The sequence below is a fragment of the Crinia signifera genome, chromosome 1 (genome assembly GCF_055691185.1).
Source record: "Crinia signifera chromosome 1, ASM5569118v1, whole genome shotgun sequence".
Lineage (NCBI taxonomy): Eukaryota > Metazoa > Chordata > Amphibia > Anura > Myobatrachidae > Crinia > Crinia signifera.
Genome location: NC_139217.1, coordinates 188,109,740 through 188,179,150, shown reverse-complemented (window position 1 = coordinate 188,179,150; position 69,411 = coordinate 188,109,740). Strand labels below are relative to the sequence as shown.

Below are 69,411 nucleotides of genomic sequence, written 5' to 3'. Positions count from 1 at the left end.
CCACTGTGACTGAAACTCTTTGTAGATTTCCTCGTGCCTGTTTCCAGTGCTAACTGATGACATACTTACATTATTCCCTGTGTATATGAACTCTGCATTATCTCGAGTGCTTTGAACTCATCAGCACTTTGCAAGAATCCACATGAAGATTGGTATAATGATAAGACTACTTTCATGTGAAGGTAAAAATCAGATGACCAGCGTTTGGGATACTAACACTGGCATCCCGAAGTAGGGAATCCCAGCAGACCTCTATACTTAACCTTCCCTGCCCGCAGCCAAAACCTAACACCCCCCCCGCAGACTGATCCTAACCCTCTAGTACCTAACCACTGTACCCTGCAGCCTTACGCCTATCCTCCCTTCTATGTGCCTATCTCTAACTCGCCCCAGCATACTTATGTTTGGCATCCTGCCAGTCGGGAGAGCAGCGTCGGCATCCTTATCAATGTCGGGATTCTGATGCTGGTCTCCTGGCGGTAGTTGGATGCTGCTGTGAAATCTATCACAGGTAAGTATTTCTGTTCTGCTCTTTACAGTGTTCAATTTATTGTAAGCAAACAATTTGGTACTTTTTAAATAAGCAAACAATTTATTCTTCAGGAACAGATACCGTCAATATGCATAGAACATTCAATATGTGCATCAAATAAAGCTACAATCACAATTCAATTTTTATTATACAGGAACTGAAGTTCGATGCCGACCTCTGACCACTATTCACGAACTATTTCCTTAGGAATAGAACATTAAGCAACCCTACCTTTCCTTCCTAAACCAATAAATAGATTATTAACATACAAATATTACATTCAATTCTTAAATAGATATATGACTTTGCTCAAGTACGTTGAATAGTACTTATGGCTACTATTATTGCGCAATAATATACACTCAGTGTACACTATAGTATATACCTTAAGCAGTCAGTAAGAAGCGCTTCTGTGTTTGTTTTCAGAGTCCCAGGGTGTACCCTGTTTCACTGTTCCTAATGAGCTCAAAGTTCTGTACTAAACAGTCCCAGGTAAATTCTAATCCTCTGTAGTAGCAACTAGAAACACTGGATTTGTAATCCAAAGGGCAACTTTGTAACCGGAGGCAATGTCTGTAGTTGTAAGTATGGTATCCACTCCAGTAACTCTGTCTACAATAAATCTTTTCTCTGTTGAGTGTTTCCTTTCTCCCTTAATGTAGTTGATTTAACTAAGTTGCTCTATTTTGTTGCACGGATAGATCAATTGCTAGTAGATGGACCACAGGATATAATTATATATTGGGGATAACACGTTAAATATTCAGGATTCTGTTAACTGTGCTGTGTGTCACACTGTCCTTAATAAGTCTTTCTTCCACGCATGACTGCTTATTAGCCTAACATATATTGCAGTGATATTAGACAGTTTTCTGAAGCTACTCTGTCCTCTCAGTACTGGACACTGTTGACAGTGAGTTGCTATGGTGACAAACACTGATGTAGAGCACTAGCAGATCTGTATGCCTGGACTGCAGTCACCACACTTTCCTTGTTATATATTTATGCCAATGTAGGATTCCCTATGTCCATTAGGCTGGAAGCTTTATGTGGCGATTTTTGTACTTTAGCCTTAGTATATTTCACCTCACTGCTGCAAACCGGCTTTCTTCCATAATAAGATGTATGGGCCACCTCCAGATAATTACTCTGCTGTGTAGTATATACTGCTAGGCTGTACTGACTTGAATGTTAACTCTTTAACAAAAACAAATGACAGTCTCTTTTTCAGCTAAGTAAATAAATACTGTCCAGCATTTATCATCCTTCTCTCTCTCTCTCTCTCTCTCATAAAGACTGAGGGCTGGCTTTGTAATGTCTGTCACTCTTCCTCAGTGACTCCCCTCTCTATGCATAAGCGGCCTGTGTAGGGGCTGTGCTATGTATTTTGCGGGAGGCTGGCCTGAGGAGATGTTAAATTGCATAAGGGGCTGGAGAACCACTCACCGCGCCCCTCTCCACAGAGACTCTCCATCTTCCCCTCACAGACTGCACAGCCCAACTGTTGCTCCCTCTCAACTGTCATCCACTGACCCTGGTCATGTGACCAACTCCTGACCTCTTCACCAGTTGCAGAGACTGCTGGGAATTGTCAGACAATGTCCACTGTGGGGATAGCATATGTTTATAGCACAATATATCTTATATTAAGAATAACTAGTATGGCATTGTATGCCTATAAATCACTACATGCACATATATATGAATTTATCACATTTTTCCCCGGTAAAACATTGCATGTCCTCAGGCAATGGACTTTATAAATTTTTAAACATCAATATACTACATATATATATATTTCAAACATTGCAAATCATTACATGCTTTTTAAGTCAAGAAAGTTTACAATTTTATCATAAATCATTCTTTACTTTAAACATATATGTTCAATCTCTGAATCTGAGGGGTTTCACCCCTCGGGTACTTCTAATGAGTCTGCTGGACATCTCCTCTGCACCATCTTTGTGGAGGAATAGGCCACGTTCCTCTGCCTCTCTTCTTTTCTCTGCGAGGAGTATTTCCCTAAGGCGCTGAAGATATACTGGGTCTTGCATAGGATGGTAGGGGACTTGTGGTATTGCATCTTCTTCTGTACAGTCCTGGTATGGCTCGAGTTGGTTTCTGTGTACCATCTTAAGAACTTGGTGGTCATCTCCATTTCTTCTTATTCCATACACCCCATCGGTCTGTATCACTTCCGTCCCCTCGGGGAGGGTGTCAAGCTCCTGATCCGCTGCGCTGTTTCCCCTACCAAAAGGTTGCCTGTGGGAGAATGGTGGTGGACTTCTGCACTGGAGGGGTCTCTGCGGAGGGAACACTTCTTCTACTCTCTCCCCTTCACTTGCTTGGTCTGTACTTATGCCTTCTCCACCAGATTCGGCAGCATCCTCTACTTTTGGCTGGTAAGACCATCTGCGGAATTGACGTCTGTTGGGAGCAAACCGGCTTCCTTTTACTGGTACACCACCAGGGGCCGTCACGTTGGCTGCCTCAGCACCCTTCTCCCCTTCTACCACATCAAATTCAACCGTCTCGCCCTCTCCAACACTGCGCAGAAATTTCTGGGGGTTGTTTCTCTTTATGGCCGTCTGATGGACAAAGATATCATCTCTTGTGTCATTCCTGTTGATGAAGCCATACCTCTTCCGGACATTAAACCACTTGACAGTTCCTTGTACTTGTGTAGCCAGCACTCTCTTCTCTACCTGGCTTCTCCGGCCATAAATAGTGTGCTGCATAATTCGGTTCAGAGTCTGAGGTTGGCTGTATGATTTTTGTGTCAGTGTCGAGATTAGTTCTTCCGGGCAATTTCTTAGGACATTCATTCCAATAATTATGGGCGGTAACCATTGTTCTTTAACAGCCGTAATTAAACATCCTTGATTGAGGAGATGAGCTTGTCCTATCTCGATCTCAGCTTCAAAGTATCCGCAACACTCGATACGTTGTCCATTACTGGCTAACAAATTCAACCCGGCCGGTGGTGTGGCTATGATACTTTCTTTCCTCCAATGCTTAATAAACTCATCCCAACGAATCGTAGTCACTTGTGACCCGGTATCCAACAATGCTGGAATGCTGACTCCATTCACTTTGATGTCAAGAGTAGGGCAACATCCAATGAATTTTGGTATCCATTCTTGCGATGTGGGACCTTCTACTGAAGATTCTCCCGACGGTTGGTCCCGGACCTCGGGAGTCCTGTTTCTATGTTCCGTACTGCGGCAATTTTGCTCAATAGGCCCGCTCCTTTGGCAATGCCTGCAGATGGGTCTTCCTTGTTCATCTAATTTATCTGTAAGAAGTCGGCGGGAGCTCCATGAAGCGTTTCTCCCATCATTTCCGTAGCAGGGTTCTCTCTCCATCTGCCAGGGTCTCTGTAATGTCTGCGTCTCTTTTAAGGTTCTCAATTCTCGACAAAGATCCGTCATTCCTTGTGTCAATTCAGCAATTTGCCCTTTCATTTCTTCAATGGGGTCTTTAAAGGCAGCAGATTGAACTTGCTGAAAAACGGTTTCAACAGGTGCGTTCAAGGTTCCCTTTTTGGGTTTATTGCCTAAAACCTTTACCATCAACTCCTTGAAGGCCGCAAAGCTTATAGGTGATTCTTGACGATGTAACATCTTTAACTGTCCTTTGGTATTGGCATCGTAGATTCCGTCAAGAAATTGATTGGTTAAAGTTTCATCTTCTTCAATCGGTTCTCTTGGGGCACACAACTTTATATCCTGCAATGCCTCATGTAATTCTACGGCATATTCTCGTAGCGTTTCATGCGGTTGTTGCTTTCTAGAATAAAACTGTGTTTTGAGTTCTGATAAAGTCTTCGCATCGAACACTTCTGCTAACTTTTTCAGTATGTCTGTTGCCGATTTCTTTTGGCTTTCTGGCCACGACTTCACTTCCCTTTTCGCAAATCCTCTCAGTTGAGCCAACAGTATTTTAACTTGTTGATTTTCATCTAATCTATATACCTGGAACATGGTTTCAATTTGTTCCCTAAAGTCGCGGAACTCATTGGTTTCAGTCATTCCACTATCTCCGGTATAAGTGGGAAGCCATGGCGCCCCCAAGTAATAGGGCATAGTTATCACTGCCGGTTTACGTGTCGTTGAACTCATTCTATCCGTTGCATTTCCTTGGTCCTCGTTGCCAAGCATCTCTTCTTGACTATTGTCTTGAGACATTTTGAGTGACGCTGGGTTAGGTTTTCCCCGCTTTTGAGGTATGTATCCTGTTCGTCAGACGCCAAATGTGAAATCTATCACAGGTAAGTATTTCTGTTCTGCTCTTTACAGTGTTCAATTTATTGTAAGCAAACAATTTGGTACTTTTTAAATAAGCAAACAATTTATTCTTCAGGAACAGATACCGTCAATATGCATAGAACATTCAATATGTGCATCAAATAAAGCTACAATCACAATTCAATTTTTATTATACAGGAACTGAAGTTCGATGCCGACCTCTGACCACTATTCACGAACTATTTCCTTAGGAATAGAACATTAAGCAACCCTACCTTTCCTTCCTAAACCAATAAATAGATTATTAACATACAAATATTACATTCAATTCTTAAATAGATATATGACTTTGCTCAAGTACGTTGAATAGTACTTATGGCTACTATTATTGCGCAATAATATACACTCAGTGTACACTATAGTATATACCTTAAGCAGTCAGTAAGAAGCGCTTCTGTGTTTGTTTTCAGAGTCCCAGGGTGTACCCTGTTTCACTGTTCCTAATGAGCTCAAAGTTCTGTACTAAACAGTCCCAGGTAAATTCTAATCCTCTGTAGTAGCAACTAGAAACACTGGATTTGTAATCCAAAGGGCAACTTTGTAACCGGAGGCAATGTCTGTAGTTGTAAGTATGGTATCCACTCCAGTAACTCTGTCTACAATAAATCTTTTCTCTGTTGAGTGTTTCCTTTCTCCCTTAATGTAGTTGATTTAACTAAGTTGCTCTATTTTGTTGCACGGATAGATCAATTGCTAGTAGATGGACCACAGGATATAATAATATATTGGGGATAACACGTTAAATATTCAGGATTCTGTTAACTGTGCTGTGTGTCACACTGTCCTTAATAAGTCTTTCTTCCACGCATGACTGCTTATTAGCCTAACATATATTGCAGTGATATTAGACAGTTTTCTGAAGCTACTCTGTCCTCTCAGTACTGGACACTGTTGACAGTGAGTTGCTATGGTGACAAACACTGATGTCGAGCACTAGCAGATCTGTATGCCTGGACTGCAGTCACCACACTTTCCTTGTTATATATTTATGCCAATGTAGGATTCCCTATGTCCATTAGGCTGGAAGCTTTATGTGGCGATTTTTGTACTTTAGCCTTAGTATATTTCACCTCACTGCTGCAAACCGGCTTTCTTCCATAATAAGATGTATGGGCCACCTCCAGATAATTACTCTGCTGTGTAGTATATACTGCTAGGCTGTACTGACTTGAATGTTAACTCTTTAACAAAAACAAATGACAGTCTCTTTTTCAGCTAAGTAAATAAATACTGTCCAGCATTTATCATCCTTCTCTCTCTCTCTCTCTCTCTCTCTCTCTCTCTCTCATAAAGACTGAGGGCTGGCTTTGTAATGTCTGTCACTCTTCCTCAGTGACTCCCCTCTCTATGCATAAGCGGCCTGTGTAGGGGCTGTGCTATGTATTTTGCGGGAGGCTGGCCTGAGGAGATGTTAAATTGCATAAGGGGCTGGAGAACCACTCACCGCGCCCCTCTCCACAGAGACTCTCCATCTTCCCCTCACAGACTGCACAGCCCAACTGTTGCTCCCTCTCAACTGTCATCCACTGACCCTGGTCATGTGACCAACTCCTGACCTCTTCACCAGTTGCAGAGACTGCTGGGAATTGTCAGACAATGTCCACTGTGGGGATAGCATATGTTTATAGCACAATATATCTTATATTAAGAATAACTAGTATGGCATTGTATGCCTATAAATCACTACATGCACATATATATGAATTTATCACACTGCCAGTGGTATTGTGAGCACTAGGATGCTGAAGACATCAATATCCTAAAATGGGAGTGCTTTGTTTTTCTATAATGGAGATAATTAATTTATTTAATTTATTTTCTGAATAAACTGAGTGTCATTGTTGTTAGTACATAATGAACAACATATAAAGCAGCACTGCACATATAGGGAATCATGATATAAGTAAATATCATGCAACTACATGAAACTGAACAAAAGGAGGTCTTCCAGATTAATGGGCCCTACACATGTACCACAATGCTCTGATCTCTCAGCACACAGTGCTGCACAGTGCAGTTCTCCATTGAGAACTCTGGCCCCAACCGATTAATAACCTACGTGCAGGTAATAAATTGGCAGAACATACAGACCTAGCAGGCCGCACATTTAAATCGCTGTGTGGTCTACATACACAGCAGTATTCAGGCATTTTGTGAGCAGTTTAGTAAAATAATGTAAGATTGTTTAGAAAATGCCTGAATCTCGCTCCGTGTGTAAGGCCCATAAGAGGTATGAGGAATATAGCTATGTATTTCTATTTTCCAAAAATCTGCTAACTGCAGGCAAGCCTGGCATCCAGGACAGTTATACATGAGCTACAGTATATAAATAAACCTCTTTAGTCTTCTGATTCTTGAGAAGGTTTTGCTTACCTACAGTAAGTGCATCTATACTCTTGTTGCTATCTGCCAGCACAGAATATTTTCCTTGGCATGATAGTGAGGACATTCGTTACCCATGTTGGCAATTACCCTTAACATTCATATGTATAAGAGTAAGTCAAGTGCCTTATGTAATAATAATTCATCTGGTAATGTTTAATCTAGAATAAAAGTTGGATTTTAAGACATTAAAATGATGATTGGACTTTGATTAAAGAGCTTAATTAGTAGCCACTGTAGTTGTTACACTTATAACAGTTATATAGTAATATAGTAATTAAGGCTGAGAAAAGACGTCAGTCCATCGAGTTCAACCTATCTAACTTGTAACTACTGACTTGAGTAAGTCATATCTATAGGATTCCCTTAGTGGCCAAAAATGCATCCAGTTTTGATTTAAATTCATTAACAGTAGCCGCTATAATCAACCCCACCGGCAATAAGTTCCAGAATTTTGCTGCTCTAATGGTGAAGAATCCTCTTCTTAATTCAGTACAGAATTTATTTTCCTCGAGCCTCAGTACATGCCCGCGTGTCCTAAGTATAAGCCTGTTAGTGAACAAATAATCTCCCAGTTCCATATTATTCCCAATTCGGTATTTGAACATACTAATCATATCACCTCTCAACCTCCTTTTCTCCAGTGAAAACATATTCATCCTGGTTAACCTATCTTTGTATTCTAGTGATTCAAGACCTTTTACTAGCTTAGTCGCTCTTCTCTGTACCTGTTACAATTCATTTATGTCCTTTTTAAGATGTGGTGCCCAGAAATGAACACAATATTCCATGTGTGGTCTCTCCAATGTCTTGTAAAGAGGCACTATCACAATGGCATCCCTTGAATTTATACCCCTTTTAATGCATGTCAGTGTCCTGTTTGCTTTTGCTGCTGCACTTGAGCAGTGTGCACTATTACCCAATATTTCAACTATGATGACCCCCAAGTCCTTCTCTGCAGCAGTATTCCCTATAATAAATCCATTTAGCCAATAAAATAGCCAGTTCATTTTTCCCCCATAAATAATTACTTTATATTTATCAACATTAAACTACATTTTCTACCTTTCTGCCCAGGGATTCTCTTGCTCCACAGTTCTCTCTCATTTATGGTCTGATAAATGTATGACCGTGAAAAGCAGAAGGCTGTGAGAACATATCCCTAGACTTTATCTCCTGAAGAGGATGGAGGATGGAATTAGCAGAGAGGTAAGATGGCTATATAAAAGATGCTTAAGTAGTTTGGAGATGAACAGGATGAGAGAGATTGGGCAGTAGCTAGACGGTAGGTAAGAGTCAAGGTTGGGTTTTCAGTACTTATGTATTAGCAGGGCGGCCTATTTGCATACGTTCGGCACCGTAGGAAAATTAATCGCATGCGATGCAATTTTCCTATGTAATTCATTCACTGTTTTCTACCCTCGGGCGGTGCGTTGCGATCGCATCGCAACTCCCACAAAATTTCATGCGATCGCATGCGATTTTATAGGGTGCGATGCCATTTACTTTACTATACAGTTCTATGACTTGCAATGATATTTAGGCACCCCCCCATACACTCCACCCCAAAGCGTGGCGAGCGCAGCGAGCCCTGTAACGTGTCCTCCCGACCTTTTTATACCCCCACTATGCACAACAGCGTGGAGTTGATTTTATATTGTGTGGTGAGCCACCGAGCCCAAAGCATGGTGAGCGCAGCGAGCCCCGCGAGGGGACGCAGATTACGTTACAAGTATTCCGTGGCCCCTCACGGGGCTCACTGTGCACGCCACGCTTCGGGCTCAGTGGCTCGCTGCGCTCGCCACACTATATCGAGTCAACTCCATGCTGACGTGGATAGTGGGGGTATGAAAATGTCAGGAGGACACGTTCCGCCACCCCTCGCGGGGCTCGCTGCACTTGCCACGCTTCGGGGTGGTGTGGATAGTGGGGGGTGCGTAAATCTCATTGCATCTCATAAAAATGTATAGTAAAGTAAATGGCATCGCACCCTATAAAATAGCATGCAATTACATGCGATTTTGCATGCGGTGCGATCGCATCGCACCGCCCGAGGGTAGAAAGCAGTGAATAAATAACATAGGAGAATCGCATTGCATGCGATCGCATCGCATGCAAAAAACACATGCGATGCGATTTTTTTTTTACGCAGAATCGCCCACTAAGCAATTTGCTTAGTGGGCACCCTGCTAATACATAAGTACCGGGTTTTCTAAGAATTGATGAGACCAGAGCATGTTTGAATGACAAGGGAAAGATGCCATTAAGGAGTGATGGATTGAAGAGGTGAGCAAGGTGAGAGCACACAAAGCAGGAGGGGGAGCGAAGAAGACAAGAGGGTGGTGAGGGGAGAGGATAGGATGAGGAAGAGGACTTATTTTCTGTAGTGAGGTGGAAGGAACACAAGGTGGGAAGGCTGGAGGGAGAGGATGGAGGAGGTAGCAGAGTTGCTGAGGAGGAAAAGATTTTATGGTGGATCATCTCAATATTAGAGAAGGAGGATAATTCAGAGGCACTAAGGGAGGGTGGGAGGGGAGGAGGAGGGGGCAATGGAATGTGTTGAAAAATATCATAGAGGTGGCAGGGACTGAAGGACTGATGAGACATGTGATTGGAAAAAAAAGATTGCTTGGCATGGGAGAGGGCAGAGCTGTAGGAAGTAAAAAAAAAAGGTGGAGTTATAGAAGGAGCCTGGTTGGGGCAGGCCATGGTGGATAGAAGAGAAATTAGGGTATTGAGTGAGTATAGGATGACAGTGGGGTTTAGAGCACTAAGATTTCATCTGGTGAGGGTGAGTCTGGGCACAGGGTGGAGAGGATTGGAAAAGAGTGTACAAGAGAGAAGATGGTGGTCAGAGAGGGGGAATGGGGGGTTAGAGAAGTGAAAAGGGTTGAGTGAAGACAGTGGCCAAGTTGGTTTGTGGGGATGGAGGAGGGGGTCTACTGAGAAAGGCCAAGGGAGGAAATTAGGGCAAGAAGATTAGTAGATGCAAAGTTAGTAATGTCAATAGGTATGTTAAAGGTATGTACTTTATCTGTTTAGTCTCAATCATATTAGTAGTTATAATATATAAATAGTATGACCACAAATGTACAGCTGTACAGCACTGCAGTGCTTCAATACCACAATGACAGACTTTCACACATTTAGACACTTTAATAGAGGCATGTAAACAAGTCCTGCTCGTTGAGACTAGACAGTCTAACATTTTAGTTTTGTGAATTGTGTTAGATATGTGATGTTATTTAGACAGATGAGTCATGCACAATAGCTCATATATGAGACAGCTCATAATGATTATCCATTTAACTATATATTAACAGATTATAACCATTAGTGTTAGTTTAATGGTTAAAACAAGGATTTTGGTAATTATTTAATTTTATTTGTTATGATACAAACTGTAACAATGATGTACAAAAATCACAAGACATATGTAGATGACAAATGATACAGTACTGTTTGCTGTAAATTTTTAGGAGATTAAGATTAATCATAGTGACATTGTGCATTATAATGTAATCCTTAGCAAATTAGCAGGTGATTCCACTAGCAGTTGAAATGAGTGTGAAAAAACACTTGTCTAAAAATGTGTGTTTACAGATCTATTTTTATATTAACTGCATGGACTCTCTAATCATATCCACTTGGTGAAATGTCTTGAGAAATACACATGAGATACTTCCTGTATGCACAAAGCGTAGTTTTAAATTGTATTTCTTCCTTTCAGAGTATGCTAACAAATGTGATGAACATTTCTGCTAGCACACACACTGATATGGAAATCCAGAAAAAAATATTGTTGAAAAAATTGTTATAGAAATTATCATAAAAAATTAACTTCCACCGATGTATTTTTCATGTCAACCTCAGAATCATCTGAAGTTAGGAGGCTGTTAGAAATGCAGCACCGTGCGTATACTGTAGATATAAAGGTAAAAACATAGCAGTTGGTAGAGATTCACAAAAAACGAGTAGAGTATCACAAAATAAATGTTGTTATACTGTATATTGAGTTCCTTTAACTTAATTTTTAATTGAATTTTACATTATGCAGACATATTTGCAGGTAAAACAAGTGGCAATCATTAAACCAAAATATAAATGATAAGCCTCATACTTGTTAATGTTAAAAATAATTGTCTGCTAACATTTTCAGTTGGATTTCTTGGTACTTGTGTAATAACTGGGCGCCCGATTTTGAGATTGGGTCGGAAAAAATCACATCGCATCGCATGCAACCAAATTGCATGCGATGCGATGGGCGCGATTTTCCATAGGATTCAATGTTAAAATGGTCCTGTTCATTTTCCCACTATCTAAGTGGGCATAGAGTTGATTTTATATAGCGTGGCGAGCGCAGCAAGCCCCTCGAGGGGATGCGGAATACATTTTAAGTAATCCGTGTTCCCTCGCGGGGCTCGCTGCGCCAGCAACACGCTTCGGGCTCGGTGGCTCACTGCGCTCGCCACGCTATATAAAATCAATTCTATGCCCACTTGGAAAGTGGGGAAATGAACAGGACCATTTTAACATTGAATTCTATGGAAAATCGCGACGATCGCATCGCATGCGATTTGGTCGCGATGCGTTGCAATCAACGCGATTTTACCGCAAAATCGCGTTGCATCGCATCTGATTGCATGCCTTAAGTTAAGGCATACATTCAAATAATCGGGCGTCCAGATATTACACAAGTATCGATTTCTTATACCATTGTGCAAATGAGCACTTTAGGAGATGACTGCTGCTTTAACAAACAGATGATAGGAACAGAGTTGCTGACTTGCATACAGATTTGAATCAGCCACATTGTTTTCATTTGCAGCATACCCACTTGTATACTCTAATTCTGTCTGGTGCAGTGTTCTGGCATTACGTTTCAGCATGGTTTTATAAACAGTTCTTGCTCAATTGGGAGGTATGGTTTATACCTCGGGAGGTGTAAACCATACCTCCCAATTTTAGATTAGCAGTGGGAGGGACAGACATGTGTGCCCAAAATTTGGGGGCATGGTCTGACAAGGGGGTGTGAACTACAAATAGCTGCACTCCGGCAAGCCCACATTCCATTTTGCAGCTGTGAGGGCATGGCCAGCGGCTCTGTGAGGTGGTCTCGTGGAAAGCAAGGCAGTTTGGAGGAATGGTTAAACGTGAGTGGCCTCCAATGACTTCCCATACAAAAGTAAAAGTGCTATTTAAAAACATGGCAATTTGCATTACAATGAATTTGGGGGAAGGTTGGGGTTAGGCTACAGAGTGGGGGAGTTAGTTTAGGACTTGGCAGAGGCGTAACTCTGGGAGACAATGGGGTCATCTGCCACCGGGCTCCTGCTCCCAAGCGGGCACCTCCTCTGCAAGTTTGAAATAGTTGAAAGCTGTCAATATCCCTTCTGTCCCTGACTCCCCTTTTAGCAGGACAATAGACATCACACTCTCTATTGCAAACATAATTTTTGCAAGTATCATACATATACTGTATTTTGACTGTGTTCTTTCTAGCAATTCTAGGGTTGGCAATGGAGCAGATTAGAGATGGAGGGGGCAGGGGTTAAGTAAGTATACTTATCTGACCCCTGTCGATATTTCCTCCGTCTGGATCCCGTCATCCTGACAACCGGTCACCAATATGTATTCCATATATTTAGTTTATATAGTATGTAAAAGACTGCAATGTACAGATGTAGCCATGCTAATCATGGCTCTGTTTTGTCATGGGTGTGAAATGTGTGGCATTGTAGTTTCACTCACAACCCATTGAAAATCTATGAGGCAGCAGCCTGGTGGCCTGAGATGCAAGTGTGACTATGCACGCAACACGTGCACCCGCGGCTGCCATGTAGCCATGATGAACATGGCTACATCTGAACCAATTTTATACTATTTTGTATACTTATCTTAAAAACAAAAATATACCTTTTTCCTTTACGCAGCAGTTCAAAACCTTTATTTATTTCATTAAAAGGCAGTTTGTGGGACAGCAATTTATCCACTTCAAACTTTCCTGTCATCAGATCTGAAACTAGACCAGGAACGGAATCTTTGCTCTTAAAACCTAGAAATAAAACACAATAGGTAATTGGTGAATCTGCAGTGTGAAGCTCAGCTTTTAATGCAAAAGAAATACAGACCTAGGCCAAACCACAGCCCAGATGTATAGTGTAGTAACAATCAAGTTATAGCACACTTTTTCAGGCTAAACCAATGGCCTAACAAAGAAGTCGTGAGGGGTGTGGTCTGTACCTAGGTGTCACTCTCTGAATGGGTGCTGCGCTGTGACATTACATGCAGCACCTATCTCCTGTCACTGTGTAGGAGCTGGGATTTCCGGGGGCAGACCCAGAAGTGATGAAACAGGACTGGAATGTGAGGCCATGCCCGCTTGCCCATGAAGCCAGGCCCATCACTTACAGAGTCCCCTTTCTCTAGGCACATTGACATTAGGTACACCACACTGGGTTTCATTGGTATTAGCCACGCCCCTGGACCAACCTACAGATCAGAGGCATTGTCCCAGCATTATTTCTATTATAAATTCATCTGAACATTAACGTTTTACTGCTGAGGATTGAGGCAATAAGATATTAAATATAACATACTGTTTATACGAATTTACAAAAATATTTTCCTTGTTATCATCACTTTATTTGTATAGGAATGATGTTAGAGTACACATTTTGAAACATTTTATAACATGTACAAATGTCTTCAGGGTAAGTAATCATTGAATAATGTTACATTAAGGTCTTAGTTGTAAAGATTTTTGGGAGTTTTAAAACCGACTGCATATCATACTATAATGGGGAACAGATTAATTTAATCAAAATACACCTGGCGCTTAATAGATGTTAATGAAAAGCAGTGTGATGGACATTGTTCATACTGTAGATTTTGTGAAAATGGGTTGAGTCTCCCTTATCCAAAAAGACTTGGGAGCAGAAGTAGTGTTGATATCAAATGATTCCATATTTTGGAATATGTTTCAGATATCTTGCGAATAGTAAAATGTATTGTGTTTCATATACTGTACACCAGGCATGTCCAAACTACGGCCCTCCAGCTGTTGTGAAACTATAAGTCCCATCATGCTTTCATTTGCTGTTAGGGATTGTCGTTTCACAACAGCTGGAGGGCCATGGTTTGGACATGCTGCTGTACACATAAATACATATAGCCTGAAGATAAATGTATACAATATTTTTGATAATGTTGTGTATTAACAAATTTTTTGTGCATTGAACCATAAGAAAGAAGAAAGGTTTATCAGTCTCACTCAAAAAATTCTGTATTTTGAAATAGTCCATACTGTATTTCCGAATTTTAGATATGGTAGACACAACCTCTACATGACAGGCAATATACTGTATATGTGACTGACTGAACTAAAGGAATGCTGTCAGCAGGAACAGTATAGTGAATAATTACATACCTCCCAACTGTTCTGATTTTTATGGGACAGTCCCATTTCCTGGGACTTTCCTGGATCCCACCCAGGGCCAGAAGTGTCCAGCGGTGTGTGTGTGTGTGTGGGGGGGGGGTGGCTGTGGGCATGTCCAGCAGCTCACACAGCACTGGTCATACCCCCATAGTGTCGGAAAATGGGGGAATGGCTTGCATCAGCAACATCCCTGCAAAGCCATGCCCTCTTTAATGAGGCCACGCCCCTTTTGGGGTGCATCCCGATAACTCCCCCGTGTGGCTTTTACCTCCTGCCGCATCCGTCTGTGGGTCCCAGCTCTCCCGGCTACTGCTGCTAATGAAACGTGAAACTTGGAAAATGGCTGCCCCCATACAGCAGACCATTTTTAAGGTTGCTAGAGGAGGCCGCCGCCTCCTCTAGCATCCTCAAAAACTGTCTGCAGTATGGGGGCAGCTATTTTCGAGTGTCACTTTTTTTATTAGCAGCAGTAGCCGGGAGAGCCAGGACCCAGCGCAGACACAAGCGCCGGCAGCAGGGGCAGACGGCAGTGGGTAACAATAGCCCCGCAGACCCCCAATTCCCACACCCTCTCAGCGCCTCCCCGCCACTGCGGGGGCTGCGGGGCTATAGTTACCCCACTGCCTGTTATTGTTGCAACCTTATCTTAATCAAACCCTTTATGCCTCTAGAAATGTTTTGGCCTAAAGTATCAGCACCGCAGTCTCTTTAGGCATCTCCTGAGAAGGTGGATTAGGCATGCACTTAATGTGGAGTGGCCACAACATCTAGGAGTCCAGTACTGATCCAAAACAAGATGTTTGTGCTTTTAAAAAGGTCTATGGCAGCAAAAATGTCATGTTTATGTTGTGTTAGTAAACTTGTGTAACAGTTAATGGGGCCGATTCAGACCCGAATTTGGTCTGCACATACAGGAATATGCACATGTGCAGCTCCCCTGTGCGAGTATCACACTCACCGAGGTATTCGCACAGTAATAGGAGAGCCTAGGGCGGGCAGGGGGGTGGAAGCATGAGAACGCTCAGCGTTTTATGGGCGTCCCCATAAAAACCCAGGGCCTTCCCCTAGGAACACAGATCAATGCATGACTGAGTGGGTGGCTAACGTCACATGACGTCAGCGCCTGCCCCTGCCCAAAGGCTGCAGAAATCACTCAATGGTCTCTCTCAGGCGGTCATATGAGGTGGGATGCGTTCGAATACACATAACCTCACATGCTAGCGAGGGGATTCGGGCGGCGGGGCAGCAGGCAGTGCTTACCTGTTTGCTAGGCTGCGAGTATATGCAGCCTAGCAAACAGGACTGAATCAGGCCCAATGTTTCATTGAGACCAGTTTAACATGAGATTTAGCAGCAAGTGTACTACACAGAGTTAATGGGAGGAGTTACTTACAGTGTGAATACACATCTTGTTGCCCTTTGTGTATTGTTCTCCTACAAAGCACCTGTGTATGTCTGGATAAGTGAGCATATGTATTGTACATATGTGTGGTGCACATGACTAAGAATTACAGTAAGGCACTTTGATGTGAATAGGTCAGGTTATTTATATTAATAATAAAAATATAAATTCATGCCAAAATACTGTAACATTTGTTAGTTGCAATTATGAATTTCTTTTACATACCTCCAAATATAGCTCCTTTTAAAGTACGTCCTGTGAGCATCAGCATTGGATCAAATGAGATCATTGATAGTGAAGGAGCCACCCCAACTATAACTGTTGTTCCTGCGCTGTAGTAAGTAGACTGAAGTGCAGAAGCCTGCATAAAAACAAGTGGAAATGTTTGGTTCTTGCTACTTTTATTCTGATTATTTAGGGCTCTTGTTTAAAATATAAAGCTGGTTTGAAATATAAAAGTTAAAAAAAGAATAGAAACATTTTATTCCTATATTTATTCTGTTGGTAAAAGTATAGAACAGAGTGCTTATAAGGAGCATTATCATGGGAACAACCATGAAACGCTGGGTGTTCCCATGGGCTCTTCCACCCGCTGTCGCCCCACGCCCCTGGCCCGCACTGGTGGGTTTGAATGGGACGGAGAACTTGCAGTTCGCCATACCCTTTTGCACACGGCGTCTGCACATGTGCAGACGCCAAACAATGCTCCCCATGCGAACATGTAGGGGAGCATACAGACCTTTATAAGGTCCTGTATGTGGTCCTTTTGCATAAGATTTTGTATGTGATCCCAGTCACGGCTGCGTGATCCAATCGATTCTTGCGGCAGCACGTGAGAACTGCGATTAAGAAGTGATGCGCACAGGGACTTGCCATGCATCACAATCGCAGAAAAAAGACTTGTGGGGGGAAATTTACTAATATGAAAAACCTAGTTTTTCATATTAGTATTTTCCCTACGACTGCATACGACTGTTTCAGTCGTATGCAAAGTCGTGTTCCGGAGGGGAATGTACAAAGTAGTAGATACGACTGCTTTGTAATCCTCCGATGGTGTAACCATTCGTATTAGCTGGCCATATATACGGCCCCTAATACGAATTCGTACAGGCAGTCTGCACGGATCAGTCAGATCCGTGCAGGCTGCAGAGTGTAAAAAAAAATAGAAAAAAAAATAAATTTTTTTTAAAAAAAACAGCGTGGGGTCCCCCCCACAGCTGTAACCAGCACCAGGCTGAAAGAGCCGGTAATTAAAAATCAGGGAACCCGACAAATAGGGGTTCCCCGATTTTTAACAACCAGCCCCAGGCTCCAGGTCCGGGGCTGGTTCCCAAAATACGGGGGACAAAATGACTAGGGGTCCCCCGTATTTTAAGAACCAGCCCCAGGCACAACCAGCCAGCAGGGTAATGTCACAGCCGGGGGACACTTATTATATAAGGTCCCGCTGCCAAAACATTAACCCCCTGACCGGTCAGCCTGGCCAGGGGCCCTGGGAGAGTGGGGACCCCCCCAATAAAGGGGTCCCCCCCTCCAGGACTTACCTGACCAATGGAACAATGGAGTGAAGGATTTGCAGGAGGGTGGCGTTTACCCGTTTGCTAAGCAGCAAAATAATGCTACTTAGCGAGCAGGTCCTTATATTGTAATATTCTTATGTGATATGAAAAAAATTAATCTATGATGAAGGCAATCAGCACTGTAACATTGGGAATTTTTTAAGAACAAAGGTTAGGGGGTAGAACTGTCGGGATACGGTCATTGGTGGTTGACAAGCATTTGGTCGACACCATTAGGTCGACATGCATTTAGGTCGACATGACTTACGGTAGACATGCAGGAAGGTCGACATGACTTAAGGTTGACTTGGGTAAGGTCGACAGGGTCATTAGGTCGACATGGGTTTTTTTTTACTGTTTTTTTTTTTAGCAAAACTGTGCCGAGCGCAGTAAGGCACCGCGTCCCAAGCATGGTGAGCATAGCGAGTCATGCAAGGGGACGCAGTGGTACGTTTCGGTATCCTAGTCGAGAAGACATGTGCCGACAGGCGGTATTTCATGCTCTACCATCCACTAGGGTGTGGTGGGAGTATAAAATAGTGTGCCTGAAGCATGGTGAGCATAGCGAGCCATGTGAGGGGACGCGGTTCTACCTTTCGGTCTCCATGTCGACACAACATGTGCTGACAGGCGGTATTTCATGCCCTACCATCCACTAGGGCATGGTGGGAGAATAAAATAGTGTGTCGAGTGTAGCAAGGCACTGTGACCCTCACCTGTGTCTGGGCAGCACAGTACTGTGCTGCCCGGACCTGTGACCTCCTCCTCCCTGCACTGAAAATCATCTTCCGTGTGAAGGGAGGAGGAGAGCCCGTCCTCCCGCAGCAGCATCCGCTGCGCATCGCCAGCTAACTGCAAAAGACAGCTCTTAACGCAAGAGCTGTCTTTTGCCATAATTATCACATATGTTAGATAATTACAGTATGTTAGCGGTAGCCGGCAAAGTGCGGCGGACTGGGGGCGCGGATGTTAGAGCATCCCGCCCTTTCTCTTAACTGCGTGCAGCACTGAATCAAGCACATGTGCATTTATCAGCTCTTTATGGTAGAAATCAGCTAGTGGGAGGTAATGTACACTTCCACGGCTATTTCAATCCAGGCCCAGGAATAAAATTGTGATGGCCGTACAGAAATAACACTGAAATTTGCAAATCATTTATTGTTTTGACAGTAACATGAAGAAACCAGACTATAACCCGGTTCTCATTATTTTGCATGTATGTAAACACAGATGGGAACAAATTATTTCCATATGAGTTTCTCTTTCAATTTTTGTTTGTGAGAATGCCAAACTCCAAGCATTATCTGTTGCATAATAATTGAACATTGATAAGCATCAAATGCAAATTCATAAATGTATTTAATACTGTATCTGTATATTATCGGTGAAAAAAGTGAAATCCTCATTTTACAATAATATTTTGCTATGAAAAGAACAAATGGTCTACAAATATTCTAATGCAGCAGGCGGTTACTGCATAGAATGGTTAAAGAAAAGAACACTTGTTCTCCAACATCGGAATCCTGATTGTTTAAATGCCAGACAGTCAGAATCCCAACTGACAGGGCTATTCTCCATTGTGGGGGTCCGAACCCCAATAGAAGGAGACTAGAACATGTGACGAGTGCAGCGAGGAGCTTAATTGCACTCACCCCCTGTCAGAATCCCGCTGGTGCCCCCCTCATACCACCCCCAGCACACTGTGTGATATCAGTAACCAGATTTAAATCTACATGATAATATAATTCAGAGATGTTGGTTATATATATTTGCAAATATATGTATCAAGATCTCTGAATTATATTATCATGCAGATTTAAATCTGGTTACTGATATCACACAGTGTTGCTGGCTGAACCAACCAAGCATGCTTTTCTCTAATCAAGATTACCCCACCCTTGCAAGCAACCGCATACCTCCCAACAGTCCCTATTTTAGCGGGACAGTCCCGATTATTAGGGCCTGTCCTGCTGTCCCACCCGCGGGCGGCAGTGCCCCGCGGTGAGGGGGGGCTGTTGGGAGTCCCCCCTGTCTGCTGCTAAGCAGCGGGGAATAAACGCTGTGCGAATGCGCACAGCGTCTATTCCCGCAGCCAGGGGGCTGGGGGCATGGCTAGAGGCTCACAGAGCCTCTGGGTCATGCCCCCATAGCGGCAAAACGGGGGAGCCGCGAGTATAGGCCACGCCCCCTAAATTAGGCCACTCCCTCGAAATTTCCGGCGCACCATCGGCGCGCATCAGCAGTGTCCCTGGTCCGGCGACATGAAAGTTGGGAGGTATGCAACCGTGTGATATCACTTAACTAATAATCATCTGCCAGTATATATGTCTGCATAGAATTGTCCCTGTTGCCATCCCAGTGGCGTAACAATACATTTTGTTCCCCCCCCTTACCCAACAAGAAATGTTTCTGGTACTCCCTCCCTTGCCACCACCAGTTGCATACATAAATTATAATTTTTACCTACATGAATATTGCCCGTGGTTTCATGATCCTTGTCAGAGATTTCTTGCTCGGTGCTTCATGCTCATTTCCAGGGGGGGTCATGCTCATTTCCAGGGGGGTTCATGCTCACCTCCAGGGGGGTTCATGCCCATTTCCAAGGGTTTCATGCATGCCGGTTGCGCCAGCGCTCTCAGAATCTCAGCACTTCTAGGCAACGCTATACATTCTGTGCTTTCTTCACAGCCGCTAGAGGTCCAGTAGGACCTCTAGCATCTATCTCCACCAAGGCAGTAGAGATTTTGGGAGGGACATTTTAGAAAGATTTACATGCACATGGCCAGATTGCATGGACTCTGTATAACACAGGTGCTCGCATCCACAAGCCACCACTTTGCTGGCAGTGGCTATTGCGACACCACTGTACACCACTGCACCCCTGCAACTGCATATCAATCATTTTGCAGCTAAGGGAGGGGTCATGCAGGACTCGTTCTGCACATGCACAGAACAGAACATGTGCATGCACAGACCCACAAACATTGGATACGTGCTTAAACCTTTGGGTTTATGTATATCTATGAATCAAGGTCACAGTGCCCATTTATGGTGCATCTCATCCATTCATAAAGTGACAAAATGTTGAATGAGGAGTGTGCTACTTTTGCAGACTCTAGTTTTCCTGTTATCCAGGAGGCTTCATGTCCTATCAATAGAGATAACCACAGAGATCTCTACTGAGCATGTACAGGGACCATCTTCGGGTCAACAGTGTCTAGGACAACAGCTGATAGGTTGACCATGGTTGACAGGCACAATGTGCAGAAAAAGGTTGACATTTAATAGGTTGACATACACAAAAGGTCAAAATAAGTAATAAGTTGACATGAGTTTTTTGAGTCAATGTTGACATCTGCTAACATGGACCCCCAATAACTGTAGCGCATAGCCTCGCATCGCTCGCATCGCTTGCCATGCTTTGGGCATGGTGAGTTACTCCGCTACCACTGTGCTCGAACATTACCATTCCCAATTGTAGTTCATGATCCATGAATCGTAAAACATTACCAAAACCAAAGAAAGAAACATTTTGTGAAAACATGTGTCGACCGTTGGTATGTCAACCTATGGCTTGTGTCAACCTTTTGTCAATGTCGACCTATTGTTTATGTCTAACTTGTGCCTGTCACTATTGACCTAACATCTAGATACCAGTAACAAGGTATGAGACAGAGGTTTCCTGCTTAGCACCTATGAGAAACCTGGTTATATCCCAATATACAGTTAAAATGTTCCAGTATCCCTCCACCACTACCCATTTGCACCCCACACACATATATTTTCCAACAGATAATATATTTAAGACATTTATAGATTGTGTTTAAAAAATGCCTGATACGTCATGCAAAATTGAATTCAACATTCATTTTTTGCTATCTACATAAGTATAATTGAATGAATGATGTTTGTGTGTGTGTGTGTGTGTGTGTGTGTGTATGGATGTTCCACGATATTTCTTCAATTTTTTAACTAATCATCTTCAGACTATGCACACTACCTTATCATCTTAAGAAACCCCCTAGATTAAGATGGGTTTAATTGGATGACCACTTAAGGGTTCTGTCATAAGGGTCAATGCTATTTCTGTTGTTTTCATGCATTGTGATATGTCCATTGTGATACACCTGTCAAACCGTAATGCAGGTGTCTTAAGGCGAGCTCAGGGAGGACAGAAACCTCCCATGGAGAAGAAGGGCATGACTTTCTGAATACAGCCAGGGATGCTGAAAGCGCCGCCGGGCCCTGGTAAAACAGGGGCAAGGTTAATGGGTGGGGCGTGGTCAATGGTAGAAGTGTGGTCACGCCCCTGTAAAATAAAATTTGTGTGCCTGTGTGCCGGTGCACAGGCTGCTGCTGCCTCTCTCCCCTGCTCAACACATGGCACTGACTAGCGTGTGCTGAGTGGGGGATAGAGGCTGTACTGCTATGGCAGCCTCTCCTCTCTACTCCCACTGCCTGTTCTCTGCAGTGGGGGTGAGGGCACGGGATTGCTCGGGTGTTCGGGCGCTCAGCCGTTTGTCTGTTTGGGCACTCCTATCGTTGGACGCCAGAACACACAAATTAAAATATGCAATTATATGTAAGAACAGAGACTTTTTTCAGCACAAAAATGATTATAAAAGAATGACGGTACACTAGATCCAGCGGCGCAACCCAGCGCTTGTGGTCCTTTGAGTTCCGGAGGTCCAGGAGGTTACAGCAGAGCAGTGTGCCTCTGGTATTTATACCAAATATTGTGGTAGCCAGCCCACAGTGTATTGTTTTATGGTACGAGCAATTGCTTCTATTTTTATTGGGAGCTCATGTATTGATCTCCATATTAAATTTATCTCTTTGTTCCTCCTAGATTTGTTCATCCTGACTCGGGATGCCTTATTCTAAAAGAGAGCTGCAGTCTATATGAGTGGACTTTGGTGATCTGAGTCTCCTTTTGCTTAAGGAGTTTGTTGCTGGACTCAAATTGAACTAAGCAAGCGCCGCTCACACACCTTTTTTTGCCTTTTATATATATATATATATATATATATATATATATATATATATATATATATATAAATATATATATATATATATATATATATATATATATAATGTTGAGAGGTCCCACTGGCTCCTGCTTTACTACTGCACCTTGACCTGGGTGCCCGCTGTCCACTGGAAGATTCCAGTGCTTGTATATCTCATGCATGAAATAGCGTCACTCCAGGTACTTTGTAAAATTCCTTTACTGCAAGTCTACAGTGTTTCGGGCCGGAGCCCGTCTTCAGGACAAGAATACTTGAAATGGTGCTCACGAAAAACGACTTTTTTATGATGGTATGTTTTACCTTCAGTTGGCAGGCTGCGCTATGGGGGCATCGGTAGCGCCAGCCTGTGCCAACGCATATATGATAAGTGTGGAGCGTGACATCTTTTTCTCCTCTGAGTGCATTTCCAGCAATATAATATACTATTCTAGGTATATTGACGATATGATATTGATATGGCATGGTGGCAGTGATGACCTTGAGCGGGTCATTAATGAGCATAACCGCAGTGACAGCTTGGTCACATTGACTTACAAGGTCTCTAATACTTGTTTTGAATTTCTTGATGTGAAGATTGAGAAAACTGGCCAACTACTCAAAACCAGTCTGTTTGTGAAACCCACAGACCATAATATTCTGCTACCCCCTCTAGTTTCCACCCCCTCCCAGTTCAAAAAGGATTACCACTGTCACAATTCCTGAGGGTTAGGAGGATCTGCAATGAGGATGCAGAAGCAGAGAGACAGCTCAACCTCATGATCAATAAGTTCGTGATCAGAGGTTATGAGAAGTCTGAGTTACTTTCCATCAAAAGTAAGGTCAGGAGTAGGTCTAGTGTCCTTCAGAAAAAAACTATAAAAAAGCCTAGCATATACTCTAATTTGGCCTACTAGGTTTAATTCTTCTAGCGGACAGGCTAGGAAAGCTGTTAAAGAAATTTGGCCCATTATCAGTTCTGATCCTTGACTCACCTCACTTAAAACTAAGAAAATCATGCCAAGTTATTCCAGAGGTAAAAACCTGCGAGATTTTGTGGTACATACTGATGTGACTGATATGGGCAGGAAATTGACAACCGGGTTTTGGGGTACTCCCAAACATGGCTGTTTTAAGTGTACGGGCTGTACCACTTGTGGGTACATGCTCACAGGTAATGTCATCAAACATCCTTACCTGCCCAAATCATTTAAAATTTACCATCGACTTACTTGCACATCATGTTTTGTCATATATGCCTTAATTTGCCCCTGTGGCAAGTATTATATTGGCAAGACTGATTGTCAACTTAAAACCAGGATGGCCCAGCACGGACAGGCCATACGTGCTGCTGTGTTGTCTGGCAACAGTACGCAACCGGTTGGCAGACATTATGCTGAGGCCGGCCACTCCCCCACTGCTCTCAAACACATCATCATAGACCTACGTCGCGGCGGGAACAGATCTAAATGTTTATTACAGAAAGAATCCAAGCGGCTCTTTCTGCTTGATTCACTAAGTCCCAGGGGTCTGAATGAGACTATGGGTTTAAATTGTTTTTTATAATCTTTTTAGATTGATTCATTGATTCCCTATGCATCTTCTTATTGTCGTGTTTAGCACTTTACTACTTGCCAGTAGTTGTCTGTATTAAATCTATACTGCTTTCCAGTTTCTAAGATGGTGCCGTGAAGGTTGCACAGGGTGACAACTTCCGGTGGCGACTCCGACAGCGTGCGGCGTCTGCCCAGAGGGAGGACTTTGGTGATGGTTTGCACTACAAATTGGTGAGTTATTTTATGTACTATGCTGCCCTGACGAAAATATGAATAAATATTGAAACGTTGGCGTCTGAACAAGGCTGTTGATATGTTTCTCTTGTGATTGAGTACCGCCGTACCAACCAATATTGTAGGATCGTCCTAGGCTGTCTGCCAGGAGGACTCCACGGAAGGCACCAGACCTCTTGTCCCTGTTTAAGCAGTGAGTGCCAGGATCACAGAACGATATATATATATATATATATATATATATATATATATATATATATTCCCGTAATAACAGCGGCACTCAGGCGGTTTGAAGATAATAAAAATCCTTTATTTGCGCCCAACGGCGTTTCGGGGTATATCCCCCCGTCTTCAGGGACTTAAAAATCCTTTATTTGCGCCCAACGGCGTTTCGGGGTATATCCCCCCGTCTTCAGGGACTTAAGGAACCTTAAGTCCCTGAAGACGGGGGGATATACCCCGAAACGCCGTTGGGCGCAAATAAAGGATTTTTATTATCTTCAAACCGCCTGAGGAGTGCCGCTGTTATTACGGGAATCTATTTGGGACCTGCAAAGGCCATTTGAGGGCACCCCTAGCAAGTTAACATCGGAACCAGTGAGTGCCGGGCATACAACGTCTGTATATATATATATATATATATATATATATATATATATATATATATATATATATATATATATATATACGTGGGTACATAAAGAGGCCACTTTCCAGACTGTTGATAATTTTAGAACTGCATTTTATTTCTCAATAATGCTGCCACATTTTCGGGTCAATGTTTCGGCTCACATCAGAGCCTTTTTCAAGACTTGGAGACAGCTTAATACATGTATAGTACGTGCCGTAAACACCTCATGACATCCAAAATGAAGTGCACGCCATCCTGCAGGATGGTGTGCACTTCATTTTGGATGTCATGAGGTGTTTACGGCACGTACTATACATGTATTAAGCTGTCTGCAAGTCTTGAAAAAGGCTCTGATGTGAGCCGAAACGTTGACCCGAAAATGTGGCAGCATTATTGAGAAATAAAATGCAGTTCTAAAATTATCAACAGTCTGGAGAGTGGCCTCTTTATGTACCCACGTTTATTAGTATCCACAAAATGGATCTTGAGTGTATACACCCCAGCAAGAATACTTTGGATTAGCGAGTGCTACCTACATCTTGGAGATATATATATATATATATATATATATATATATATATATATACATACATACATACATACATACAGAGAATGGGGGGATCCGGCTCTACCTGTAATTATTGGTTACCGCGCTCGGTGCCTGCGTCATATTAGTAGATACAACAATAGGGAGGGAGGCAGCACTCCAAGCGTCTTGAATAAAAAGGACTCTTCACACTCTTCAGTGTGAAGATCTCTTTATATTCAAGACACTTTGAGTGCTGCCTCCCTCCCTATTGTTGTATATATATATATGTGTGTGTGTGTGTGTGTGTGTGTGTGTGTGTGTGTGTGTGTGTGTGTGTGTTTTAAAATAAAATTGACCTTTCAGATACTAACCATGACAGCAGTGATTCCAATGCACTCAAAAGAATAATGAACTCCCCCGTTAGTCATCTCTTGTAGCACTTCATAAATAGGCTTCTGGTGGTCCTTTGGGTTGATACAATCTGTGGCTCCTAGCTCTTTAGCTTTCACAAACTTGTCACTATTTACATCAATAGCGATAATCCTGGAAGCTCCGGCAACTCTACATCCAATAACTACAGAAAGACCAATGCCTCCCAATCCAAACACAGCACATGTGGAGCCAGCCTCAACCTGCAACAATAAATTAAAGACAGCAAATTAGATGCACAAAGACATTTAGAGCTGTATGTACTCAATCAGGGGTGGGCAATAAGCGGCCCTCCAGCTGTTGATGAACTACACATCCCAGCATGCCTTGCCACAGTTTCAGCATGGCCAAATAGCAAAACTAAAACAAGGCATGCTGGGATGGGTAGTTCATCGACAGCTCCAGGGCCGCTTATTGCCCTGAACTAAACCCTGGAGATAGATAAAGTGGAGAGAGATAAAGTACAAAGCAGCTTATAACTGTCATTTTCAAACACAGTATTTAAAAATTACACTTTTTATTAGTATACTCTAAAAAATAATGGTGTGTATGTTCCTTTAAATAAAAATATGTAAGCGCTTTAGAAATATAATAGTATTGATAGGCTGGTATTGCCTTATATATGCAGGCAAGGAAAGACAACTTGTCAGAGTGTGATCCTCATACAACCCAATTTATACCAGTGTCACGGTAGAAATAACAGTGGGAAATAATCATGGGTCACGTATTTAGTATAAAATCTGATGCAGACAAGTGTCTTTGAGATGCTTTATAAACAGGAGTGACCTTGATCTTAATAGCAGGTAAATTGGTGTTATAATACACTTAGATGAAGCTGCAGGCAATGTAGCAATCACTGTGTCTGTTTATGCTGCTGCCACGGCTAGGTGTCAGTTTAGCATAAACATGAATCTATAACAGTGTGTGATGCCGCACTTGCTAGCAGGAGACAGGAGACAATGTTGCTGATAAAAATATGAATGTATCCACTGGACAAGTCCAGTTGTCTTTCCTTGCCTGCATATATAAGGCAATACCAGCCTATCAATACTATTATAGTTCTAAAGCGCTTACATATTTTTATTTAAAGGAACATACACACCATTATTATATTATACCATTATACCAATAAAAAGTGCAATTTTTAAATACTGCATATCTAGCAAATATTGGTCCTTGAGTTTTTTCTCTCTCCTCCTCCTCTCTTGGAAAACCATAAATACTATATTTATACTCTGGTGTGCACCACTGACAGTCCATTAAAAAGGCACTCGGAGGCAATTTTCCTAGACAGTGCACTGGACCCATATACCTTAATATAAGGTTAGTGTCAGTCTTCATAGACCAATCTACCATACCTCTATAATTTCAACAGTGGTCACTCACCACCTATCAGTGTGGATTCACTCTCACCATCCCAAATCCCCTTCCCCACAAGAATATTTTTCAAACACAGCCTGCAACATGGCAAATAGGAATTGGTTGGTTAGCACTTTATCTCTTTCCACTTGGGAGAGGCATCATGGCCTCTCTCCCTACACACACTGCAGAAGCGGGAAGGCAGAGTTCAGGAGTAAACGCATGACTGGATGCAGCAAAGGAGCCACCAGGCACTCACTGGTATCAAAATCTCACTGGGTGCCCGGCAAATGTAGAAGGCAGTGGTGGGTGGTACAGTGTGTCCATGGCCAAATTCTTAATTGTATGCCATAACTGACAGTACTGCCATCGTTTCAGAGCTTGCACAGGTATATTTATCTGATGACAGTATTGACTAAGTTGATCATATTCACAATTCCATACAGTATACAAATGTCTGAACTATGCTTTATTGTAATCCTGTTTTTGTGGTAAATAATTTATAACAAATTTCTAAGCACCAAAGTACAGTATCTTAAGCTGGAATCATTAGAAACATACTTTTGCATACTGTAGAGTCAGTATTTTCCATTGCAAGCCTAAAAAGTCATATAAGAAATTACTATGGCTATGCGATCCATCCTATGAAATCCATCTTTAGAGAAGGGAGATTCACTCAAAATAGAGACTCTGCCACCCAGGCGGAGCCACACAAACTGGAATAGAGCATAAACAAGACTGCGGGGAACCATTTTTTTTAAATATTAATGGTAAGTAGTGCTACGTAATTGCTGGGTACCCACATTGAAAGGAACAGTGAGTAGCTCACCAAACTTTAAAATGATACATTCCAACATTTTAGCTTTATTTGTATCAAAACAATCTTTAATTAAAAAAAAAGATTGAGACTTATTCATATATTGTAGGCTAAATCTATTTCTATTTTTAATTAAATAAGAGTAAATTTTTTTTATTGCTATGCTTTAACCCTAATTGTAGCTCCCACAATCTGCAATTTGTATTTGACCATCCAGTTACTTTCAAATATGCTGACAATATAACAAAACATGACTACATTATTAGTTACGTCTCGGGGCACTGCCAGTTGGTTAAGGAGCAAAGACAAATTTTGCAATTGTATGGGATTTTAACTAATTTTAACCTGCTTTGTTCATGTCCTCAATCCCCAAAGTGAAGAGAAAATATTTTCAAAATATTTAATTACCAGCATTTAACATATGCTCTCAGTGGCATCTAACTTGCACAACTCATGCACAACATGGTAAATATACTTCAGGTAAAATAAAAGAGCAAATTCTCATTGTGAAGTTGAAAATGGAATTGAAGCTCATGCCAGGATTTTGGCTAAGAACCCACCTGGTCATTACCAGGTGATTAACAGTTTGTTAGCTACTGCATTAGAGTACAATGGGTATGTTTATGTTTATTTTTAAGAGATTTTCAGCTGGTAGGTCTCAATCTTTTTTTCTGGAAATCCACCCTCTTTCCTGATTTTCCATTTGTGTGATATTGTCTATGGTTGCAGTGGTAAAATAGCTCAACAGTTTTGCATTGCTTAGTTTATTAGTGGGTGCACTCTACTCATGCTGTATGATGTGATCAGTGGTCGAAGTAGGCCGGTACAACGTTATGGTATACCGGAACTTCTCCACTGTAATTTTTTTTTTAAGTAATAGGAGTGTGCAGACTAGCGTCTGCACACTCCTATTACTATATGTAGTGTCGTGGGACACATCGCCGGCTGGGGGAAGGCCACCTGGATAGAGACTCTCTGCGGTGGCTGACTTTCAGTCCCACTGACCAGAGATGGATGCTGCAGATAGATCGCTGCCTGGCCGCTCGCGCGCCGGGTGGAAGTAACGTACGGCCGGCTGTACAGTACTTCCGCCCGGCGCTAGTCGCGGCCTGGCAGTGATCTATCTGCGGCATCCATCTCTGGCCAGTGGGACTGAAAGACAACCACCGCTCAGAGTCTAAATATAATTAAGAGGTGAGGGGAGTGGAATGGAGGGGAGGAGAGGGGGAAGCTTCACTGGCACTGGGGGGGGGGGCACATCTATCTGGCACTGGGGGCAGGTGTACCTTGTACTGTGGGGGCAATGTGTATCTGGCGCTGGGGCATGTATGTATCTGCCACTATGGGGACATGTGTATCTGGCACTGGGGAGCACTGGTGGGGACACATGTACAGTATCTGGCACTTGTGGGGACATACTGTATGTATCTGGCACTAAGGGCATGTGTATCTGGCACTGGGGGGCAGGTGTACCTTGTACTGTGGGGGCAATGTGTATCTGGCACTGGGGGCATATATGTATCTGCCACTGTGGGGACATGTGTATCTGGCACTGGGGAGCACTGGTGGGGACACATGTATCTGGCACCTGTGGGGACATATGTATCTGGCACTGGGGGCATGTGTATCTGGCACTGGGGGCACGTGTACCTTGTACTGTGGGGGCAATGTGTATCTGGCACTGGTGACATATGTATCTGGCACTGGGGAGCCGGCATATCTGGCACTGTGGGGACATATGTATCTGGCACTGGGGGGGGCACATGTACCTTGCACTGTGGGGGCAATGTGCATCTGGCACTGTGGGGGCAATGTGTATCTGGCGCTGGGGGCATATATGTATCTGCCACTGTGGGGACATGTGTATCTGGCAATGCTGAGGGCACGTAATGTGTATTATGTATATCTGTCAATGCGGGGACATATAATGTGTATCTGGCACTGTAGTGCAAGGCATTGTACTTGGCGTACCATCTGCAAAGGGCTGTACTTGGTGTAATGAGTGTAAGGGGCTCTACCTAGCATAATGTGTATAAGCGGCTGTACCTGGCGTAATGGGGCTCTACCTGGCATAATTTGTATAAGCGGCTGTACCTGGCTTAATGTCTAGGAGCGGCCATTGGCATAATTAGAGTTTTGTCTCAATCCGTGTGGCATAATGTGTAAGAGGCTCCTACTATTGTGGTGCATAATGTGTATAAGGCATATATGGTGAGGTACACTACACTTAAGGACAAGCCCCTTTTTAAGTGACCATGCCCCTTTATAGGTGACCACGCCCTTTTAAAGTGGTCACTCCCCTTTCCCCAAGCATAACTACATCCTTAACTTTTGCATATCCCCACTTCTAAATTTCCACTTCGACCACTGGATGTGATGGTCATTAAAACTATACCTACAGGGAATTGCCATGTATAGTATGGGTATGATATTGACTACTTGTTTGTCATCTGTTCATTTCTGATTGGTTGCTTTGGGCAACATCCCATTTTCAATAGAACTGAGTTGGGTTGCCTTTGAATCAGTTCAGCACTTACCTTAGCCACATTTACAGCAGATCCATATCCTGTGGTAAACCCACAGCCAATCACACACACTTTATCCAGGGGTGCATCATCACGTATCTTCACCACATTTACTTCATCCACCACAGTGTATTCACTGAATGTGCTTGTGCCGGCGAAATGATAAACCACCTGTCCCTTGCACGTAAATCTGCTTGTGTTGTCAGACATCAAACCAGCAAACTTACCCATACTGTGAAAGAAAGAAAGAAAGAAAGCGTTATTCCCATGCTAAGACTATAGTTCTATATTGCTTTGGTTTGGTTTTCAAATAACCTAATGTATCTATAGCTCCATGGTTCACTTCTTTAGTGGCTCAGTTGAATTAACCAAGATGATAGCAAATTAAAAAGTAAAATTGGGTTGTTAAATTGGGTTGCTTCAGGGGGCTGCGGGGGGCTTCAGGGGGCTGCGAGGGGGGGTGCGGGGACCCGGTGTAGACACTGGGCGACCGCCGGCAGCACCGTCGGAAGGGGACGCGCGCGCACCTCGTGCGCGCGCGCTTCCCCTTCCGGCATACAGATGGCGCGGGGCAGGGGATGGCGGCTGGCCATCGCCATCCCCTGGATAGATAAGTCCCGCTCCATCTGTATACACTGTGCATATGGTAAACCCTGAAACCCCCTTGAAAACTACTTACTCTGTTCTGTCACACATATTACTCTTTGGTTCAAGGCAGCCTCTGCATTCTCCACATTGAGGGTTGAACAGTGGGATTACTTTGTCTCCTAGAAAAAAAAAACAGAAAAGCTTCAAACATATGTACAGCGAGCGCAGCGAGCCCCGCGAGGGGACGCGGATACCTTCACAGGTATCTGCGTCCCCTCGCGGGCTTTACAAGTATCCGCGTCCCCTCGCCACTCTTCGGGCTCGGTGGCTCGCTGCGCTCGCCACGCTTTCTATTCTCAACTCCACGCCGACGTGGATATCGGGGGTATGAAAAGGTCGTAAGACGCGTACCGCCGCCCCTCGTGGGCTCGCTGCGCTCGCCACGCTTCGGGTTCACGTTTATAGTGGGGGGGTGGCGTGGGGGTGCATTTAACATTGTAAGCACCCATTAGGGTGCTTATACAATGTTTAATCGCATCGCATTGTATGGCATTGTATGCCATATACAATGCCATACAATTTTAAAATTGTATGACATTGTACAACATCGCGCGATATCGCATCGCATCGCATACCATCGCATGCCTTTTGGTATGCGATGCGATGGGCGCCGCTAAAATACACAAGTACCAAGAAACTTAATGAAACTTGAATAATAAAAACAGAAAGAAGTGTGCCAAGATTGGGATTTCCTATTGGTATAATTACTCTTGTGTAACTTTCAGGTGTTTGAATAATATTTTCAAATTGAATTTTCATGGGATAGATGCATTCAGTGGCAGCTCCAGTGATTGGGCTGCAGAACAGTTCAAAATTCAAATATGGGAGTCGCACAGCTGCCAGCAACTGGTATTCCAAACTTAAGCTGGCCATACATTTACAGATTTATTGTCTGATCTGGCTGGTTGGAACAAAAACCTGGTAATGGATGAGAGCAATTGACAGTTGACCTTTTGCTTTGAAATCCTAGAAAACTACCAAAAACTGTCATTCAGATATTACCAGGTTTTTGTTCCAACCAGTCCAATCTGACAATCAATCTGTAGATTATGGCCAGGTTTACTCACTCACAGTTTTTGCAGCTTCCTAATATGAATTTTGAACTGTACTGCAACCCCACCTCTGTAGACATCTCTGAATAAATTGTTCCACTGGGATTGAGTGAACACTTCCCAAGTTATTTTTATTAAATGAGCTTTGATTAATGGGAGTATACAGATGAAATTCAATAGGATAGATTTGAGAAGAGATTAAGACCACCACACAAAAACAGGCAAATCATCATGACAGCATGATGATAAGCAAATGTTCAACAAGCCACATGGTCGACCATTGATCATAAGAAATATTTATTTTTTCAACCAAATAAATTAAATTTTCCAAATTTACATTTTTAAGGAAACAATTGGGCTGATAGTGTAGGGGAGCATAAAAGGTGCCCATACACAGTACAATTGCTGAGTGCGATGAGATGTGCTCTCCCAAACACATCTCATCACACAGCTCAAAAAGTGTGTGCTGCACATACTTTTTGTACTTGATTGCACTGCATTGCAAAACGTATGGGATGCGATGTAGTCAAAACTGCATACAATAATTGTACCGTGTATGGGCACCTACGCACCTACTTGGTATTGGCCACACCCACAAATCACTAGTCCCTTTCAGCTCCAGGACTATGTAACCCTTAATCCAGGTACAATATCTTAACTTCTTGTCGTTCTATTTTAAGCCCTCTGATGTCTATAGATTTTTACAACTGTCACGAGCAATTGTGTGATCTTTTAGAAGCTAAGTCTGAACTGGACACAGATGCATTTGCCATAGTTACATTTGGATCTTATGCTACTGCCATAGACTAGTTTCTTAAAATGAGACACCCACTTGCAGTGAATTGAGAAAGTGCCTTTACATCTCTCTGCATCTTTAGACGCACCAACTCTCATGCCATTGAAATGTGCAGCTCCTCAATGGTGACTACTACAGGGTAAGATTACATCACCACTTGGCTCCTGTCACAGTATAGGAGTCAGCATGTCTAGGACTGCTGGGCACATCCACATAGTGATTGAAATGGTTTAAGGTCATGAGGCCACACTCCTTTTTTATGAGGCCAAGCTCCCTTTTGGCCAATGAGACTTTTTATCTACACTGGGTGTCACTGACCCCAATGCTGCCGATGTCTCTGAGCACTAACACTTGGGAAGAATGTTCTGTGCAGCTGGAACACATGAGCAGGCTTGGCCAATAGCTTGCAGCATTAATAATGTGTTTAAATCGGAACCTTAATGACATAAAAGGGTCTATACTTAATAACATTTACCATATTTTCTCAATTGTTTTTGTGCTTATACTCGTTTAATTCATGATGAATGATTCCCAGAGTAACAATTTGTGATCATCTTCTTTCCAGTCTTTTTCTACATTTATTTGAACTTTCTTATTACAATTGCTGTTCTTACCTGGTTTGACTGTAGTTACTCCACGACCAACACTTTCTACAATCCCAGCTGCTTCATGACCTAAAATTGCTGGAAACTTCTGTCCTGGATTGGCTCCTTCTGCTATATGGTCATCCGATCGACATATGCCAGTAGATAATATCTAACAAGAAATCATTTCAAAATAGGTTTGGTAAGAGGTATGAAGGCTTATATTCTATATTGGTCTTACCACCAAGATGAAATAACTGCTACTGCAGTGGCTCATATGTGGACAATCAGCAACCTATTCACTGCAATTTATTGCATGCAAAAAATGGCACATCAACTGCCAAATTGCATGTACTGCAGCCTTGCTTTTCAGAGTAGTGTATGGGGGCCTTAAGAAAAAAAAATATATACAGATGGAGCCGCGCTCATCTGAGCAGCTCCTGTCACCTCAATCGCCAGCCCAAACTGGTGATTGGGGTGTGCATATGTTGGAGACGCTCGCGTGCCAAATTCTCAGCAATAGATGCATGAGCGTGTAAAACTCTTGCGCATCCACGTTCGCTGGCACACCAGCCACCAAATACCAGTGACTGGCATGCTGGCGACAACAGAGAGAGCGGCTCCAGCCTTCATAAATATAAATTTCCGTAAATAACTTGTATAATAAACCTGATGTTTTTCAGTGCACATTATGAACAGATGGTGATTGCCTTCTATTTGATCCACCATCTTAGCCATCGATCCATACTATTATTATATTATCCAGCATTATCCAGCATTAAAGGGTTCCTATCAATACACACGTGTATTTCAAAGGCACAAAGTACTGTATGGTAAGTATCACATTAAAATGGTAAAGCAGAGTTATCGAAATATTTATTTTACCTTTATGCGAACTTCATGATCCTTTGGTGGAGCAACTTCAATCTCTTCAATGCTGAATGGTTTTTTTACCTCCCACAACACTGCCGCTTTGCACTTTATTACCTAGAAAGAGCATAAATATTTTAGGACATGACAAAAATATATACTGTAGCATACAGATCATTATTACATTTCATTTCAATGGTAAGAAAAAACTTAAAAAAAGAAAAATATACAGGATTGGTTAATCTGAACATAGGGCCAAGTTTAGGTTGATCAGCACGGGCTGTAAACTCGAAGCCTGAGCGATAATCGAATGACCCCACATGCGCATGGTACACAGTGCACAAGCAGTCTGCCCGAAGGCAGCGAGAGAAGGCTAGTCTTGGCTCACTGCTCACAGGGTGATTGACACTCTGCAGGCATTTGGGGGTATGCTGCCAGCCTTTTCTGGCTGCTGACATCATCGGTGGCGTTTTGACACTCTCCATTTTATTACTTTTCAGGAATTAGTACAGTATATCTTGCCTGATTCTTGAAGAGTTAAAGTCGATGGGGCTAAAGCAGTGGTTCACATCACAACCCTTTTTTTTGTCACATACCCCTTGATTAGGATTTTCTTTTATGAGTACCCCCTCCTCTCAATTTGAAATATCCACAATACTTAAGAGTGGAGTATAAGTGAGCGGTATGCATCTCTTTATAGTAAGGCATAGCGGAGGAGTTCAATAGTTTGCCATCCCTCTGTGTCTGGCCGATGGCTGTGTTCTGTCTCCGGGGTTCCCGCTAATGCCAGTAGGATTAACTCTGCTGCTTACTCCACACGTGACAGTGTGGGACAGATTATTACTAATGTCTGAGAGTAGCACGGGTAAATCTCTGTAGATTGCTGGTCAGGCAAAGACGCTGATGATGCTGCAGACGGAACCAGAATTGATGCAGAATTGTTCATCTCCACAGCAATAAGAGACTTCTTCCACCAGTGGGAGACTTTTTCTTCTGCCATTACCAATATTATTCTCAAGTGCCCCAACCTGTCTGCAGCATACACACAGGGGTACAAAAACCCCAGGTTGGGAACTGCTGGGCTACAGTATCAGCCTACCAGGTTCTTAGTGTGAGTTTTTAAACACAGCCTAATACATGGAAGTTAGAAGCAGATTGGCTGGTAGTTTTTCTCCATACACTTTAACAAGGCTTAGTACACAGACCCTTTTATTTGCTCTAGGGCAGAGCCGGCCCTAGCCTAAGTGACGCCCTAGGCAAGATTTTGGCTGGTGCCCCCTAGCACCGCCACTAGTTCCACCTCTGACCCTGCTCCCCGTTCCCAGCACCATCAACCCTCATCATAGCAGTCATCATTTTGGTGCACCTACCCACAATATTTTAAATAGAAACAGTGCATACATTCGGTGCGCAGCCCAAACAGGGGTGTGTTCTTGCTGGGAAGGGGCATGGCCACACAATAGTACCCCGAATTCAAATTATGCCACACAGTAGTGCAACTTTATTCACATTAAATCATGCGATGGTGTCCCTTATTCACGTTACATCACACAGTAGTACCACTTTACCTTATGTACATTAATCCTCACATTATTCACATTATACCCTTAGAAAAAAATCCTGAGAAAATATTGTATTTTAAGCACCTCCATGGCCACACTGCAACCCAGCACAAAGCAGTGTGTGCTGGGCAGAGGAGAAGAGCTGCAGCTGCTGCTGTCACTTAAGGGGAGGGTTCACTGGGCCCTTCCATCAGACTGTGGCCTGGGTAATTTGTACCCCCTTTACCCCTTTCTCTCGGCACCCCTGATAATACCACACAGTAATGCCCCTTACACATTACACACATTATTAATGTCCTTATAACCATAATGCCTCTTACACATTATGCCAACCTTTATTAGTGCACATAATGACACACATAATGCCCCTTACACATATGTTGCACATTATTAATGCCCTTATACACATGACACACATAATGCCTGTTACACATATGTCGCACATTTTTAATGCATTTATACATGACACACATAATGCCCCTTACACATATGCCGAAAACTATTGCACAACTAACCCACCCACAGACAGCACTCGCACCCCCGCTAACAATGTGATCTCTGCCTCTGCTTGGATACAGATGTTTCCTCATAGATCCCCGTATGATGAGGGTTGATGGTGCTGGGAACGGGGATGTATGAGGAAACATCTGTATCCAAGCAGAGGCAGAGATCACATTGTTAGAACGGGGATGCACACCCGCTAACAATGTGATCTCTGCCTCTGCTTGGATACAGATGTTTCCTCATACATCTTGCCTCAATAGGCCATGCAGCTCCTGGCCATTTCTGCTAACGTTTGGTGTCTTTTTTGCTGAAAATTCGTCTTATTTGCTTTGTTATGTGACCAGGACACACAAGGAGCTTCTGGTGATTAAAATGATATGCGGCATGCCTATATTCTGTGTGCGACTGTGGCTGTATCTGCATACGGAATGCTATGTTACAGTGATTTCCATGAATACACTATTTCATATGCAGATACAGCCTCACTCTCACACAGAATATAGGCATGCTGCATATCATTTTAATCAGTAGAAGCTGCTGATGCCCCAAGGCATTCCAAATGCCCTAGGCAATTGCCTAGTTTGGCTATGCCTAAGGCCGGCTCTGCTCTAGGGAAAACCGGAACAGGCAGCAAGCCTCTCTATGATGTGCTGCCGGCATTGAAAGTGACATCTTTGAATCACTTCCTTGCTGACCAAACTGAAAATCTACACATGTGCACGAGTTCATGTGCAATTTGCGCTTGGCTGCTTTGCTGAGCAGGTTTTCAGACATTTACGGTTGACAATCCTAATCCCCTAACAAATTAAGAGAAAGAGATTTGCACATGACCTTTACCACTGTAGTCAAACTTAATACTTGCAAATAAGAGGTATACAAAAGTTGCAGAAATAACATTTCATTAATGAAGAGAAAATGAATGACTCAATAAAATTATAATATCTGCTAATACATGAAGATACACTATAAACTCGTACATTTTGCATAGATCACTCCTAAATTACATTTTCTGGTGAGTATTTCTTCTGATTACACTTGTTTCAAGTGCCAGGCTCCATGCTACCATTGCATGTGAAATTGCCCAGCGGTCAACAAATTCTGGTCAACTCTTTATTACTACATTCATAATACTTTGAGTATACTTTTTACTATCTCTCCTGAATGGCCCTTTGGAATATGTACCCGAGATCTCAGCAGTCTTCCTGTGGGGAATCGCATTTTATTATCAAAAATTGCAGCTGCAGGAAAACCATTACTTCACAGTGGGTCTTTGCAGATACACTTACTTTAAATTTATTGCTGCCTCGTATCTCATATATGTTTTCATATAGATTGGTTAGAAATGGCTAACATACAGTATATTTGTATATTTGTACTTTACCGAAAGAAACCCTCTCTTAAACTAGAGATGTGCAGACTCGGACTCCAGAGATCCGAGCCCCCACGGATGTCATCATTACGAGCCCAGTTCCGAGCAGCACTCGGAGATTCCCGCCTGACTCGGGTCCGTCCGCGTGGTCAGAACGTCATCTCCTGGCGCCGGATTTCGCGAGGCTTTAAAAGCGGCTGCTGCGCCCGCCATCTTCACTCCAGTCTAGTAGTGGGTTGGGAGAGGGTGTGTTGGTGCTGCTGCTGGGGCTTAAACTTGAGCTTGACCTTGACCTTGAACGCAATATTTTTTAATCGCTGGGACTGTCTCTCAGTGCTGCTGTGTAGTCTAACTGTGTACTTGTAGTACTACTGTCTCCTCTGTGCGGTCTACCTCTGGTGTGCTGTGCTGTAATTAATTATTTTATTCGCTGGGGCTGTCTCCCTCAGTGCTGCTGTGTACTCTGTTCTCCTCTCTGCTTAGGAGAACAGTCTAACTGTGTACCTGTAGTACTACTGTCTCCTCTGTGCTGGGGCCTACCTCTGGTGCTGTGCTGTAATATATTATATAATATATTATATTAATAATTAATTAATTATATTATATATATAGTCCACTGGTGCTGCCTGCACTGAATCTGCCAGTATTATTTAGTTACTCAGTCCACTGTTGCCACTGGCAGTGCTACTGCCTACCTAGTGTACCTACCTAGTACATACTAGGCTGCTATATCTAATTTAATGAAAAAATAATACTTGTGCTGTGTGGGACTGTAAAAAATAATTCCATGCTGCTGGTGCACTGACGTGTGCCACTGAGTGCCACTGCCAAGCAGTACCTAATAAAATTAATTATTATAAATTCTGCTGGTGCACAATACTAGTATTGCTGACGTATCTACCTGTCTTGTGCCTAGTACTGTCTTATCTACCTGTCTGGTGCCTAGTACTGCCATATCTACCGTCTGGTCTGGGGCTCACTGCCTAATACTGGCGTATCTACCTTTCTGGTCTGGGGCTCACTGCCTAATACTGCCGTATCTACCGTCTGGTCTGGGGCTCACTGCCTAATACTGCCGTATCTACCGTCTGGTCTGAGGCTCACTGCCTAATACTGCCGTATCTACCTGTGTGGTCTGGGGCTCACTGCCTAATACTGCCGTATCTACCTGTCTGGTCTGGTGCCCACTGCTGAGAGACATTCATATGAGGGACTTGTCTTTTCAATGCATACAACTGATTGCATTCCACTAATGAGAGTAATTGATTGCTGCACCAATCGCCCACTGCTCCTCGGCTGCACTGTGTAAACAGTGCACAATCAAGCCAGATAGGGGTCTTGTTGGATGTTAAACTGATCGAAACAGTTACACACTTGCAGACAAACTCTGTGCTGCACGAAATGCCCACTGCTCCTTGGCTGCACATGGTAAACAGTGCACGATCAAGCCAGATAGGGGTCTTTTTGGGGCCTAGTTTTTTAAACTGCCATCCTGTCTGCCACTGCAGTGCCACTCTTACATGAGCCACGTGTTTGTGCCGCACACTTGTGTGGCTTAGCATAGTTATCCAGCTACCTCGGTGCAACCTTTTGCTCTAAAAACAATATTGTGAGGTGTGAGGTGTTCAGAATAGACTGGAAAAGAGTGGAAATGAATGTTATTGAGGTTAATATAGCGTAGGAGCAAAAAAAAAAAAACAAATTCTGCGATTTTAGCAGTTTTTATGCTTTTTTAACAAAAAAATCAGAACCCAAAACCCAAAAAATCCAAACACAAAACACTTAGGAGGTGCTTTGCCAAAACCCATTAGAACCCAAAACCTCAAGGTAATCAGAACCCAAAACCCGAAAAGTGGCCGGTGCACATCCCTATCTTAAACCATATGATTTACTACCTGGTATAATGTAGAAACTCTTTCATCCCTTTCTAGGCAAATGTTATTTTTACTAAAACAGGTGTTTTTCCTTTCTATATACACTACTATGATTTAATGGGTTTTAGCTAGAGATGGGCAAAGTGACTCACTAAAGAGAGTGGCGACCCACTGATGGCTCAGTAAAAAGAGCCGTTCTTTTGAACAGCTCACTTTGAATAAAAATAATGGTTATTTACAATGGCATTCTCTTCTTCAGCCAGTGACTTGCTTACTTCCTTTCCTGAACCCTTTGCCACTTTCTCCTCATTTGACCCCACAAGTGAGGATCAAGTATCCACACACTTCTCATAATCCTACTCCACTAACTCTCCTCTTGATCCTATATCCTACAAGTCAGTAAAGCTCTGTCTCCTGTGCTTATCCAAACTTAACTAAAATCTGTAACCTCTCTCTATCTACTGGTATCTTTCCTTTTCTGTTCAAGCATGCACTTATTACTATCATTCTAAAAAAAACACAATTCTGTTCCAAGCTGTCTGCCTAACTACCGTCCTATCTCTCAGCTCCCATGTCTCTCCAAGCTACTTGAGAGACTTGCCTACACTCGCTTCACACACTTTCTTCACTCCTACAACTTAATGGACCCACTTCAGTCAGGCTTTCAGTCTCAACACTCCACAGAGACAGCACTGACTAAAGTAGTCAATGATCTGGCCACTGCTAAATCTAAAGGCCATTTCTCACTTCTTATTCTTCTAGATCTCTCAGCTGCCTTTAACACTGGTGACCACTCTCTTCTCATACAAACACTACAATCCTTAGGTCTTCAGAACATAGCCCTTTCTTGGTTCTCTTCCTACCTATCTAATCGCTCTTTCAGTGTTCGCTTCTCTGATTCTACCTCCTCCTCACTACCTCTGTACGTTCGAGTACCACAAGGCTCAGTCTTAGGTCCTCTTCTTTTCTCAATCTATACCTCCTCAACTCTGAATCCAATTTTGGATTTCAGTATCATATGTACACTGATGAAACTCAAATCTATTTCTATCTATCTTTCCTCCACAAAATTGTCACCATCAGTATTTCTCCATGTATCTGAATGTCTTTCTGCCATTTCATCTTGAATGTCATCTCGCCACCTCAAACTCAACATTTCCAAAACAGAATTAATTATATTCCCACCAGTCAAGAGTAGTTACCAACCTGATATCTCCATCACTGTTGAGAACAATTAATCCTACTCCACAAGCTCGATGCCTAGGGGTCATCTTTGATTCTGAACTGTCCTTCATTCCTCACATTCAATCTGTCTCTAAATCATGTTACATGCATCTAAAAAACATATCCAAAATGTGTCCGTCCCTTACACAAGACACTGCAAAAACTCTAATCCATGCACTCATTATTTCACGCATTGACTATTGCAATAGCCTCCTTACCAGTCTGCCTAAGAAAAGACTCTCACCACTACAATCCATTTTGAATGCAGCTGCGAGGCTGATCTTCCTGGCTAGACGTTCATCGTCTGCTGATCACCTCTGTCAGTCCCTCCATTGGTTGCCTGTATATTACTGCATTCAATATAAATTACTTCTACTTATATACAAAGCCATTACTCTGACTACACCAATTTATATCTCTTTGCTTATCTAAAAATATATCGCCACCCGACCTCTCCGCTCTGCACAAGATCTACGTCTCTCATCCACACTCATTACTTGCTCCCACTTACACTTGCAGAATTTTTGTAGGGCAGCACCCACCCTATGGAATGTCCTTCCATGCACACTAAGACTCTCCTCTAGCCTCCAAACTTACAAGCATTCCCTGAAAACACCTCTTTAGGCAAGCATATCATATTCAGGAACAACCACACAACCTCCAGTACCGTTTATATCTAATTACATCCCATCAGGATTGTCTTGTTATCTGATGGGACTGCCATGCTATGGAATTCTATCCTTATGTATAACTCCTATTATCCATATAGATTGTAAGCTTAAGAGCAGGTCCCTCCTACCTCCATGTCTGTTTGTATCTACCCAGTTTGTTTAATCACTGTTGTTTCCAGTTGTAAAGCGCAACGGAATACAGTATGCTGCGCTATATAAGAAACTGTAAATAATAATTTTCAGTTTGAGTGTACTAAGGCCCTTATTCTGATCGGTGCGGGCGGATCCGAATATGCGGCCAGCACCATGCGTCCTAAACCCCGCCTTCCATACGGATCGCCAACTCCGTCCGTACGCGGTAAGAAGCTGTCCGAACGGACCGCACGTGTATTTCTCATGAATACACCTCCTCCATCTCAGGGAACCTCCCCCATCATTCGATGGTCGCAGAACATCGAATGCAGGGCCAAGTGGTCCGCCAGCTCCCGCAACCTCAGACCACACGGGCATTTCTCCGTGCAAAAGCAGGGATCTGGGCGGGCAGCTGACATCCGGCAATGTCATATGTCCGCCCCCTACACGTGCGTCACGGCCGCATTACCATACGTACGCCCAGCGTTTTCATGGGAACGTCCATGAAACGCGGGGTGTAAACATATGGTAATGAGCCCAAACAGCCCTTCACGCCCCTCTCCACCCCCTGTTCGTAGTGTACACATTTCATGCGGAATGTGGCCGTGCATCCGGCTCGCACATGCGCAGAGACGCCTCTGCACATGCGCAGACACAAAACATCGGCGGCACGAACGCACGCGGATATTACCGCACCAACCAGAATAAGGGCCTATGTGTAGTATATGTTTGTTTTATTTACATTTCAACTGATTCTAGTAATGTAAAGCAAATTTCTTACATTAATCTCACATGTGGTTATTTTCACTTATTTTTCTAGTTATCCTGACACATTTTTTTTAATGCAATGCAATACTTTCCGGAGTTAGTACATCTCAGCTGCCACAGGCGGCAGTGCTGAGCTCAGACATGTTGTGGAGTAGACTCTGTGGAGCTAGCTGAACTACATTGTCCTGATGACTCATAAGTCCTTGCAAGTAGTTCAATTCAGTAGTTCAGTGAGTTCAGCAGTTCAGTATTTTAATGATTCATACAGATCACTGACTCATACAGCTATAATAAATCAGTCAGTACAGTTCCTCAAAGCTACCATGTGTGGCACTGATGTGCTCAGGCAAATGCATTGTACAGTATGAAAACAAAACTGAACATATTAACAATAGGCCTCCAAGAAGAACTGAAGAACGACCATTCACCTTTTAGTGAAACAGCTCACTCGTTCATTTAAAAGACCATTTCAAAAGAAACGTTTCACTCATGAACAACCCATCTCTAGTTTTAGCGGCCCCCAACTCCATTTTTTCTATCTTTTATATATTATTGTACCAATGTTTTCTTCTTTTTTTTTTAAACCAATTGAAACATGTTCCATGATAATTATCATATACAACTATTGCATATTCTGTATATCTGTGCAGTTCTCCAATAAAATAAATATACTGTATAAAAAAAACGTCTCCATGTGTTTTTACTTTACTGTTAAGATTACACAGACACACAGAACAATCATTGGTACTTATGTAATATCTGGACTCCTGTTTTTCTTATGAGACCGCGTCCCCTCGCGGGGCTCGCTGCGCTCACCACGCTTCGGGCACGGTGGCTCGCTGCGCTCGCCACACTATATAAAATCAACTCCATGCGTAGTTGGATAGTAGGGGTATGAAAAAATGGGGTGCATTTAACATGGGAGTCCAGATAATACATAAGTACCCAATCATCAGCTCAAGGGGTGTACACATGTTACAATGTACTTTCTATTTAATCTCAATCTGATCCCGATAAGATCGAATCGCACAGCGCCGTGTACACATTCAATTTAGATTGTATAGAACAGTTCTGTACTATATAGTCTAGCCTGCCTATTTTTCTATTCCATTTCGATGCAGCTTGGCCGTGCATCGGAATCTAAATCAAATGTGTTCGATTTCCATTTCATTTTGATTTGATTTTGCTTATACAGGTTGAGTATCCCGTATCCGTGCATCCCGTATCCGAATTATCCCCCCCCCCAACCCTTATTTTATACTAACCAAGTCCCCTGGCATCCATGGCAGGCCTTCAGTATCCTCTCCGGCGTCTCCAGCGGTCCCAGGAGTGCTTTGCGCGAGAGCGCGTGCCGGTGACATCAACCGCTGCCTGGGAACTCGCGCAAAGCACTCGGAGACGCTGATGAAGGCCTGCTGTGGACTCTGGGGGACAACGTGGACGCCGAGGGACCACCAGGCACCACCAGGGGACAGGTAAGTATGCCTAAACAAAATTTATTTCAAAAACCGGAAAATTCCCTTATCCGGAATGCTCATGGTCCCGAGCATTTCAGATAAGGGATACTCAACCTGTATAAGCAAAATCAAATAGAAAAATGGTCAAAACCGAACCGTGTGTATGCACTATAAGTATGTTTAAAACAAAAAATACTATAGAGCAAATTACCCATTACTAAGTTTGTTAATAAGATACAAGCTACACTAAAAGCACGTTTCCCTTTGCACCTTCAGAATATGCACCGGTCATTAAATTACTTGAAAGGATGAAGTATCAAGTACTTTTTTTTAGACTTTGAACTACTTTAGTTAATCATTAAATAAAATGTATCAAATTTATTTTCAATTCTTGCCAACTCCATCATGGATTACAGTGAGATTAAACTAGTTAAAAAAAGACTTACACTTTTTAACTTTTTGCATACTGAATTTATGCTGTGTTTACTTGGTTAGTCATAAATAATATTCCAAATTAAATTGTTACAGATGGAGTGGGCTTCATTCAGTCCCTGCGCCCGCCAGAATGCCCCCTTTGGCGAGTGCCGGCGAACAGGGATGCCATTTAACTGGGATGCGTGTTTGTCTCACATGCACGTGCGCCCCAGTCTCTGTGCAGCTGGGCGCCGGGACCCTGCTCGTCTCCGCTTCAGTGAGACCCGCTCCATCTGTACCTTACCTTTAATATAAAAGCCATGTTGGCAAACTATATTATTTGTCAGAAACTCAATACACAGTCTTTGGAGAATAATTTATAAAGGAGCTGCGATGCATAAGGTACAAGCATGCATATTTTATAATGAACTGTTCATTACTTTAGAGATAGTGCAAAGGTCATGGGTGCCATTAATTTTCCCATCCCAGTTAACAACCTATTTCTGGTCCATTACTAACATGGAAGACCTGGCAGCTTGGAACAAAATCCTGGTAAGGAATGAGACCAAATGACAGTTGACCATTTGCTTTGAAATGCTAAAATACTGCCAAAAACTGTCACTTAGATATTACTAGGTTTTTGTTCCAACCAGCCCAATCTGACAATCAATCTGTAGATATATGGCCACATTTAGTTAGCACTAAAAGGACAATTAAGACACTGAGTGGGATATTTACCAAAGCTTGGAGAGAGATAACGCACCAACTAATCACTTTTAGTCATTTTCCAAATACATCCTGTAAAATGACAGAAGCCGATTGGTTGATACTTTAGCTTTCTCCGCATTATAAATGTATATCGCTGAACGATGTGTTATTTTTTTTACTCATTTAGGGGTAGATTTATTAAGCCTGGTGAAGACAATAACCGAGGTTTGCATAGGATATGCCAAGGTAAAATCAGCTATCCAGGGCTGCCATCAGAAATTGTGGGGCTGGGGCCTGATGAAATAGGCAGGGCTTCCTATAGTTCCCATCACACAAACTGCTTGCGCATGCGTATTGCATACTGTACGCATGGGCGGTCATTTGCTAATTACCCTTGCTTCCAAAACGCTGTGTCAGACTGTAGAATGCTCTATGTGGCTACTTGGCATGTCTCTCTTTTATTATAACTAGGGGCCCATGTGTCATTGTTTCCTCCTCTGACCCCTGTGTGAGCCATGTCTATTTCTTCACCCCTGTGTGAGCCATATCCCTCTTCCCCCTGTGTGAGCTAAATGTTCACAGCGGGCTGCGGACAAACTGCAGGCAAGACTGTGCAGTGAAGGGGGTGTTGGCAGCCCGGTGTGGATCAGTTGGTCACCTGTCATTAGGTCGACACCATTAGGTCGACATGTATTTAGGTAGACATTTGTCTAGGTCGACATGTATTTAGGTCGACATGTGTCTAGGTCGACATGCACGAAGGTCAACATAAGTCGAGGTCAACATGGTTTGGGTCGACAGGGTCATAAAGTCGACAGGGTCATTAGGTTGACATGGGTTAGGGCGACAGTAAAAATGTCAACATGGGGGTTATCACACTTTTTTTATGCGATCATCACGATTTTACATAGGGAACAATGGGAAATGGGCCAAGATGGGCAATTTCTCATTGTATATGCCCCCTCATGGGTATTAAGTATGCTTAATGCCCCCCCTCCCCCATTGTTAACGCCACCCCACTATTGATGCCAACCCGAAGCGTGGTGAGCGGGCTCGGTGGCTCGCTGCGCTCGCCACACTTTATAAAGTCAACTCCATGCCGACGTGGATAGTGGGGGTATGATAAGGTCGGAGGACGCATACCGCCGCCCCTCGCGGGCTCGCTGGGCTCGCCACGCTTCGGGTTGGCATCAATAGTGGGGTGGCGTTAACAATGGAGGGCCATTTCACCCATGAGGGGGGGTTTGCAATGAAAATTAGGGGGTTTAGGGGCTTTTTACATTGAAATCAATGTAAAATTGGGTCTCAGGGACCATTTTACATTGATTCAAATTCAAAAATCGCGTTGATCGCGTTGATCGCATCACATGCGATTTGGTTGGCATGCGATCACATGCGATTTTTGCGACCGCGATCAATACAATCAAAATCACGGGCGCCATGCTAGGAAACAAGTACCAATCAGTGATATACAGATGGGGCAGGTCCCATCTTGGCCACCAGGCCGCCATGGCGGAGGTTCTGGTGCTCCGATATTCTTCTTGCACCAGCATCCGCCAAGGGGCGTGGGTTCACGCCATGCAATACAATCCGCCACCACTGGGTGGCTAATGCTCCATCAAGCTAGAGTCGGAGTGCTATACTGCAATGTGCCAATGGAAACCCGCCATTCGCCGTACGGAGCGCGCTTACAGTATGAGACGCTCGTGCGTGATGAGCTGCTCATAGGAAATGAGACGCTTGTGCAAATGAGTCGCTCGTGAACATCGAAGAGCGCAAAAGGGCCGTGTACTGTAGTGTCATGATCCTACAGTATACAAGCATTTACCTTCACATTCACGTAGCCGATGCTGAATATTTTGAACTGTTGGTACTGTGCATAATGTGTATGTCAATCGCCTCCTCCCTTTCCAGGGGAGTAGGGGGATGACTTGACCTTAAATACAGTACAGTACATTACAGCGCTAATTCTTTAAAGGACCGTCTCAGACGCTGTCGGGACTCGGGTTTCGCCAATGGGGCTGCAGACGCCACAGATTATTATATCAGCACTCTACCGACCGCAGACATCACTGTGTTGCGTAGTGTAGTGGGTAGCTGCGCCCGTCTTCATGCAGGAGACCCGTGTTCGATCACGGTGTCAATTTTTTCTTTTTTTTTCTTTTATTCGAATATTTTGTAGAGTGATATTTATTAAAGCTAGACCATGAAATGTAACAGTTTTAACAAAACTAGACAAATAAAACAGTTAATGTTTTACAGGTCTCCTCACAGAATCATACTGTAAGTGAAGTAATTAGCTCCACCTGTGGATCATTTATAATGTGTCAGTCAGTAACGAGTATCAGCTTCTGGACCACATTGAAAACAAATGCTGTAGGAAATCACCCATGGCAACAAGCATGTACTGTACAGCATAGTTGCCTACCCTCCTGCAATCTGCAGGAAACTCCCTGAAATACTGTAGCAGCAATCTCCCTCATTAGTCTAGCAATCTCCCTCATTTCACCTAACCCCCGCAAGGGGACTCAGACGCACGGCGCCATATTGGCGTACTGTAAAATACTTACATTCCCTTAGGGAGTCCAGCAGTTGGGGGTCCCGACGGACCAGGTCGCTCCATCTGCGCTGGAGGGCCCTCACTGGTCTCTCCCTCCTGAAGCGCACCCTGATGGCTTGGCTAGCTTCCTGGTATGCCTCCACCACCTCTCTGTTGGACACCAAGGGCCTGTCCTGCCAAGCCACCAGGATGAGGAGCTCTCCGCGCCTGAAGGGCCTCGCTCTCCTCGCTCTGCGTGGTGCAGCCATCTTTTATTATCTTGATAATAAAAATGGCGCCCTGATCACGTGCGTCCTGTGCGGAACAAGCGTCGCATTCTGCGCGCCTGCCAGTGAGTAGTTTATCACATGGCAATCAGCTCCTACAGTAACTGTGAATTTAAGTACTGTACATGCATGTCTTAAAAAAATGACAGGTACTGTACAGCACAGCAATGTACTGTACTACAGTATACAGTAGCAGCTGAATGACCACTGATAAAAACCAGAGGTACTGTACAGTACTTCTGTAGTTTTACGGCGCCACTATGGCACCGTGCGTCTGAGTCCCCTTGCGGGGCTCGGTGGCTCGCTACGCTCGCCACGCTATTTAAAATCAACTCCATGCCAACATGGATAGTGGGGGTATGAACTATCCATGTTGGCATGGAGTTAAGTTACTTTTTTTGACATATTTCGTGGCGAGCGTAGAACCTGTGAAACTACAGACATTGTATCACTTCAACGAGCTTACTAAATCTACAGTTCCACTGTATACTGTACATGACTGTAACCGTACTGTGTGCAAAAGTAAAATGATCCCTATACGAATCAGTAACTTACTGTGAATGTCATAATGCCAAAATGTGGCCACCGTTAGAACATATACTGAGACGCATTAGCGACCGTGCAGACGCTCAAGCGCCCATGCAAATTTAGACGCCAAGAAAGCCTTATTGGTAACCGGAATTTTTTATGTGTGTTAAAACTACAATACTGTACTAACCAAAGGCCAGCACCTGTCAAAAAAAACCAATGAGACGTACAATACAGTACAGTATAATTTAATGTATTGATTCTGTACGCAATGCAATGTGATTTTATTTATTAGTGTGTACACTATCTATAGAACAGTACAGCTTGCTGGACACAGCACAATAGTAGTAAAGTACTTTACTGTAGTACCCTGCCATAATAACAACTCAGACGCAAAAGCATCTCATTACTGGAACGTCTGTGCAACTGGGTCGCAAGAGCGTCCGTCAGAGACGCTCCTTCGTGTCAAACAAATGCAGCGCCTCTCCGCCCGCATCAGCATGATCCTCTCCTTCAAAGAGATGGGATCATGCTGGTGCCGGTGGTGTGAGAGAGGCGCTGACTAGGCTTGCCAGGGACAATAAATTATTTACTGTAGTTCCTGCGCTTCATGCACACGCTGCAGCATAAATTTTACGCATGCGCAAAGAGGTTTTCAAAAGTGACATCTGGTGGATGATCACTGGTATTGCACTCATCCGGAGACGCCACGGCGAATCGCAAAGCATTTAAAATGTATTGCGATGGCGGGCGCCGTGGCCAGCCATGGCCAGCTGGCGAAACTCTCGCCATAGGTAGCCAAGATGGGACCTGCCCCATCTGTATAATAAACTGTAAAAGTGACATCAGACTCTTCCCACCAAGGATTATTTATCCTTTTTTAAAACAGAAAGATCTTTTAATCCCTTGTGTTTCTTTTAAAAATATTGCAGAATTTTTAAACGATTACCAATAAAGGTTAATTATTATTGATTTCTCTTCAAGTGCACGTGCTACAGACATTCTGGGGGAAATTTACTAAGCCAAATACGGCAAAAAAATCATATTTGTATAGTAACATATGATTTTTTTAGGCGTATTCGTATTTTTGCCATTTACTATGCGAAAAAATACAACAATAAGTATTCGTATTTATGGCACATTCGTATTTGTATTTACAAATACGAATGTTTAAGCCATCGGTAAATACGAATTGGAATCACCATTCAGAAGAAGGGCTTGCATAGGAGATTTGGTCAGCCAAATGGGGTAATTCAGACCTGATCACACGGCCATTAATTTGAATGGTGGCCGATTATCGTGCATATGGACATACAGATGGGTCTGTTCCCATCCTTGCAGGGGATGGCGCTGGCGTCGCCAGCCGCCATCCCCCGCCAGCGCCATGGCGATCGTGAGAAGGGGACGCGCGCGCACGAGAGGCGCGCGCGCCCCCTTCCGACGGCGCTTCCAAACGTTTCCCCGGGTCCCCGCCGGCTTGCCGGCGGTAACCCCGGGTCCCCGCCGCCTGCCCGCACCCCCCCTAACCCCTCCCTAACCCCGTCCGTCTCCCTGAGGCGGAGACGGACAGGGTTTCCGCCACGCTAGCGACGGAGACTGAGACGCGCGTGCGCGTGAGACGCACGCGCGTCTCAGTCTCCTCGCTGGCGAGGCTGCTGGCGGGTCGCCAGCGCGTACGTTCTGGCGACCCGCCAGCAAGGATGTGCATAGGCACATACTGTATGGACTGCAATGCTTGTGCGTGATGCTGGTAACCGTTGAAAGCCTGCTTCTGTTTTTTATTGCTAGCCATTCGCTAGGTTATTGACAGAAAGTAGGCACCTGGGGTTGGCTTCCTGGCCATTTAGTGAGAAGGCTAAAAAAATTTTTAGGCTTGCCTAGGAAAATGTAGGCATGCCCAAGCGTTATAGTGGTGGGTGTGTGACAACAGCAACAGGACGGATATGCCCATTTTTATTACAGCTGCCGAGTTAGTTTCTGGCTATTCTGTACCTGCAATGAGTGGTGCCCAGTGTAAAAATCAATCGATAATGAGTGACTAATGAATAGATTTGCCGCCGTACACATCTATTCACACAGCGTGCACATTAATTCACAAGGCGGGATTTTTCCCTAGCGGGGCGGCATCTACCTGAATGCTGGCCGCTGTGGATTTCTGGCCGTGTGAGCAGGTCTGAATTACCCCTATGAAGTTATGGCCCATGTAGATATAACAGACAAGAATTTAGAGACTGCGCTGATCCAGGTCAATTTTAAAAATATATATTTTTTTATTCAATAAAAAGTACAAAATGCAATTATAAATAGATAATTGTACACAAATGACCGGCTGGAAATACACATACTGTATATAAAATACTATAATATCACTGTAACTGTTGTTTTAAGAAATTTAGCATAACCCAATACAAGCAGTGGTTATAAGGTGCTTTATATATATTATTGGAATCCAAGTTAGTATAGCTGTTAATATTCCGTAATTGGTATGCAAAGGCAGTTAGTCATGTAACAAACAAATAGCTCTCTCACAGCTTCTGTCTGTTAGTTGTTAATAGCATGAATGCTTTAGTGGTTAGTGCAAAGCGGGTTTCAGTCAGTGAATACCTACTGTAATACCCAGCGGGGTGCGCTATTTAAGTAAAGGACATGATAATACTCTAAATACACATCCTTCTGAGGAAGCCACTGAGCCAAAGGCGGGGAAACGCGTTAAGAAGCTGCACAGGTGCCGGTGCCGATATACAGCCACACAGACGCTGATCTTGCTGCCATCCCGCTTACAAGTGTGTAGAGGAGCCCTGAAAGGCTGCATTGCACATGCAGGGAATCAGCAGCCGGGGCGCCACTACCTTACACTAAGGATTAAATCGGGAGGCTGGCAAGTTATAGCTCAGTAGAGCTCCAAATATCTTTGTCAATTCACTGACTGAAACCCGCTTTGCACTAACCACTAAAGCATGCATGCTATTAACAACTAACAAACAGCTATTAACAACTAACAACAAATAGCTGTGAGAGAGCTATTTGTTTGTTACATGAATAACTGCCTTTGCATACCAATTACGGAATATTAACAGCTATACTAACTTGGATTCCAATAATATATATAAAGCACCTTATAACCACTGCTTGTATTGGGTTATGCTAAATTTCTTAAAACAACAGTTACAGTGATATTATAGTATTTTATATATGTGTATTTCCAGACGGTCATTTGTGTACAATTATCTATTTATAATTGCATTTTGTACTTTTTATTGAATAAAAAAATATATATTTTTAAAATTGACCTGGATCAGCGCTGTCTCTAAATTCTTGTCTGTTTTTTGGTATTTTAAGGGGAGGAGTATCCCCTTAATAGAGACAGCTGCAGACTCAGGAGGGTTTATAATATAGATTTGCGCTCTGTCATTCTATTTTTTCCATGTAGATATAAAGTTAGATGCTAATAATACTGATTCACGTATGAGCTCCACTCACAGAATTGTTGTTCATATACAGGTGTACACTTGTCCTCAAATACCAGGGAAATATTCTTCTAATTTTATATGTGCCACAGGCAGCTGTGAACATAATTCACTAAGTTGACATTTTTATGTAATTTTAAGGTTGAGTGGATGTGTGTATTTAGTAATATGCATTGTAGTTGTACAATGCAATTAGTATCTAATTACAGATGTGTCCAAGCTCAGCTTTGCCACGATTGCAAATATTAGAGGCAAAGCAGGTACGATTAATTTGCTTGTGAACGAGCACATGCACTGCATTTGAACATGCGACCCACCTGTTTGCATGGTGAGTCCATGTGGAATGATCACTTGTGGGCATAGCCAGTTGCAATTACAATGCATATGAACGCCGAGGCATAGATGATTGGACACATCTAGAATATGTTAACGAGCCCCCAAAGAGCACTTATCGGGGAGCAGCAAGCGCATAATATTCATTAACATTTTTTAATACATTTGCACCTTGATCATTTTCTTTGTTATAACTATCAAGTATATTTCTAGGTGCATCACAAATGCTTTTCATAAAGTTTGACAAAAATATGCCACATAATATAGGCCCTTATTCTGGTTCGGACGGTACGGCCCGCGTGCGGCCGTACCGCCGATGTTTTTATTCTGCACATGCGCAGAGGTCAATCTGCGCATGTGCAGCCCCCTTCGCCGCAGACGTATTTCGTCCGCCGCAAAGGGGGCGTATAGGGGCGTGAGGGGCTTCAGACCCTCATTTCCCTATGTGTACGCCCCGCGTTTCATGGGCGTTCCCATGCAAACGCGGGGCGTATGCATGGTAATGAGGGTATGACGCAACTCATGGGGGCGGAAAGCTGACGTCGCCGGATGTCAGCTCTCAGCCCCCATACAAGCTAGCACACGGACGATTGTCCGTGTGGTCTCAGCTTGCGGGAGCTGCTGGGGCGTGCGGACCTGCCTTCGATGGTCGACGACCATCGAATGCAGGGGGCAGCTCCCACCATGGTGGAGGCGTACGCCTCCACCATTTTTATGCGGATCGCCAGCCGTCCGTGTACGGACGGCCGTGGCGATCCGTCTCGTGGGCGGGGATTGGTTTGTGCGGCCGGAGCACCGTGTGCGGCTCCGGCCGCACCAACCAGAATAAGGGCCATAGAGTAATAATGGAAATAAAACATGGAAATATGTACACATAAATGTGAAATAGGGTATATTATGTGGACAAAATATACATGGTGTGCTTAGTCTACAGTATTGCAATATACAGATTCCCTTTTTAGCCAATATAATACAGGTTGAGTATCCCTTTATCCGAAATGCTCAGGACCACAAGAATTTTGGATAAGAGATTTTTTCTGATTTTGGAATCTTTTCTTTTTTTTTCATACCTACCTTGTCCCCTGGTGGTTCCCCGATGGTCCTCCGACATCCATGGTGTCCCCCGGAATCCACAGTGGCCTTCAGTGGCATCTTCGGTCCCATGGGTGCATTGCGCGAGTGCGTGGATGCGCCGGAGGGCCAGCACATGCGCAATGCACCCCTGGGACCAGAGATGCCGCTGAAGAGAATCCCGTAGACAGCGGGGAAATATTCTGGAAAACCATGGTTTTCGGAATAGTTTGGTTTTTGGAATACACGGATAAGGGAGACCCGACCTGTATACTGTATATGTGGGTTTTTTTTAACTCAAGATTTACAAACTCTTAAACAATAAATCATACAGTATGCCTAAAGGCAATTATCATTAGTACATCTACTTACAAACTCAAGTCTAGCAGTCTGACTTAATATCAGTCTGTTATGTTGTAGTAACATACAGATGGGTCTTGTCCCATCCTTGCTGGCGGGTCGCCATGGCGTCTGCGCTGGCGACCCGCCAGCAGCCACGCCAGCGAATGCACTGAGACGCGCGTGCGTCTCACGCGCACGCGCGTCTCAGTCTCCGTCGCCAGCGCGACGGAAACCCTGTCCGTCTCCGCCTCAGGGAGACGGACAGGGTTAGGGGGGGTTAGGGGGGATGCGGGCAGGCGGTGGGGACCCCGGGTTACCGCCGGCAAGCCGGCGGGGACCCGGGGGAACGGATGGAAGCGCCGTCGGAAGGGGACGCGCGCGCCTCTCGTGCGCGCGCGTCCCCTTCTCACCATCGCTATGGCGCTGGCGGGGGATGGCGGCTGGCGACGCCAGCGCCATCCCCTGCCAAGATGGGACAAGACCCATCTGTAACATGAATAAATAGTAGGACAATGATACTGTACTTAGCAAATCATGGACACATTGATACAAGTGCACTAGGAATTTCTAGTACATTATAGTGACTGAGAAAGAGTTTGAACTCACATGTTGTACTATGTATACTATGTCTATGCTGACAGGTACAGTAAATGGGTTGGGATCGTTTGGTCTACAGCAAGTTGGTCAACAAGCATTGGGTCAACACCGTTAGGTCGACATGTGTCTAGGTCATCATGGTTCTAGGTCAACATTGGACAAGGTAGACAGGTCAATAGGTCGACACAAGCGTTAGGTCGACAGTCAAAAGGTCAACATGGGGGTTTTCACAGTTTTTTTACCCAAATGTCGACACAGTCGACATGGACACAGTTTCCAGTGCACCGCATCGTGCACGATGCCTCGCTGCACTCGGCACACTATTTTACTCTCCCATCATGCCCTAGTGGATGGTAGGGCATGAAATACCTCCTGTCGGCACATGACGGCTCAAAAAACAGTGAAAAACCCCATGTCAACCTTTTCACTGTCAATCTAGACACTGTTGACATAATGCTTGAATCGACCTAAACCCATGTCGACCTAAACCCATGTCGACCTATCCCCATGTCGACCTATCCCCATGTCGACCTATCCCCATTTTGACCTAAGGATGTTGACCCAATGCTTGTCGACCAACTTGCTGTAGACACAATGACCGTATATATTTTTTTTCTGTTTGATATGTCTGTTTTCTGAAGTGTTATGTGAATTGTCATCAATACTCTCCCTCTCTCACCATTGACTTCACAGTCACCATTGACTTATCCTTATCATATGTAATCTCTCAGCATTTGTCTTAATGATATTTATCTAACAGTGACTGCTGTACTGTATTACCTATTATATTTACTTATGTTATTGTAAACAGACCTGTAAATGTACATTGATAATTTTTGCCCCAAAATATCATAATGAATTTCTTACTTTTCCAGTTGTGTCCATATTGATTCCGATGACTCTAACAAGTATATTCTGTTTGACAGTAGATGCAATTTGCAATGACAGTTTACACAATTACTCAATAGCATAGCCACTCCCAGCACCTGTAAATGATTGAAACGCATGAGCTGCTTTGTGCACATTTTTGTTGTTGTACAAGGGTGGTTCAAGTAAGGTAACAAGATCTCTCATGTGTGTAATGTTCTCTATTTATTATAATTTCCAAAATGCCAGAGCAGGTTGATCACTGTTACCCCTCACACGGGGCCATCTTTCCGACTGGGCTTGGTGGTCTACTTTCCAGGGGACCCACAAGCATAGGGGCCCCAGAACAGCCTAAGGCAGGGCAAATCAAAAATAAAATGTTGCTTATGGCAATACCATTAGCACTGGCCAGCATCTCTCCTCCCCCTGTCCTCCTCCTCATTTGGTCACACTGCATGTGAAGCGTGATGTCATCATGCCCAATGTTATCAGTGAGGAGCTCCTAAAGAGGAGCCACTGCTGCGACAGACAAGACAGACACTAGATTAATGATAAATAATTCATAATTTCATAAAGTCTTGTTAAATTGTCCAAACGTTTATGTGAATTAATCTCTGCTGTACAGCATGTTTACTTTAATTTATAAACACTTCATTGGTTGCACCTACCTATAAATATAAGCTTAATTGTCTCAATCATTTACATTTTTTGTGGTTGTGGAAGTAGGGGCCTCACTTCACCGCTTTGTCCCGGGGCCCATAATGCTGTTAAGATGGCCATGCAATCACAGCCAGTAGACTTTGCATCAAATTAGTCATACTGTCCCATTCGTTGTAAGATAGCGTAAGACACATCAGCATCTTAAATTCATCATCAAGGTGTAACGTCATGTCACAGAAATAGGTGTGGGCATACCTCCCAATTGTTATGATTTTCATGGGACTGTCCTGAGGTGTGGGGGTAGCAGTTCGGAGTCTTCCTGTCACTGCTTAACAGAGCAGTTGGGAATAAATGCTGTGCACATGCACACAGCGTGTATTCCTGGAGGCAAAGGCTAGCCTGGCCCCAACAATTATGGTTCGCATACGGGGTCCTGATGGCTGAATTTAAAATCTATTCACAAAAAAACACTTAAAAGTTTGATCTCGTTTTCCAAGGGCCACCTTCCAACTGATGTTTGGACAGTATGCACATAGAAAAGAAAGTCAGCGAGTTTTTCTAATTAGTTATCAACTAATGTGAAAGCAAAATAGATATCGTTTAGGAAAAAAGAGAAAATGGCACAGTCAGTGAAGTCAAGGGGGCAAAGCTTTTTTAGGTTCATTATATAATATGAATCCATAATATGGGGCAGTATGAAGTTAGCAGACAGAAGACAGGAGTAATAAGACTTTAGACAAAGGAGGAAAATTTCTAAGATGAGAGTTCAATCAGATACTATTTATTAGGAGGTGATAATAAATACGTATATTATGATTGGTTCCCCATTGCAAAATCTTAGGAAATTTCCACCCATAAAGTGAGAATAAATTAGAAGGAGACAATACTATAGCAGACCATCAAAATAATAATTAAACTGTTCACTAGCTACAGGAACAATTCCAGAGGATCTGGAATCTAGGGAAGTTAGCACCATTGCACAAAAGTGGAAGCAAGGAACCTGCATGTAGTCTTTCTTCAGGAACAGGGAATTTAATGTAAACAAAAACTTTTTTTTAATATCTCAAAACCAGCAATTTACAAAGAGCATGGCTCTTTTGGGGAGAGATCATGCCAAACAAGTCTCTGGATGACAAATTTGACAGGGTGACAAAATAATAAATCACTAGCATATCTGGACTTAATTAAGGCTACAGCACCACTTATCTGACTGTGAAATAAGATTAAAAGCTTTGGAATGGATTATGTTTTTAGAGTGTATTCTCAGTAGAGAAAGGTTATAAGTGGTGTAACTCAGGGATCTGTACTTTGAACATTGCTATTTAATATATTTATTGGGGATTTTGCAAAAGGAATCAAAACAGAAGTATGCCTTTATGGTCAAAATGCATTAGGTCAACAAATCAATAGCTTGTCGGCTATTAGTGGACATGCATTAGGTTAACATGGACAATGTCAATACAAACAGAAAGTCAATATGGCAATGGTCCACACATGAAATTGTCGACATCAGTTTTTCAAGATTTGTTCCATTGTTTTATTTTTGTTTGTGCCATAACTTTTTCATATTTTACTATCCACGTTAACTACAATTGGGAAATGCATCGGTAGTGGATCGTGGCATATTGCCTGAAGCAAGGTGAGTCAAGGCAGCTAATTGGTGGTCCATGTGCTCAAATGCACAAATTGACAAGAAAAGTGAAAAACCTATGTTGACTTTTTCATGAGTCATCCATTTCCATGTACATATTTTTGCTTGTTTCAACTTTTTTGCCATGTGGACCTTGTGCACATCATCGGCGCACCAGCGCAATGCTTCATTGGAACCGTGAATGCCATTGAAGACAAATCCGCTGTCCGCTGTGGACACAGGGGGATGAGGTGATTATGAAAAAAGGTGAAGTGGGGAGAAAAAACATACAAAAAAATTAATATTAATTCTATAAGATTTTTTGCTGTGAGACATATTTTAAAACAACTCTTAAATGTAAAAACATGGTTAAGCTATTAAAATAAAGTCGAAGAGAAAAATTAGAATGAGAAACATTTCAGACTTTGCGGACTTTTTCATACTTTGTTCAGAGCTAGTTTATAGCATAAGCCTTGGTGAGCAATGTAAACATTTTCTTTACTGCTAAAGCCAGAATATTAACTTTAAATGTATACCTTGCAAAGAATATAATTACCGTTACCTAAATAAGGTGGTCAATTCAGTGTTTGACATGGTAGTAAGTAAATATTTAATTTAATATTTACCCTTTACAAGATGTCTTCGCTGCAGCAAAAAAAAAAATAGAAGAAAACATAAGAGCCTTACTAAAAATCATGAGCAGTCATTGGGTCCAGTGGTGTAGCTAAGTGCCACGGTGCCTGGAGCAAGGGCATGTTTCGCGTTCCTGTGCTCAGCAGGGGGGGGGGACGGTAATTGCTGGGGCCCGGATAGCGGGAACATGCTGGGGAGGCTGGAGGCTCAGAGTCCTCAGACAGCAGCGGTAATTGCCGGAGGTGGGGTGCAGCCCACATAGTGACGCCATTATGGACTCTGACGCCGGGTACAGTGGAGAACGAGCGAGCAGGGTGGGGGGCAGGTGGCAGGGTGCACGGCTCCCACGCCCGGTGATATTTTGGTACCTGGAGCTCGTGCTCCGCCGTCTCCGCCCTAGCTACGCCTCTTGTATATTTCTAAAACAAGAGAGAATGAAAAGTATTCACAAGGTGATTCTTATTCCCAAGAAAAATAAGAAAATAAGAACAGCGCCTCTTCTACCACAATGAAATGCACACAGCCAAACGGTTTAAATGAATGTTTATATTAAAAAAAGATTTAACACATTAATACAATTATACATTAAATATAATATGACAATAATTGATACGCTCACTCCTGGATATGTAAAAAGTGGTATACCACTGGCTCAGTGATTAAACAAGGAAAGGATGGATTTTACCAACTGGCTGGATGGTGGGTCACTGTCCATGAATCGGGGGAGGAGGAAAAGGTACCACAGATCCTCTCTGGTAGCATGGTCTTCAAATTGTATACCTCTGGAGGTGTCTGGGGGTTGGTCCGGATATGAATTCCAAATTCCCAAGGGTCCTCTCTGGTGATGAGGTGTCCCTGGAACCGCTGGAGGAAACACAGTGGAGGAAGCATGGTAACAATGTAATATACTTACTTGTGGAGGGTGCCCAATTTCAGTTATGGGTGTACCTAGGGATGTCCGGAAGGTGGTGGAATGAACAGGGATCACCCATGTGTTTCGTGGTGGAACTCCACGGTAGGGCAGTGACCAAATAAATCCAGAATAGAGGGTAACGGTCCTTGAGCCAGAGAATAGGTCCAGGGGTGAGGAAACAACTGATGCATTTCACTACTGGCTGTAGCTTTATCAAAGGTGTCTCCGCCTTAGCTACGCCTCTGAGTGGGTCACAACTATATTTCTAAAACAAGAGAGAATGAAAAGTATTCACAAGGTTAATCTTATTCCCAGTGGCTGACATGCATCTACTTGGGTATCCGGGAAGTCAGGCAGCAGGGCATGGGGATGGCAGCGGTGTGCGGGAGCAGGAGGTGCAGCAGTCAGATTGAACTGATGGACGGCGCTGGGAGGTCGGCGCCACCAAACAAAGGAGTTGCTGTCCCTGTTGCTGACATTAGGACCTTATTCTGGTTGATTCGTTCTCATGCACATTTGCCTGCACCTGAGCAGACGGCAATCACATGCTCGCAGTCTGCGATGCAATGCCCACACCACATGCAAACGTGAGTGTTCACAACCCTATTCAAATTGGAATGGCCACAAATTACACACACACTTTCATGTTTGCAAGCACATTGCCCTGTTTGTAAGATCAGGCACTGCGTGTGTGCGTGCGAACATCCTCTGTGAGTGAATTAATTTGCAACTCCAACAATACACAAGCAGCAAAACCATTCTCAACCATTTATTAATGACATGATGTTCCTCATTTCATTTTGTTTATTGGAGCAAATGTACTAATTGCTGCCATTACCAAAGAAACCTTATTGCATAGATGAATAACATTTGTTTTATGTCTGACTTCCCCAACTAAAGTAAAAATATATGTCATTATGGTGTGTCACTCAACACCATAAAATAAAAGTTTTGTTTTTGTTCCTAAAATATTGTACTGAGCAATTTTTTATCAGCTTTTATATAAATATTATGTTGGGCACGGATTTTTTTCATAACTGTAACATTGTGTGTGTGGATTAAGGCTTGTGTCTTGTTTGTATTTACTATTTAAAAAGTGGACCAGAGCTTAATATTATTCACATACAGATGTGTCCACATACATCGTTGCTGCTTACTGTATAGTGCATGCCTCTAATAGCCAACAGACCCTTCAGTGATTTTGTCTTTACTCTGTGTACTAAGTTCTGGATTTTATTCTCAGAATCAGCTTTATTATTTTTAAAAGTATTCCTGGTTTTGTTCTTATTAAATGCAAAGACAAATGTAATCCACTGTAGCACTCGCTCCCTACTGTACTGTACACGGAAATGGCACAATGTATCGCCAACGATGAGGAGTAGCGATGGGGTCCATTGTGGCCCCATCCTATGCCAATGCCTTAATTAATGAAGTAGACCAAAGGTTAATATATTCAGCAACCCATGCAGATAAGGTTTTACTGTATTTAAAGTACATTGACGATTTGCTAATTTACTGGAGAGGCAGCCCTGCAGAATTAAGTAACATCTTTGATTCCCATAATCTTAGCGAAAGTCCAGTAAAATTTATGTACAGTATGAGCAATGAGGCCATTAACTTCCTAGATGTCAAAATCAGCCTCAAGAATAATCAGATTGAGACCTCGATTCACATTAAGGAAACAGATCATAATACCTTGCTTAGGTACTAGAGCTGTCATCCCATCTCCTTGCGACAGGGACTCCCTTACTCTCAAATGCTGAGAGTAAGGAGGATCACCAGTGATGAGGAAACAGCATGTAAGGAGTTTGACATAATGCAGTCCAAGTTTAAGCAAAGAGGCTACAGGAGAGGTACATACATTCGTGATTTTCTGGCCATTTCTCAGATAATTTGAATGATACAGTAACTCACAAACTTTTCTTACACTCATGGTTAGTGGTTGGGTGAAGCCATTTATTGTCAAACAATTGTGTTTACTCTTTTTAAATCACAATGACAACATAAACTACCCAAATGACCCTGATCAAAAGTTTACATACCCTGGAGATTTTGGCCTCATAACATGCACCAGTGTGTGAGTGTGCATAAAAGGTCAGTGAGTTTCTGGTCTCCTGAAAGACCTTTTCATCTTTCATCCAGTGCTGCACTGACGTGTCTGGATTCTGAGTCATGGGGAAAGCAAGATAATTGTCAAAGGGAAAAGGTAATTAAACTGTATACAACAGGAAAGGGATATAAAAAGATATCCAAGCAATTGAGAATGCCAATAAACAGTGTTCAAACTCTAATTAAGACGTGGAAGATGTACAATAAGGAGGCATGTTAAGATGGGCTGCATAATTGAGTCGCCAGAAAAAAGTCATTGCTACGCAAATGCCACAAAGCATCCCGCTTACAATACTCCAAACAGAGTAGAGACAAGTCTCAAAACTTCTGAAAAAAAGTCATTTGGAGTGATGAGACCAAAATTGAACTTTTTGGCCACAACCATAAATGTTACATTTGGAGAGGAGTCAACAAGGCCTACGATGAAAGTTACACCATTCTTACTGTGAAACACGGAGGTGGATTGCTGATGTTTTGGGGATGTGTGAGCTACTGTACAAAGGCACTGGAAACTTGGTCAAAATGGATGGCAAGATGAATGCAGAATACTGTATTATCAGAACATAATGGAGGAAAATCTGCACTCATCAGCCCGGAAGCTGCGCATGGCACATACTTGGACGTTCCAACATGACAATGATCCAAAACACAAGGCCAAGTCGAACTGTCATTGGCTACTGCAGAATAAATTGAAAGTTCTGGTGTGGCCATCTCAGTCTCCTGACCTCAATATCATTGAGCCACTCTGGGGAGATCTCAAATGTTCAGTTCATGCAAGAATTTATTGGAATTGGAGGCTTTTTGCCAAGAAGAATGGGCAGCTTTACCATCTGAGAAAATAAAGAGCCTCATCCATAGCCACCAGAAAAGACTTCAAGCTGTCATTGATGTTAAAGGGGGACAATACACGGTCTTAACTGGGGTATGTCAACTTTTGATCAGGGTCATTTGGGTAGTTTCTGTTATCATTATGATTTAAAAATAGTAAACACAGTTGTTTGACAATAAATGCCTTCACCCATACACTAAGGGAGGGATGTATTAATATACATCGCCGCCCTTCACCGCCTGGCCGCCGCAATGCCACCGCATACTGTATGTCGCAAAGCCCCCCGCGATACCTGGAATGTGGTGTGCAGGGGGTCTCCGTCACCTCCCTGCCCCCTCCTGCATCCCTCACGCCGGGGACAGCTAAGCAAGCTGTCCCCGGCGCCTCCCCCTCCCCCCTGCAGCCGGAAGGACGTCCGGCTGCGTCACTAGGAGGAGGAAGGTGTTACCTTCTGGGTCCAGGAGGACCTGGACCAGGTAAGAGAGGGAGGGGGAGAGGGGGGTCGGCTGGTTTTTCGGCGGAGGCGTCCAGCGGCGAAAAGAAGCCCACAGGCTTCTATAAGGTATTGCCACCCAAAAGTGGCGATACCCTACACTGCGGTGACGTGGCGGCCGGGTAATAGTACATAGGAAAATGCGGTAAAACGGGGGTTTTACCGCATTTTCCCATTAGTACATCCCACCCTAACCATGAGTAAAAGAAAAGTTTGTGAGTTATTATTCATATTCTCTGACAAATGGCCAGAAAATCACAAATTTTGCTAGAATATATGTACAACTGGGCAGTACGGAGGGTTTAATGGTTAGCATTACTGCCTCACAGTGATGAGGTCATGGGTTCGATTCCCACCATGGCCCTAACTATGCAGAGTTTGTATATTCTCCCCGTACTTGTGTGGGTTTCCTCCGGGTACTCCGGTTTCCTCCTACAATCCAAAAATATACTGGTAGGTTATTTGGCACCTAACAAAAGTAACCCTAGAATGAATGTGTGTGTGTGTGTGTGTGTACATGTGGTAGGGAATATAGATTGTAAGATCCACTGGGGCAGGGACTGATGTGAATGTTCAGATATTCTCTGTAAAGCACTGCGGAATATGTGTGCGATATATAAGAAATGTAATAAATAATAAATAACTGTATATATAGCCGTCTGACAGCAAACAAAATAAACTCTTGCTCCATCTTTTCTCCATGGAGTAATTTACACCACTCTGAGGGCTGGCCACACCCCTGCAGTGTTGCTGTGCTGAGGTTAGACCCTTATATTACATAGTTTTAAATTATATCCAACCATTATTAACATTTAGGTGCTCATACTTGGTGCATTTTGCGAGTGCGATGCGATACACATCTCTTGCACATCACATCACACAGTTCAAAAAGTATATGCTGCATATACTTTTTTAAATAGCTTCAGATCGCATTGCATGCAACTCACATGCAAGTAGTGTTAGCTGATTGTTATTTAAAATATTTTTAGGGATAATCCTGTTCTTTTGATATTACCAGGGCCAACATCAGGGGGTGCTGAGGATAAAACTGTCCCATGCCCCGCCTCTCTGGGAGAGAGGAGAGGGCCGGGCCATTCTGTTGCACCCCTATCCCAGCCAATGGTCATCCGCGGCTCACTTCCTGCCAGCCACCTACATTTACAGAGGCGGTTTGCGGATGGTCCGCTTCCGCCGCACACCACCAACCAGCCTCCTATCCTGTCAGCTCTCTTGTCCAGCCAGACGCCTGTCCTGCTCACCAGCCTACTTGATTTGACAGCAGTGGGCTACAGGTTGTCTGCTGCTGAAGCCCGCCACGCTAAACCAGCCAGCCTCCTGTCCTGTGACGTCAGAACAGCAGCCTTTAGAGGAGCCGCTGTCCTGAACAGCAGGGAACTAAGCACCCTGTCTGCAACACGCTACAAAGAGAAAGGTAATTTTCAAGGGAAAGGTCTATTTTGACAGTCCCGGGCCCTGCCATTTCTGATGGCAGCCCCACAAATTACACTAAAGTAGTTTTATGTTAGCTTAAAATAAATATACATGTATTTATTTTATTATCATCATAAATATCCACAGAACTAACAAAAGCCAATAATTTAATATTTAACTCAGTTAATCAAAGTATGACATGATCATTAATAATATTCAGTTATTATCATAGTTAACAAAGTACAACAAGTAAAGTCCCAAGTACTGTACAATGTGTAAACAAAACAAGAAAATAAAATAGCTATACAAAAGCTAGAGTTTAAGTACTGCAAAAATTGACACAAGAATACAGCACACAAAGGTGCCAGAACCATACAATCTTGACCACGGTATTTCAGGGTTGCGACTTTATAATTCTCCTCTCCGGGAGATGCCCGGAGAGGAGAGTTCCAGCAGCCGCTCAGGGGGCGGGGCTTAAGTGTGACATCACTAAGCCCCGCCCCCATGCAGACAAACTGTCCTCTCAGAGCAGGGGGTGGGGCTAAAATTACGCGATTGTGTCATTTTAGGTCGGCCCCCTCCTCTGAGACCTGAGGATTGCGGCATTTTAATGCCGTGATCCGGGGCACAGGGGGGTCCCCCCTGAATCTGGGAGGGTTGCCCACCCTTCCGGCGGGCCCGGGAGGGGGTCCCGATTTTCGGGAGACTCCCGGCCATTCCGGGAGAGTCGGCAACCCTGCAGTATTTACTTGAGATCTTGGATATATTTACTTGAGATTTTGACTATGTTAAAGATGCTTGCATTGTCAGAGCCCACCACAGCCCTCAGCCAGCTCACCGCTGCTCCCCTGTCACTGCTCACAGTCCCCTGCAGCCCCCACTAACCCTGCCCATCTCCCTGAAGCTGAGATGGGCAGAGAATCTGCTCCCTGCGCCGTGCAGAAGGGGACACACAAGCTCAGGGGATCAAGTGATTCCTAAGGCTGGCTGGGAGGTGCTCCATCTGTATATTCCAAGTTAATGCAGTTCTTTAATAAAGGTGCTGCAGAAACTTTGATGATTGTGTTCTTCTTATTCACCACCGGAGGTTCCTCTGCTGTACCCAATGATATGCTAAAACTCTCTTCCTAAGAATAGTATTGAACATATATTACTGGATTATCAGAGGGGGTAATGGTGCGTTGCTACATAGACAAATAAAGGGAATAGGGGCAGATGTATTAAGCTTTAACAAGAGATAAATCCAAGGATGATAAGGAGAGATAAACATCCAGCCAATCACCTGCTCACTGCCATGTTACAGGCTGTGTTTGAAAAAAGTCAGTAAGGAGCTGATTGGCTGGACATTTATCTCTCTTTATCACCCTTGCATTTATCTCTTGTTAAGGCTTAATACATCTGCCCCTTTGTTTCTAAACTGAAAATATTTAGAATATATACTGTATCTCTTACACATTTATTTGTCTGTGTGTTTGTCCAGTATGCATTCGGATACTTTTGGACTAATTTGCAAAATCAATGTAAGGTGGCTTCACTGGGTCCAGATTAGTTTCACGGCCACTAAAACCCCCAAATCCCAACCCCATGAAGGAACCAGGAGGCCCAAAAAATACCACATGAAACGCCTGTGTTTGTCCATATGTACCTTACTCTGTAGGAGCCCTGACAGGCTCCACCAAGCAGAGCTTAGAACAAGTCTCTCAACCTCTGACATCTTGTGCAAAGTCTCATGGCCCTTAGTCAACTCCCAGTAATGCACTGCACACTGCAGTCAGTGTGCCTTGGCTCCCGATGCTCAGCACCATTAATCATTGTCACATTGGCAGATAGGGGAAGCTTCAGCACTACCCCACTCCCATGTACAAAACCTTTAGCTAAAAAAAAAAATATATATATATATATTTTAAATACATGCCAACCACAGGGGGGTCCTAGGCAGGGGTACTGACCCCCTGTGCCCCCTCCTTAATCTGGCTCTGGGTCCAGCCACTATACAAAGTTGGTCAGGTAAGCAAAATATGGTAAAGTTGCATAACATAGAGGGGGTAGAGGATATAAGGTTTGAAAGAAAAATGTGGTCAGATCCAGGATCCAACCACAGAGACATGTATGTCAAGCACACCATGGGCATGGGGAACATGTTATGGGCCTTCTGCTGGACAGATTTGGATGAGAAGCTTAAAACAAGAGAAGGATAATGTACAAGTAATGCTAATTGTACAACCAAACTCGAGCAACGATGGGTATCTCAGCTAGTTTTCGATATTTTCAACATATATAAAATGAAAAAAGACATAAGATAAAAAAATGGCAAAAATGAATATCCCCGCAATATCTATTTATTGACTATTACAATGAATTTGAACTGGCATTATACAGTATATTCTCATACAGTTTTATAAAAATAAAAATAAATGATATAATCCAGACAATGATTTCATGGATTTACAGTCCAGGAAAAAATAAATAATAGATAGAGATATAGGGGGTGCACTCTCAAAGTGACTTACTATGACTATTTCAACTGATTACAATGTTTGGTACTTGTGTATTATAGCGGAGCCCATCGCATTGCATACCATAACGCATACGATGGTATGCGATGCGATATCGCGCAATGTTGTACAATGGCATACAATTTTAAAATTGTATGACATTGTATATGGCATACAATGCCATACAATGCGATGGGATGCGATTAAAAATTGTATAAGCACCCTAATGAGTGCTTACAATGTTGAATGCACCCCCACGTCACCCCCCACTATAAACGCGAACCCGAAGCGTGGCAAGCGCAGCGGTACGCATCCTATGACCTTTTCATACCCCCACTATCCATGTCGGCGTGGAGTTGATTTCATAGAGTGTGGCGAGCGCAGCGAGCCACCGAGCCCAAAGCGTGGCGAGTGCAGCGCGCCCCGCGAGGGGACGCGCATAACTTCACAGGTATACGCGTCCCCTCACGTTTATAGTGGGGGGTGGCGTGGGGGTGCATTTTACATTGTAAGCACCCATTAGGGTGCATAAAACCACCCATTAGGGTGCTTGTACAATTTTTAATCGAATAGTGGTGTCAAATCGCGTTGCATCGCATGCCATCGGGTGTATGGCATGCGATGCGATAAAAACATCGCACGACCAACATCGGGGGCTCCTCTATAATACACAAGTACCCAATGTTATTTAAAACTTACCCTTTAATTTCAGAGGTTTTTTTTAAGTTTTACACAATTATCTAAAATAAGGAATGTGCAATTTTTTTTAGAAAGATTGATTAAATGCGATCTAATGTGTTTGTGTGTTTTGTGCTTCCTTGTGATGCTGTTGAAAATCATTGATTATCTCCCCAGGCTTTTAGGGGGTTATTCTGGTTCACTCCTTCTGGCAAATTCCTTCTTAAATGGACAAAACCATGTCCACTGCAGGGGGCAGATGTAAAATGTGCAGAGAGAATTAGATTTCGGTGAGTTATTTTGTTTCTGTGCAAGGTAAATACTGACTGCTTTATTTTTACACTGCAATATAGATCTCACAAGTAAAACTCCACCCAAATCTAACTCTCTCTGCACAAGTAACATCTACCCAGTGGTGTAGCTAGGTGCCATGGTGCCTGGAGCAAGGGCATGATTCACGGCCCACTCCAATTTGTAGTAGGCGGGGCTCTTGCATGGCGAAAAGGGGGTGCGGCCTAACATTATACCACACACCGTAATCATGACCCATTCCATTAGGTACAAAATGCTCTGATCCTGGACTTCCCTGCCAGTGGCAGTTACAGAGGTGGGTCTCCAACACAGTCCAAAATTCAAAGAGGGGAGTCACATCAACTGCCAGTGAGTCCAGGACAGTGATGTTTGGAGTGGCAGTAGTTGTGGCTCCCCTTTTTGAATAATGGACTGTGCTGCAGGCTCACATCTGTAACTGCCACTGGCAGGGAAGTCCAGAAACAGAGCATTTTGTACCTAATGGAATGGGTCACATTTAAGCGAACTTTGTAATACCCATTACACATAAAGCTGCATGTCGTAATGCCAATTACACATAAGGCCACACCTGATGCCCATTACATACTATATAACAAACCATAATGCCCATTACATACTATATAACAAACTGTAATGCCCATTACATACTGTATAACAAACCGTAATGCCCTTTACACATTTGACACATAAGTGCCACTTACCTACATGCTCATTGCTAGGAACTTCATGCTCAATGCCAGGGGCTTCATGCTCGATGCCAAGAGGCTTCATGCTCGATGCCAAGGGGGGCTGAAATAGCTCATTGCCAAGGGGAACTGAAGTAGCTTGTTACCAAGGGGGACTGAAATTGCTTGTTGACAAGGGGGACTAATATTGCTCGCTGCCAAGGGGGATTAAAATTGCTTGTTGCCAAGGGGGACTATTATTGCTCGTTGCCAAGGAGGAGATGGAGAGAGAAAGGGGGAGAGAGAGAGAGGGGGGGGGGCAGGGGGTTTGAAATGGATGTGAAAGCATGACAGGCATTACTGACAGGAGGGAAATGGACAAAGGAAGGAGGGGAAGAGAGAGGGAGGGAGTGAAAGAGGGGAGAGGAAGGGAGCAAGGGGTTAAATAGAGTTGTGACAGCCTGACAGGCAGGTCTCTCCTGCACATGCAGAGCTGGGGTGGGGTGTCTGCACAATCACAGTGCTTGGTCTCCCGACACACAGCACCAGGTCTACTGCGTTATGGTTAGATTAGTTAGTTTTTTTGCGCTGGGGCTGGTCACTAGAACGTGTCGTCAAGCCCCAGCTACTGTCTACCAATAACCAGGGCTGCCAAGAGAAATCCTGGGCCCCGGTACACCAACTTCCCGGGGCCCCCCTGGAGGGGGTGTGACCACAGCACATTAGGGGCATGTTTAGCACATGAGAATATAGAACATTTTATAAATTTTAAATACATACACACAGTGGTTGGAGGGGAAAATTTGAAATGATGGTATGGTAAAGTGAAGTTTGTAGCTCCGCAAAAGAGGATGTGGACACTCAAAAGGGACATGTCCTTAGCTGTAGTGTTCCACACTATATACCCTTTATACACATTATACAACACAATAGTAGACCCCAGAATGAGTAAAAAGTCACATTATGCCACACAGTATGAAGCAAAAGCCACAATATGCCACATGGAATGAGCCAAAATGTACGGTATGCCACATAGAATGAGCCAGAATTCTTGTTATGCCATACAGCATGAGCCAAAAATCACGTTATGCCACACAGCATGAGCCAAAAATCACGTTATGCCACACAGCATGAGCCAAAATTCACATTATTCCACACAGCATGAGCCAAAAATACCGTTATGCCACACTGCA

At 43.4% G+C, this 69,411-nt stretch overlaps 1 protein-coding gene across 1 annotated transcript; it reads right to left on the bottom strand.

The window, feature by feature from the left end:
- Positions 1-10,357: 10,357 nt before the first annotated feature.
- LOC146065535 (alcohol dehydrogenase 1-like) lies at positions 10,358-55,496 on the bottom strand. The gene is made up of 9 exons (XM_083179051.1): positions 55,371-55,496; positions 34,672-34,773; positions 33,817-33,958; positions 31,386-31,473; positions 30,719-30,938; positions 25,948-26,208; positions 16,287-16,422; positions 13,138-13,276; positions 10,358-11,142 (listed from the first exon to the last, which is right to left on the bottom strand). The coding sequence occupies exons 1-9, from the start codon at positions 55,386-55,388 to the stop codon at positions 11,118-11,120; spliced, it is 1,131 nt and encodes a 376-aa protein (XP_083035177.1). The 5' UTR covers positions 55,389-55,496; the 3' UTR covers positions 10,358-11,117.
- Between the last annotated feature and the right edge of the window lie 13,915 nt (positions 55,497-69,411).

What these genes read in the sequence shown, in the direction of transcription:
- LOC146065535 (XM_083179051.1), bottom strand. An exon ending in AGTAACTACAGTCAAACCAG is followed by an intron (nt 31,474 to 33,816) that starts GTAAGAACAGCA and finishes TTTTTTTTCTAG; the next exon opens with GAGACAAAGTAATCCCACTG. An exon ending in CTGCTGCGTAAAGGAAAAAG is followed by an intron (nt 11,143 to 13,137) that starts GTATATTTTTGT and finishes TTATATCTACAG; the next exon opens with TATACGCACGGTGCTGCATT.